This window comes from Dendrobates tinctorius, unplaced genomic scaffold, assembly GCF_039654945.1.
Source record: "Dendrobates tinctorius isolate UK_male_01 unplaced genomic scaffold, ASM3965494v1 ptg000011l, whole genome shotgun sequence".
Taxonomy (NCBI): Eukaryota; Metazoa; Chordata; class Amphibia; order Anura; family Dendrobatidae; genus Dendrobates; species Dendrobates tinctorius.
In genome coordinates, this window is record NW_027361679.1 from 73,916,783 (window position 1) to 73,988,871 (window position 72,089).

At 41.8% G+C, this 72,089-nt stretch overlaps 1 protein-coding gene across 1 annotated transcript; it reads left to right on the plus strand.

Moving 5' to 3' along the window:
• Positions 1-27,889: 27,889 nt before the first annotated feature.
• Positions 27,890-60,147, plus strand: LPL (lipoprotein lipase). Its single transcript, XM_073543359.1, has 10 exons — positions 27,890-28,157; positions 38,127-38,305; positions 48,721-48,900; positions 49,856-49,967; positions 51,299-51,541; positions 52,458-52,700; positions 52,921-53,041; positions 53,347-53,532; positions 54,240-54,347; positions 55,841-60,147. Coding segments are annotated over exons 1-10 (1,470 nt in total). The 5' UTR covers positions 27,890-28,060; the 3' UTR covers positions 55,842-60,147.
• Positions 60,148-72,089: the final 11,942 nt, after the last annotated feature.

The following is a 72,089-nucleotide window of genomic DNA, read 5'->3' on the forward strand; positions in this document are numbered from 1 at the left end:
AGGCCGCTTCCCTCCATGGTGGGCTCTAGGCGTTACCAGCTCCCCCTGTTTTTCTAGCAGGTATGGAGCCATCACAGGTAAGTGCACGGTGGAATGCTGTGTCGATGGCCTAGGCCTCTGGGCTGATGCTAGTCTCATGCCTTTGTGCCGAAGCTGCTCATGTGGTGAGGTTTCACATATATGCAGCTAAGCTTTGGACCTCTAGGCTATAATAAGGCCATATGTCCAGGATACATCTCAAGGTTCGACTTACAGTTAGGTCCATATATATTTGGACAGGGACAACATTTTTCTAATTTTGGTTCTAGACATTACCACAATGAATTTTAAACAAAACAATTCAGATGCAGTTGAAGTTAAGACTTTCAGCTTTCATTTAAGGGTATCCACATTAAAATTGGATGAAGGGTTTAGGAGTTTCAGTTCCTTAAGATGTGCCACCCTGTTTTTAAAGGGACCAAAAGTAATTGGACAATTGACTCCAAGGCTATTTCATCTACAGGTGTGGGCAATCCCTTCATTATGTCATTCTCAATTAAGCAGATAAAAGGCGTGGAGTTGATTTGAGGTGTGATGCTTCCCTTTGGAAGGTTTTGCTGTGAAGGAAACATGCCGTCAAATGAGCTCTCCATGCAGGTGAAACAAGCCATCCTTAAGCTGCAAAAACAGAAAAAACCCATCCGAGAAATTGCTACAACATTAGGAGTGGCAAAATCTACAGTTTGGTACATCCTGAGAAAGAAAGTTTGGCACAGGGTGCCTCAGTGCTGCATAGTACTTTGGGCGTAATGGCTTTGTGCCTCTGGCTGTGGGTCTCTGGCTTAGACCATCTGACTTGTGCCTTGTTGCATGGCCGCACCCTGTATTGTTGGCCTACCACTTCACATTTTGTCACGGGCCCAGAGTCCTTCAGTTTGGACCCAGATCCAAACTCTGTTGCTTCATACTTGGCATTCGGGCTTAGCCAAAAAAAAAAAAACACCTATGCTTGAATTGGCCTAGCATTTCTTCCGTCTGGAACAGAACTCTCAAGGAGCTACTGCTATGAGTGCTAAAGGCAAGTCTCTTCCATAATTAGCTTTAAAGGGAGACATACATCTTTGGGTTCATCCTACAAAGGACATACTACTGTCCTGGGAGCAGTAAATCCCATGAGGTGGAAGGAAAGAATCTTTCCCAGCTCCACATACGGCAATCAGACTAGTTGCCTTGATCAACATCCAGACAGATTCTTGTCACATAAGTCTGTTGTATTATGGTATTATGTTTACCAGGGACTGCATCATTGCCTTTGTACCTTGTGGCGAAACAGCAGCACTGCTGCTGCATACCTTGTTTACCACATTCATACTGAAATTGTCCATTATAGACATAGATCAGACACTCACTACGGTATTTATCTTTGCGGATTTCTTTAGACATGTATATTTCTTTTGATCTTGCAGATCATTTCTATATCTAGCTTGCTTCTTTCCTGGGACTTTGGTCCTTGGGCTTCTGTACCCACCCTGGGATCTTTCCTTTGGTATTCTCCCTGGTGCTGTCTGGAGGGACGTAATGGAAAAAAGGAATTAGACCTACCGGTAATTCTGTTTCCAGTAGTCCCTCAGGACAGCACCCTTAATTCCCTCCCTTATGTTTGTCTTTAGGCTTGCACGGGATCAATCTTCCGGCAGATCGTTCATCCGTCAGGTCGCCATGGCTCAAGACTAAGATGAAGCTGTTAACTGGTCTCTTATATATGCATTTGTAAGGGCGCGTTTAGACCATTTCCATCCATCCTCGGTGGTACTTTGAAAAAACACTGGAGGGTGGAGGTGGGAGGGACCTTTTAACCTCTCTGTGATCCGTTCCTGCTATAAGTCAAGAGAGGACTACCTCCATGGTGCTGTCCTGAGGGACTACTGGAAACAGAATTACCGGTAGGTCTAATTCCCTTTTTTATTATATAGTGATGGGTGACAACATTGGGCTCATCAGACATTCAATGATATTGCAATTTTGAAGGAGACATACCTTTTTTTATCGGGTAGCACTCGCTTCAATGTTATTCAGTTGGGCAGTGCTTATGACCAATTTTTTAACTGGCAGAATCTGAAATCGGAAGCCACTCATCCATTCAAATGGAAACTATCGAACTTCACTCTATTGAGATCTGAGTGCAGTCGTATATTCACAGACTCACAGAATAGAGAAGATGGAGAAATATTGTTCTTCTCTTCATGGTGTGCTCCAATTCTCTCATCCGATAGAATTTGATCACACTATTCTGACACTCAGATTAAACACTAATCAAATAAACCTATTGATTTTGGGGGGAATTTTTTGAGGTTAGAAAGAAGAACCAATAAGTATTTGTGCCCAAAGAGGTAAAGTAGCAACATCAATCTTAATAATGCTGTCACACTGCAGCACTGCAGGTAAATGCAGAGTAACGCAAACAAAATCCTGTTCAGAGCAGATCAGCAGAACTGCAGCGAGGCTACCACCAAGTGGCAGCAGAATAGTCAGACAAGCCGAGTCGATACCAAGAGAGTAGCATAGTACCAAGGGGAATCCCACACACAGAGTCAGAGCAGCGCCAAAAAAGGTCAGTACCGGTCCGAAACAGATGTACCAGAAAGAAGAGACAGAATCAGGTCAGAGCCAAAGCAGAGTCAAGTACCAGGGAATCCAAACACACAGGGACACACAGAGTCGGGACAGGTAGGAGAGGAGTGAACAGACACAGGCAAAGTCAGATAAACACAGCAGGACAAATCAGGGTTTAACCAGAACCAGCTACACATGCCGTAGGCAGGAAATATAACTGGCACTGCCTGCAGGATGCAGCGCAGAGAAATAGCAGACCTAATCCCAGAACAAGGCAGAGAAAGTTAGCCCCTGACATGACCAGACCGGATTCCTGAGTTGCATTTGTATACAGTTTGGGTATTTTTTTATTCTTGCTAGAGAAAAAAAAATGCCTCCTCCAAAATGGGACTGCAGGGGCCTGTACAGTAGCATCTATCGGATTGCTGATATATGCTACTGCGCAGGTGCGGAGGGCGCCATCTTAGTGGAGACAATTTTTTTCTGTAGCAATATGGTGCCTTCTGCGCAGTAGCATCAATTGGCGATCGCTGATAGCTGCTACTGTGCAGGCACCAGTGGTGCCATCTTGGAGGAGACAATTTTTTTTCTATAGCAAAATGGCACAGGGGGCAGGTCACTGAGGGGTCAGTGACCTGTCAGCAGTCTTCATTATGAATAGCTAATCAGAGCACCACATGAAGACCCCCCCACAGGCTGCCCCAGAGCACAAGCATATCATTAACCCCTTTCCTTCATTGGACATAATATTCCATCCATGTGCCCTGGGCCCTAATTACCATGGACGGAATATTACGTCATAGCGATAAGCGGCGCCCACGTGGTGAGCGCCGCTTATCGCGGCCGGGTGTCAGCTAATTATAATAGCTGACACCCGGCACAATGTGTCAGGGGCGGTCATGGACCGCCCCGACACGTTAACCCCTTGTACACCGCGATCAAACACGATCGCGGTGTACCGGGGGTTAAAGGGAAGCATCGGCAGGTAGGGGGCTCCCTCCATGCTTCCCTGAGCCCCCCACGGCAGCGCAATGTGCAGCGCTGCTGCGGGGGTCTCCTTTCCTGCAGGTCCCCGGATCCAATATGGCGGAGAGGACCTCCGGGGGCCTGCAGGCCAGGTAAGGAGGAAACCTGCACACTGCCTGTGACAGATTGCTGATCTGTCACAGCGATCTGTGATGTGACAGATCAGCGATCTGTCACAGGACAGTTATGTCCCCTCTGGGACATTGTAATAAAGTAAGAAAAAAAAAGTGTAGAAATAATTTTAAAAAAATCGCTAAATAAATTCAAGAAAAAAAAAAATATTCCCCAATAAATTCATTTTTTGGAAATAAAAAAAACCCAAAACAATAAAAGTACACATATTTGGTATCGCCGCGTCCGGAACGACCCGCCCTATAAAACTGTCCCATTAGTTAACCCCTTAAGCGAACCCCTTAAAAAATAAAAACGAAGCAAAAAATAATGATTTATTATCATACCGCCGAACAAAAAGTGCAGTAACGCGCGATCAAAAAGACGCATATAAATATCCATGGTACCACTGAAAACATCATCTTGTCCCGATGATGTCACGAGCCACCACACAGCATCCTCAGCGAAAAAATTAAAAAGTTATAGCTCGCAGAATAAAGCGATGCAAAAATAATTATTTTTTTATATAAAATTTTCATTGCATAAAAGCGCCAAAACATAAAAAAACGACATAAATGGGGTATTGCTGTAACCATACTGACCTGAAGAAGAAAACCGCTTTATCAATTTTATCGCACGCGGAACGGCGTAAACGCACCACCCAAGAGAAATTCATGAAATGTTGGTTTTTGTAAATTCTGCGTCCCAAAAAACAAAATAAAAAGCGATCAAAAAATGTCACGTGCCCGAAAATGGTACCAATAAAAACGCCAATTCGTCCCGCAAAAAATAAGATCTCGCATGACTCGGTGGGTCAAAATGTGGACAAATTATAGCTCTCAATATGTGGTGATGCAAAAACTATTTTTACAATAAAAAGCGTCTTTTAGCGTGCGACAACTGCGAAATATAAATACCGCCATAAATAGTAAATCAAACCCCCCTTTATCACCCCCTTAGTTAGGGAAAAATAATAAAATTAAAAAAATGTATTTATTTCCATTTTCCCATTAGGGTTAGGGCTAGGGTTAGGGTTAGGGGCGTGTTGGGGTTAGGGTTGGAGTTAGAATTGGGGGGTTTCCACTGTTTGGGCACATCAGGTGCTCTCCAAATGCAACATGGCGTCTGATCTCAATTCCAGCCAATTCTGCGTTGAAAAAGTCAAATGGTGCTCCTTCCCTTCCAAGCTCTACCATGCGCCCAAACAGTGTTTTACCCCCACATATGGGGTATCAGCGTACTCAGGACAAATTGCACAATAACTTTTAGGGTCCTGTTACCCTTGGGAAAATAAAAATTGGGGGTGAAAAGATCATTTTGTGGAAAAAATATGATTTTTTAATTGTACCGCTGTACGTTATAAACTTCTGTGAAGCCCTTGTGGGTTCAAAGTTCTCACCACATATCTAGATAAGTTCCTTGGGAGGTCTAGTTTCCAAAATGGGGTCATTTGTGGGGAGTTTCCACTGTTTAGGTACATCAGGGGCTCTCCAAACGTGACATGGCGTCCGATCTGAATTCCAGCCAATTTTGCATTGTAAAAGTCAAACGGCGCTCCTTCCCTTCTGAGCTCTACCATGCGCCGAAACAGTGGTCCCCCCCCACATATCAGGTATCAGCATACTCAGGACAAATTGCACAATAATTTTTTCAGTCCAATTTCTCCTGTTACCCTTGGTAAAATAAAAAAATTGAACCTGAAGTATTTTTTTTGTGAAAAAAAGTTAAATGTTGATTTTTTTTTAAATATTCAAAAAATTCCTGTGAAGCACTTGAAGGGTTAATAAACTTCTTGAATGTGGTTTTGAGCACCTTAAGGGGTGCAGTTTTTAGAATGGTGTCACTTTTGGGTATTTTCTATTATATAGACCCCTCAAAGTGGCTTCAAATGTGATGTGGTCCGTAAAAATAAAATGAGAAATCGCTGATCAACTTTTAACCCTTATAACTTCCTAACAAAAAAAAATTTTGGCTCCAAAATTGTGCTGATGTAAAGTAAATATGTGGGAAATGTTACTTATTAAGTTTTTTGTGTGCCGTATCTCTGTGATTTAAGGGCATAAAAATTCAAAGGTGGAAAATTGCGAAATTTTCAAAATTTTCACCAAATTTCCATTTTTTTCACAAATAAACGCAAGTTATATGAATGAAATTTTACCACTAACATGAAGTACAATATGTCACGAGAAAACATTTTCAGAATCACCGGGATCCATGGAAGTGTTCCAGAGTTATGGCCTCATAAAAGGACAGTGGTCAGAATTGTAAAAATTGGCCTGGGAGTTAACGTGCAAACCACCCTTGGTAGTGAAGGGGTTAACTAAAAACTGAAAATATAGATTAAACAGCAAGCACAAGACGGATTTCATCAACACAGGTGTCATTGCAAGGCCGGAGTCACACTTGCGAGAAACTCGCACGAGTTTCACATCTCAATATCCGTCACTGACGCCGCCATTCGGGACCAGAGCACTCAGCAGCATAGAAATACATGCAGCCACACACTCCGGTCCCGAGTGCTGGCAGCAGTGCCGGGTATTGAAATGTGAGACTCGTGCGAGTTTCTTCAAGTGTGACCCCGGCCTAATCAGTATAATGTCGCTGTCCTGATACTGTCTGTAGGTTACTGTACACAATCCTGCTGACAGGTTCCCTTTAAGCAGAAAAGGAACAGATGAAATCTAAATGTCAAAATGATTCAGAATATATGTTGCAATAGTTACAGAAATATAGATAAATTTAGGATGACTACATTCTATATATATAGTGACTTGCAAATACTCATAACTATGAATAGAGATCATCGAGAAAAAAATTATTACAAGTTACAACCAATGTCTGAAGAAATGAGTACATAAAGCTATAGTCATTGTGAACATCGCATCAAGAAGTCATTTAAAAACAAGTTAATGGAATTAGTTAATCATAATAACAGAGTGCCAGCATAAGAAGTATGTAATTAGAGAACCAGGTTGTTAAATTGTAATAACTGTGGACTCAATTCATCAAAGCTTTTACATTGGTGTTCTGTCTTCATACACATTGATACAGTGTGCAATCTGGCATACAGCATAAACCACTCTGTCTTCCAAAATAAGCAGACCGTTCTCTGTCCTCTAACTTGTTTATTGGTGAACAGGTATTGAACTTGCGGTAAAACTGTAAGAATACAAACAACATAGGTAAGTACTGGGCAAATAATCACACAGATGACACTTTACAATTAACAGGAAACTATACAGTGTGATGCAAACTTGAACATGGAAACGCACCGAACTCTAATAATCACACCTCCTTTGTACTGGCTGCTATATATACAGTTAATCACATTTCTGTACAATACTGTATTGCAAGAGCAGAGATATTAATCTTACCAGATATGCTTAACCAGGATAGCAACTCAAGTTGGAGCAGTTACAGGAGGGCAAATAAACACGTGTGTCCCAGGAAGAACTCTGAAGAAAATGGAGCATCTTCCCAGTAAACCATGCTTTAATCCCACCATGCAACACTCTATTTGCTGCTAAATACACAGATTATAAATTCAGCCACCACTACATGGTACTATAAAGCAACAAACCAGCACATAAATAGGAACATATTGGCCTATATTCACATGGGCAGAACAGTCGGTATTCTGGCATAAAAAACTTTGAAAAGTTGCATGATTTGGGCACTATTCAAGGCTGTGTTTAAATTTTGCAACTTTTGTCATTCTCACTCTATTTTCGCCCAACTCTCACAAAGTGGACGGGACTGGGGCGATGGGTGAGTGGCAACGGTCGCTTCTTAACTTCATGAAAAGTGGCAGTGTTTGCTACACCACAAATCTTAATCCAGGAGGGTCTGGAGTAGGACTTGTGGTGAGGTGCTCACAGAGGTATATGCAAATCGTATGATGTTCCTGATTCATGAAGAGTCAAATACGTCTTCATGATTCATCAGCATTTGACTCCAACACATCTCATCAAGAACAATGCTGTTCTTATTGAATTGGGCCCTGTACAAATGCAGAAGGTTTGTTTAAAGAAAGTCTGCAGTAAATGTAACTATTTGTGGCCATACGACAACCAAACGATGGTCTATATACTGGAGAATAGAATAACACCATTATAGTCTATGCTGTCCTTTAAGGTGTTGTTTGCATCTGTTACTCAATAGATTTGTCACCTGTATGTGGAGATTATAGCAACATAAGAAACTGTATGATGGCAAACATCAAATAAACAGCAATGGAACACATTATAGTCTCAATACTCAGACACACAGGTGTCTCTTGGGAGATGATGTCACTGAGAAATGCCGGGCCACTTGTAAGAACTTACGTGGAGCACAACAAAGGGCTGCAGCTAAAGGGGTAGGAAGCGGATCCCAGCCTTGAATGTGAGACAGGTATGTAACACACTTGTTTACACACTACAGTAAATGTGTGCAATATGTGTTCTGCCAGGAGCCCCTTTAGTCATGCCCTCATGCTGACCAATCAAGATGATATTCTCATCTACAGGGGAGAAGGAACAGATTGATCGCTTTGTTCGACTAGTTACAGGTAATCGTAGGGGGGGTGATTGTATTGGCAGGCCGTCCCTGAAAAAGTACTGTGACTGTCATGCTAAGGGTGCACTGTGGTTGTCATACGGTGGAGACATTCGCTGACATTCTGAGCGGACACTCTGCCTGGCAAAAGTTAAGGGGTAATGTAACTAACAAAATAAGGGGCACTGTGGCTGGCAAAGTAAAAAACTGTCATTTGCAAACTGAGGGGACATAATGGGTAGCATACTGAGGGGCTTGGTGGATAGCATAGTAAGGGTCACCATAGATGTGATACTGGAGACACTGTGACTAGCATATTGATGAGGTATTCTCCCTTTCATACATTCTGTATCTCCACTATATGTACTGCATATTACGCATAAGCACAGGAAAATGTTTTTTGATTATATTGTGTCTCCAATAATAAGTGCATCGTCATCTTAATGTCAGGTGCGTCTTCTAGTCTAAAAAATCTGTTTATTATCAGTCAGTACAATCTTAGGTAACTCCATAAATAAACAGGACCCGTTGAAACGCAGCAGCGCAACACTTCCGTAGTCTGTACTCTACACATATCTCCTGTGCCGATGCCTTTCTATTCCTGAATAAAGCCTTATATATTTGAACAGTGAGTGCCATCCCTCATTTCTTTTCATGTGGATTTGTCTGTATTGTGGTTACATGGATTGAGCACCGGTTCCAAGTGGGGTTGCTTGGCGACAACAGTTTGTGTGGCATTAGACCTCTTGGATTGAAGTTTGAGGTCGGAGCGGTGCAGCGGAGCTAAGGTTTCTTTGTGCTTGGAACTCCATAAATAAAGAAAAATAATTACAATAAATCACATCTGTGTACATTTCTTTCATACTTATTCAATGAATTGACTAACTTTATGTACTAATGACTGTGTAAATGTTGCCTGAAAGTGTAACTTGTGACTTTTTTTTACTTACTGATCTCCATTTTTGGTTTTGGGTATATGTCTTTGTCTATATATACTTGTACACATACACAACTCATCTAAAGGACTGAGAAGTAGGAGCCTTATATTCTATTTATACTTACTGTATGTAGTCTTTTCAAAGTTCATGATGAATCATGTATTACATTTTGAGTTAGTCTGATAAAGGTTCAGAGGTCTACAAAACTTTTTTCTGTGAAATCTAGGTTGTGAAATCGGACTTAATGGAAAGAATCAGCATTGTATTTTTGTGTGCAGAGTTCTATAATTAGTTGCAGTATGTCCAGCATGGGAAGCTACTCCTTCACTTACCCTTGATATAAAGATAATGATGAAGCAAGCGCTGAAAGTGATACATACAAGCAGACCTGGTCATTATAAGTGTACTCCATGTGCAGATGAAGTTTCTTTGGAAGTTTCGAAAGCAATGAACTTTCTAGAGGAAACAACTTCAGGAAACACTCCTTTTTGGGGGGATGGTATTGTTTCCAAAAACATTTCCTGAAGAGATTCTGGGAAATTTTGAGATGTTTTCAATTTTTTTTTCCAGAATTTTTTTTTTCATTTTTTTGATTGGACAGTCCCTATTTTGGAATCAAGGGACGTGCACTTTCTTTTTTGCTATCTCAATTTATTCAGTCAGGCTACAGTACTTTAGGCCACCCCACCTCATTGATAACATGCCAAGATGTGTGTGTACTTCTGCTAGTGACATGCACATTCGATACTGAATAAATTGGATGTTTTCATCATTGCTTATCATTAACATGTCTATTCATAAATCGGTGATTTTTTTTCCCTCTTGGTGTTGCATTTACAGTGTTGAGGAGTGTAAATATGTGAACCTATGTTTTATTTTTATGTGCATTTGATATTATGTAGAATTTTTCATTTGGAATAAGCAAAATGATGGCATGCTCTTATGTCTTAGAATAGCGCTATAGCTCTGTACATAGGAACGCGATGGAGCATGGTACAGCAACACATGGATACTTCACAGATTCCTACTAAAGAGCCGCATGACATTGTGTGTGCTGCCTGTGGCTTTTAACAGATCTTGCCGATATGAAATTGCTTAGAGATATACAGTATATCACAAAAGTAAGTACATCCCTCACATTTTTGTAAATATTATATCTTTCCATGGGAAAACACTGACGATATGATACTTAGGCTAGGTTCATACTGCGTAAAAGCAGCCTGTTCAATGCATAGCGTTGACGGGCTGCGTTAATGCTATAGCATAATGCGATCGCGTTATGCTATACCACTAGCCCAGATGTGCAATGCGCGATGCCGTCGGGTCCGTCACTGAATGACAGCACACTACTAGCACATGCCAATTATGTCATGTGTTGGCGATGCGCCCGATAATGGGGGATAATGGCAGCATTAACGGATTGCGTTACACCGCGTTATGCCGTAGTGTAACGCAATCTGTTAAACGGACTGCCTTAACACAGTGTGACCCCAGCTTTAGATACAATGTAAAGTAGTCAGTGTACAGCTTGTATAACAGTATAAATTTGGTGTGCCCCTTAATTACTCAACTCACAGCCATTAATGTCTAAATCACAGCAAAAAAGTGAGTACACTCCTAAGTGAAAATGGCCAAATTATGCCCAATTAGCCATTTTCCCTCCCCCTTGTGACTAATTAGTGTTACAAGGTCTCAGGTGTGAATAGGAAGCAGGTGTGTTAAATGTGGTGCTCTCTCATACCCTTCACTAGAAGTTCATCATGGCACCTCATGGCAAATAACTGCTGCTCTACATAAAGATGGCCTAGGTCATAAGAAGATTGCCTACACCCTGAAACTGAGCTACAGCAAAGTGGCCGAGACCATTCAGGGGTTTAGCAAGACATGTTGCACTCAAAACCGGCATCTCCATGGTCGATGTACGGCATAGATGACAATTAAAAAATAAATTTTAATTTAGCATTAAAAAGTAACAGAAGAAATGTGTCACCCTAAGTGAAACACAGCAAGGGATTATGGTTCAGTCAGTAAAGTCAATGTCATAATAGACAAGAAACAATAACCCCCGTAGGATAAAACTGATTTCTCTTGCAGTAGCTATAGTAAAATCCGTATAACACAGGATATAATGTCAGGGATATAGCTATAAATGCAACCATTAATTAGTACCACACTGTTACCCAGGCTGCATATATAAATGATATAAATGTCCCTCATGGGACAACTTATGAGAGTGCAGGGCATATTTAGCACAGGGGTAGCTGTGGATTGCCCTTGTCGGGTGAGAGTTTTGGGGATAGATTACTGCTAGCCCCATAGGGATGGACAGGGTATTGTCTTTCCCATGAGTTAAGACAAAAGTAAGAAAAAAAGCAATTTGCACCACCAAGGCCGAGAGAGGAAAAAAACTAGCTCCCAAAGTAAATACATTAATACAAAAAACAATAGTGAGTGATGGAATACTCCTAGGAAAATGAAAACCAAGAAAAATGGAGTACAGAAAAACCACCACAATCACTGATTTGATATTTATTTCTCCTATTATGCGTGCCCTTTTAGCTTACTTGTGGTTACCTTTGTGCCCAGTTTTCTCTCCCCGCTGTATCAGCATGTTTCCATACCTGTTCCCCTCATATTACTATTTTGTATGACTTATATTTGATTTTCATCTATGTATTCTTGTTGAATAAAATTTCTTGTATTTTTATTCCTTTGTGGTTGTTTTTCTGTACTCCATTTTTCTTGGTTTTCTTTCCCATGAGTTGCCTGATGAATTCTCTGGGATCCAGGACCATATTCTCCTCCTGGGCCCAGTCATTTGATTTGGTGAGATTGTTACTTTATTCTACAGTTCAGTCTCACAAACTGCATATTTCACTAACCAATATTGTTGGTGATATTAATTGTGCTAGATATATGCAGCTAGGGTAACAGTGTTATACTATTTAATGGTTGGTTTCCATTTATAGTTACAGTTGTGGCCAAAAGTATTGACACCCCTGCAATTCTGTCAGATAACACTCAGTTTCTTCCTGAAAATGATTGCAAACACAAATTCTTTGGTATTATTATCTTCATTTAATTTGTCTTAAATGAAAAAACACAAAAGAGAATGAAGCAAAAAGCAAAACATTGATCATTTCACACAAAACTCCAAAAATGGGCCAGACAAAAGTATTGGCACCCTCAGCCTAATACGTGGTTGCACAACCTTTAGCCAAAATAACTGTGGCCAACCGCTTCCGGTAACCATTAATGAGTTTCTTAAAATGCTCTGCTGGAATTTTAGACCATTCTTCTTTGGCAACCTGCTCCAGGTCTCTGATATTTGAAGGGTGCCTTCTCCAAACTGTCATTTTTAGATCTCTCCACAGGTGTTCTATGGGATTCAGGTCTGGACTCATTGCTGGCCACCTTAGAAGTCTCCAGTGCTTTCTCTCAAACCATTTTCTAGTGCTTTTTGAAGTGTGTTTTGGGTCATTGTCCTGCTGGAAGACCCATGACCTCTGAGGGAGACCCAGCTTTCTCACACTGGGTCCTACATTATGCTGCAAAATTTGTTGGTAGTCTTCAGACTTCATAATGCCATGCACATGGTCAAGCAGTCCAGTGCCAGAGGCAGGAAAGCAACCCCAAAACATCAGGGAACCTCCGCCATGTTTGACTGTAGGGACCGTGTTCTTTTCTTTGAATGCCTCTTTTTTTCTCCTGTACACTCTATGTTGATGCCTTTGCCCAAAAAGCTCTACTTTTGTCTCATCTGACCACAGAACATTCTTCCAAAACGTTTTAGGCTTTTTCAGGTAAGTTTTAGCAAACTCCAGCCTGGCTTTTTCATGTCTCGGGGTAAGAAGTGGGGTCTTCCTGGGTCTCCTACCATACAGTCCCTTTTCAATCAGACGCCGACGGATAGTACGGGTTGACATTGTTGTACCCTCGGACTGCAGGGCAGCTTGAACTTGTCTGGATGTTAGTCGAGGTTCTTTATACAACATCCGCACAATCTTGCGTTGAAATCTCTTGTCAATTTTTCTTTTCCATCCACATCTAGGGAGGTTAGCCACAGTGCCATGGGCTTTAAACTTCTTGATGACACTGCGCACGGTAGACACAGGAACATTCAGGTCTTTGGAGATGGACTTGTAGCCTTGAGATTGCTCATGTTTCCTCACAATTTGGTTTCTCAAGTCCTCAGACAGTTCTTTGGTCTTCTTTCTTTTCTCCATGCTCAATGTGGTACGCACAAGGACACAGGACACAGGTTGAGTCAACTTTAATCCATGTCAACTGGCTGCAAGTGTGATTTAGTTATTGCCAACACCTGTTAGGTGCCACAGGTAAGTTACAGGTGCTGTTAATTACACAAATTAGAGAAGCATCACATGATTTTTCGACCAGTGCCAATACTTTTGTCCACCGTCTTTTTTATGTTTGGTGTGGAATTATATCCAATTTGGCTTTAGGACAATTCTTTTTGTGTTTTCTCATTTAAGACAAATTAAATGAAGATAATACCAAAGAATTTGTGTTTGCAATCATTTTCAGGAAGAAACTGAGTATTATCTGACAGAATTGCAGGGGTGTCAATACTTTTGGCCACAACTGTATATCCCAGACATTATATCCTGGGTTATATGAATTTTACTATAGCTACTACAAAAGAAATCAGTTTTTAGGGGGTTATTGTTTCTTGTCTGTTATGACATTGACTTTACTGACTGAAACAATCCCTTGCTATTTGTTCCACTTTGGGTGACACATTTCTTCTGTTACTTTTAGGCTAAGTGCCCACGTTGCAGAAATGCTGCGGAAATGTACACAGCATTTCCACAACTCACCGCCGTGGGTAAAACGCATGCAGAATTTGCATTTTTAGCTTGCAGAACGCTAGCGCTTTCCAAGCGATTTGAAGCATCGCTTAGAAAAGTGATTGACAGGTTGGTTACACTTGTCAAGCATAGTGCTTGACAAGTGTGACCAACTTTTTACTATTGATGCTGCCTATGCAGCATCAATAGTGAAAGACAGAATGTTAAAAATAATAAAAAAAATAAAAAAATCTGGATATACTTACCTTCTGTCGGACCCCGGAGCCCTCATTGGCACTGGCGGCAAGTTCCGTTCCCAGGGATGCATTGCGTGAATGACCTCAGAGGTCATTGTTGCAAGGCATCCCTGTGAACGGAACTTGCCACCAGCGACAATGATGAGCGGGAGGGAGTCCGGGGGCCGACAGAAGGTGAGTATATCCCTATTTTTTATTTTAATTCTCTTTTTTACAGGGATATAGTACCCAGGGCATGGAGGAGAGTCTCCTCTCCTCCAGACCCTGGGTACCATCCGCACATGAAGTGCTCACTTTACGCATGGTGGGCATAGCCACATGCATAAAGTGAGCGTTTCAATGCAATCCTATGGCGGCGGAATCGCTGCGATTCCGCAGAAATAATGGACATGCTGCGGATTTTACTGCTATGCGGTTCCGCAGCGGTAAAATCCACAGCATTGACACAGCAACTGCGGAATCCCATAGGATTGCATGGGGATGCATTTTTTAAGCGTTTCCGCGGCCGCAAAAACGCAGCGGAAAGGCTAAAAAACGCAACGTGGCACACAGCCTTTATGTTAAATTAAAAGTTATATTTTAATTCTCATCTATGCTGTACATCATATTACTTTTTGGTGAGATCTAGGTTTAAAATCGACTATTGGTATTACCACATTTAAGCTTTTTTCATCTCCATGGTCAACCAAAGAAGTTGAGTGCACGTGCTCAGCATTATATCCAGAGATTATCTTTTCAAAATAAATGTATGAGCGCTGCCAGCATTGCTGCAGAGGTTAAAGGGATAGAGGGTCAGCCTGTCAGTGCTCAGGCCATACGCGGCACACTGCATCAAATTGGTCTGCATGGCTGTTGTCTCAGAAAGAAGCCTCTTCTAAAGATGATGCTCAAGAAATCCTGCAAACACTTTGCTGAAGACAAGCAAACTAAGAACGTGGATTACTGTAACCATGTCCTATGGTCTGATGTGACCAAGATAAACTTATTTGGATTTGGCTCAGATAGTGTCAAGCATATGTGGCGGCAATCAGGTGAGGAGTACAAAGGCAAGTATGTCTTGCTTACAGTCAAACATGGTGGTGGGAGTGTCATGGTTTAGGGCTACATGAATGCTGCTGGCTGTTGGGAGCTACCATTCATTGAGCACCATGACCATGAATTCCAACATGTACTGTGACATACTGAAGCAGAGCATGATCCTTCCCATCGAAACTAGGCCACAGGGCAGTATTCCACATGATAATGACCCCAAACACACCTCCAAGAAGACCACTGCCTTGCTAAAAAACTGAGGGTAAAGAAGCTGGACTGGCCAAGCATGTCTCCAGACCAAAACCCTACTGAGCATCTGTAGGGCATCCTCAAATGGAAGGTGGAATAGTGCAAGGTCTCCAACATCCACCATGATGTCATCATGGAGGAGTGGAAGAAGATTCCAGTGGCAACCTGTGAAGCTATAGTGAACTCCATGCCCAACAGAGTTAAGGCAGTGCTTAAAGTTAGTGGAGGCCAACCAAAATATTTTAGGTACAATTTGGCCATTTTCACTTATAGGTGTACTCACGTTTGTTGCCAGTGGTTTAGACATTAATGGATGTGTGTTGAGTTATCTAGAGGCAACACTGACTACTTTACATTGTATCAAAATGACATTGTCAGTGTAGTAACATGAAAAGATATAATAAAATATTTGCAAAAAGTGATATTAGGGTATATTCATGTCTCAGAGGCTATGTCTCTAATCAGTTCTGCCAGTGGCAATCAGATGTGTTGACATGAGAAAATGGAAAATATTTGTCATAAGAAAATAAGGAAATCGGGGACAGAAGAACATGTTCTTTTCATGAATATTACTCTGTGTGCTGCCTTTTGTAGAGTCCAAGTACACAGTTGCTGTGTTACTTCTAGAGCCTGGCGATCTCTATCCTTGATTCCATCTGACCTACATTTATGCCAAGCAACAAATATAGACAGGAAATGGAAAAAATATGACCGCAAGCATATTGTGTAAGCCCATATCAAAAAATGAAATCAACATTTTGTACTTGTCCCCTAACTTCCTGTTATGTAACGTCAGTTAATAATGGGAAAAACTGAAAAGAATTGTTATCGTTGCTGGGATCTTCCTCCTCAAACATGGCAGCCATGATGCCATACACTTTAGAAGCACATTTGATATGGATTTATGCACTGTGCTGGGAGATAATGATTATTATTACTGGTTCTGAATAAATTATACTGACAGTACACTTATTCCTTCGTGGAAAATACAGAGATATCAGAAGAACCCAGTTTCGCTTAAAAATTCATATCGCATGTGTCATCGCATAGACTGGCTCTTGACAATACAAACTGAAAGTCTCCAGAGAAAATAGAGAAAATGATGAACTTTAAAGTTTATATTTGTCCTTATCTTTTGTATTGGTGAACACTGAATATTTCATTTTTCAGAGTTTTTTAAAGAGTATTTTTGATCTTTATAAATGGATAGTGCATGGAATAATAGCTTGCTAAATTTCATGCACGACTTCAACCATCCTGACCAATGGCTTATTCATGTGTGCAACCAGGGTCGGTCTTAGACAAATTGGGGCACTGGGCAAAACTCAAGTGGGCCTCCAATCCTGAAATATTTCAACTGCAACACTAATAGTCAAATTGCAAAAAATATTAGCAGAATTGTCTTTTTGTACATACAACCTAACAGACAGCAGAATAAAACTTTATTAAAAAAAATATCCCATATGTTCCTCAAGCAACCCTGCTATATCCCCTCTGGCCTCCATTGCAACTCTCCATTGGTCAGTCCAAGTCTTTATTCACTTTGCATCTACTGTATAAGATCACTGCAGCCAAGTGCCAAGACTGCCATAGGCTGTGGGGGATTTATTATTTCTATGCTACTTTGTTTTGCATATTCAGAAACCCCCTGTAGTTTAGGTTCACACGTCCCATTTTTGCTGTGGATTGTTATGCATCAAAAAACAGAGTATTGTTAAGAAAAACTTTTGCACACAGTAAGCATGTTTTATATGTGTCCTACAAGTCTTTTTGCAGCATTTTCGCTAGCTTCTCATACATTTGAAAAGTCCTGAAAGAATTGACATGCAACGGACTGAAAAATAAAACAAAGTGTCTTCTGGTCTGTGTCTATGTCTGGCTGGTGTACTGGGACAGACTGTAATAGTATAGGAGACTGCACTATTCCAAACAATAGTATATACTGTAATACCCTTTTCATGCAGTATTTCTGCAGTGCATTTGGGGGTTCAACCTGAATCCCCCTAAAAAACGGGATTCAGACAAATCCCCGATAGAGCCATTGACTACAATAACACAAAGAAAGTTCAAATTAATTCCATTTGTGAGATTTGTTTTCTGAAATTGACATTTTTTTTACTTAAAAGAAACCTGTTATGCAAAAAATGCTGTTAACCTGCAGATATGGAGTTAATCTGCAGATTAATAGCTTTCTGACATCATGCTGCTGCCACATGAACAGATGAATTTTATTCTCCCCTGCAGGCTCTGTTCTTCAGTTCTGGGCCGGACTGGCCATCTGGCAATTCTGGCAAATGCCAGAAGGGCCTGCCTGGTCATGGACTGCCTTGTCTGCTACGTTGTTAACAGAATCGGTGTTCTCAGGACAGCCATACTGTTAAGAGTTGTGATGGAGCACAAAGTCGCTGACTGTCACTTAGCCCAGCAGGCCACGGGTATCATTAGAAATATTAGTCTTGTAGTAAATCTTCCTTTCCTCCATCCAGGGTATTAGGAATATATCCTCATCTGGTGCTTGGAGACAGGGCATCTGTGATTTCAAATGCCAGGCCTGAATTTCAGACCCAGTCTGTACCTGCTTCAGTCATAGGGGTGGCACCGGCGACGTTTCAATAATCTTAACACAAAAATATAACATTGTTATAATTGATACGAATGTCCAATATTTTAATAAAGTTATAAAAAGCCAGACAAATCCAACTTGAATAGTAAATTTCAAATGAATGTGAAAATCTATAGTAGAGAATAAAGCGAAGATGAATATATCTAAAGTAAATATAAGGAAGAGAACCTTGAATAGAGCATGTAATATAAAGAGGACCAGAGAAAATTTAAGGAAGGAACTAAAGCTCTGAGTTCATAGAAGGACCCCACGGAATCTTCAGGAATGAAAGAATGTTTGTGTGGAAGAATGGGCTAAAATCTGAGCAATGCATGTGACTAGTTTCTTCATACAGGAGGTGTCTTGAGACTGTCATCAACAGCAAAGCCTTTTATAAGAAATATTACATACATTTCAGTAAGCGTGTTCAATACTTTTTCACTGTCAGTTCTCATTATTACACATAATTTAATTTATGGACATCTATGGTTTGATTTCTTTGCCTTTGTGGATTGGATGGTTTGTTACCAACATCTGGTGATAATTAAACATTAAAAGCACCTTTAGAAGTGTATTTACTGTATTTTTCGGACAATAAGATGCACTGGACCCTAAGACGCACCTAGGTTTTAGAGGAGGAAATCAGGAAAAAAAATTGAAGCAAAAAATGTGGTCAATTCTGTACTTAATATCCCCTATCCTGGTAAATATATTCCCCTCATCCCCATCCTGATACACATGGCCCCCTCATCAGTACCCTAGTATGTATGGTCCCCCACATCCTTACCCTGGTATGCATGGCTCCCTCAACTCTTTCCTGGTGTGCATGGTTCCCTTATAACTATCCTGGTATTCATAGCCCTCATCCCTAGCCTGGTAGGCATAGCCCCTTTATCTCCAGGATGGTAGGCATTGCCCCCTCATCCCTATCCTGGTAGGAATGGTCCCCCTCATCCTTATCCTGGCAGAAATGATTGCCCTCATCCCTATCCTGGTATGCAGGGTCCCCATCTCATCTTTGCATGCATGGCTCCTTATCCCTATCCTGGTTTGCAAGGCCCCATCATTATTCTTGTATGAGTGCCCCCACCTCCATCTTGGTATGCATGGCCCCATCAGAAAAGATTAAAAAAAAATACATTACACTTACCTTCCCAGCACTCCCTCACAGCATCTTGTTCCGATGCCAGCAGCTGCTTAATGCTTGTAAGCAGCGCATGGCAGGGTCGTCATGTGTTGCTTGCAAGCCGAAGGGCAGTTGATGGAATATTCACTACTCTGCACGCTGGGACTGTTTGCGCGCAGAGCAGTGAGTATTCGTTGCTCTTCAGTAGTGCGCACAGTGTCAGCAGGAGCCTTCCTGCAGCTGCCGGCAGTCATATGTGCCACTACTTAAAAGAAATTAATATTCACCGCATTCCATGCCCATGGGCGGTCGGGGCCAATCATACCAGAATAAGGATGGGGCCATGCATACCAGGATGCTAAAGAGAAATGAATATTCATTGCCCATGGAATGCAGTGAATATTTATTTCTCTTTAGCCGCAGCAGCCGGCTCCTGCCTCTGTGACCCGCTGCTCTGCCGATGCCGCTCCCCCACCTCCCCACCACAGCCAGAGCCGATACATTAGGACTATAAGATACACACCCCATTTTCCTCCACATTTTGGAGGAAAATGGTGCGTTTTATAGTCCGAAAAATACGTTACTTAAAAAAAAGGTGACATGTTTGATACTTATTTCAAAGTATATATACACACAAACGCAGTATATTTACACACAATATACTGCATGCATACACACATAGCGTTGCACCTACTGAGTGTGGGGGACACTCGCTTGGCACTGGATTAACGTAGACAGGCACGGTTTTGCACATAAGACAGTCTGTTTATTTTACCCAGCATAAAGCACACAGTAGGTCCTGTTGAACATCACAACTACAAGTCCCAGCACAACAACATCATTTTTGGGTTTACAGCACAGAGGACCTTTGCGACACATACCGGCAACTTACAATCATGCCGGTCACTGTTTCACCACCAGAGTCAAGGAAACGCCCACATGCTTATCCTGAGGATCACATAGAGCACCCCTAGCTGTAACAGGGGTCACTGCATCACATAGTCCCCCCCTCTGTTCAAACTTGTGGAGTTGAACATTTGTCACACACCAGGTCTCGCGACCGGGTACCCATGTCACCTTGCTCTACAAGTCGAGAGAACTGCCTCAGTCTATTTTGGGCATCATTCAGCATCATACTTTTGTTAGGCCTCCCCACCCAAAGCGGTTACTATCTCGGCCTTGGGCTTCAGCTCTTGAGTCACCATCTGTCTGTGTCACCAGACCCTTTGTAGTCACCACACTTCCCAAGAGTGACCCTTCACGTGACCTTTCTCTCCATGGCCAACTCCCACAGTTGTTGCGGTCATGAGCCCCACATCCAGTCGACCCTACTGGTTGATATGAGTCTGCCCCTTTGTCACTATGGCCACTACCGGGTCTCCCGCCTAAATCACTCAGCCCTGAGCTAATTGAGTCGACACTACTTCTACCTCTTTCATCAGGTCTCTTTCTGTAACCTCTCTGCTGGCCATTTCTCCTATGGTCTTTATTGCCCAGAGAGCAGTTCTTCCATATGTCTCTATGTCCTCTGTTAGCTTCAGCTTGAGGACCTTCAGTCTTTAGCGAACCTCTTCCCTCTCTATCCTGTGAGATGAAGGTGGCAGCCATCTGTTTCCCATTTCCTGCAGCTCTTTATTGATCTGCTCTCTTTCAAGCCTTAGCTGCTTGATTTCTTTTAGGTACTCCACTCGATACTCCAGGAGCATCCGGATATTCCCAAAACTCTTCATGGATCTGACAACAAGGAATGTAACCATCCCATCTTCACCCACGACCTGGGCCTCGTCATCAGCCGGAATCTTCAATCTCTTTACACCAGATCTGTTCACAATCTCCTGCATCACTTTCCCAAGTCTTCCGATGACTTTCCCCACCAAATTTCTGGGAACCAGAACGATGTCTTCCACAAAGCTGAGCCGATTTTGAGCTTCTCACGCAAGTTCCAGTCATCGAGCGGCTTCCTTATTCCTCAACAGGATCATCTGTTTCGTGCGGAGGCACTGTAGGTGCATATCCCTCAGGACAGCCACCTGCTTTTCTGTGACTTCCCTAGTCGACAGCATCGCCACCTGGTTCATCTCTGGTGCCCAGTTCACACTACATGCTTCTACTGTCTTTTTAAAGGCCTCATTCACACCCTGACTGGCACAAGCTTCTCGTACGTCTTTGGGTCTATTACGCACCTGTTGAGTGAGGCCTCACTCTCTTCATGGATGAACGGTTCTCGTTTTGCCGCGGTCCTTTCCATCAAGACATTTGTCACAACCGGGTGATTGCCTTGTTCCGCTCTTAGTGCACACTCTTTCTCAGTTTTACACTCTTCAAGACCCCTTGCCAAGATGGGCATTTGCAGCTCCGCCTCGTTACCACTCGGGCACTACCGCTGTCAGCCTTCGACTACCAAGTTATCCTCCTGCCGAAGACCTCTTACTGCTTCTCTGAGCACTTCCACATCTTCTCTTAAGGCCTTATTCACGCTTTGCCACATTGACAGGTGACCGCTGAGCTCAGAGACTTCCTTTTCCAGATCATCCACTCTGTGTTCCTTCTCTCCAAGCCGGGCCTTGACTGCTGAGAGCTAGGACTCCAGGTGATGCACTCGAGCCAGCAGCGCAGAGTTGGTGACTTCCAGATCTGACCCCTTCAACCTTCCTTGAGGCTCTGCCCGGTCACCCTCAGGTACCTCTCGACTCTATAACTTCAGAGAGCTCCCCACTCTCCAGCTCTTCAGCAACAGGTTCTCTGGAGCCTTCACTTTGAGGAGCACTGTCGTTTACCTGTGTCAGTGATTCTGACAGCACAACATCGTACTCAACTCTAGCGGTTGCTACTGGCAATGACACGTCACCTTCGTTCCTGAACTCTTCAGTATCTGGAAGAGTACTCACATCTTCACTAACAGCACACATCACTGTTTTTCCTTTATTCATGTCTTCACAGGGTGCACTTTGGTCAGCCTCTTTGCACCCCTTATGTCTCCGGCGTCGAGAGGACTTGCCCTCATTACAGGGTCCTTCCTTACTGTCCTCCCTTTCTTCCTTATAGTCACAGTCATCCCCGGAGTCTGTGTCACACCTCACAGTATGGTGAACCCTCAAGATACTCTCTATCTGGGTTTCAGCTCCACTCTGTTTAACTACTACATCAGTATCAGCCATGCTGTCGTATACTTCAGGGGACCTCAGGTCAGTAAGTTGGGCAGCCGCATCCCTTCCTCTGGTCACCCCTACGTCTGACCCATCCATTTTGGGAGGTGTTACTGCCTTAATATACACCACCCCATTAGTAGAGAGGCCTCCATCCTCCTGATGTAGAGGAGCTCCACCCTCCCGTAAGTCTGAGAACAGCCTAGAGTCCCGGCCTACTATCACTGGACGGGCTAAGTTTGGGACTATAGCGACCTCATGGCCTTTAATGTCCCTGACCATCTCGAGGATCACCAAGGCTACTGAATAGTCTAGTGCAACCATGGATGCAGGTGACCTGGATCTTCCTTCTGGACAGTATAAATTTATTGGGCACAGCCCTCACTAGGGTCAATGAGCTACCAGAATTGACCAGTCCAAATACTGTACATCCTCTGCGCTCATTTGCAGGGCACCCCCACGTAGCCTCTTGCTGGGTGGGTAGTTCATATAGCAGACTAGACACACATAGTACACCTGCCCCTGGCAACAGTCTGTCTGCACCACCCTTTTAACTTTGGGATGTTCTGCCCCCTTTTGGGTAACTACCATTCCCGGGACTCCACCCCTTTTGGGCAACCATGCCGGTTTGGGTTACCGCCCTCTTTTTGGATACTTCCCTACTCTGGGTTACACCCCGTGGACTCCCCACGGTACTCTCAGGTCTGAGTTCACACAGTACACATATGTCTCTTGGACTTTTACTGGCCCTTTAAGAGGTTGTACGTTCTGGACCTCTGATGTCCTCTTATGACACCTCACCAGCTTCTGCTGGCAGCGCCTCAGCTCTTGCTGTAGCCACAAAACTGGCAGAATCTCTGGCTGCTGATCACAAGCTGCTGCTGTCACTGCAGCTCCTGCTGCTGCAGAATCTCTTGCTGCAACTGTAACTGCAGCTCCTGCTACAACAAAGCCCTGCACGCTTCTGCTGCACCGACTTCATAGACCCACCTATCAACAGCAAACTTTGTAACCCCACCGAGTTACAGCCAGATGCTTGCAATCTTCATGAACCCGCCGATCCACAGCAAGCTGTCTTGGAAAAAAACTTCATGACCCTGCCGAGCCACAGCAATCACCTCCACACGTGCTTTCTGTACTGTTGTCCGCAGTCTCACACCAAATGCATCATTGTGCCTACCGAGTGTGTTGGGGGACACTCGCTTGGCACGGGATTAATGTAGACAGGCACGGTTTTGCACAAAAAACAGTCTATATCGGTTTATTTTTCCCAGCATAAATCACACGGTAGGCCCTGTTGCACATCACAGGCCTACCACCGTCCATAATATTTCAATGTATGGCTTTAACTTGCAGTCCCTAGAGTCGCTGGACCTCTCTGTCCAGTGACCATGGGCGACCGTATGCCAAACACTTTATTAACGTTCATAGAAGTTTACAAGCACCAACAGTCTGTGGAGGTACCTTACAGGAGTTCCTGCTCCAAATGCAGACTCCTTGTCAGTTCTCTCTCCCAGCGCAGGGCCGTCACAGACTCTGCACACACATGGCCTCACCAGGTGCTATTCAGGGCTCCGATCCTAGGCCAGGACTTCCCAACACACCGGCCTCCAGGTCCAAGGCTTCACCATGTGCTCTTCATGAAGTTATCAGCTTCCAACACACAGGCCTTTCAGGACCTTGCACTCTAAAAAATAAATAAACTCATGGACTACAAGTCCCAGCACAACAACATCATTTTTGGGCTTACAGCGCAGAGGACCTCTGTGACACATACTGGCCACTTACAATCATGCCGGTCACTGTTTCACCACCACAATCAAGAAAAAAGCCCACAAGCATATTTTGAGAAGCACATACAGGGGTCACTGCATACTAAAAAAATATATATAGAGCAATATACAGAAATTACAGCCAGAGGTTCAAATAGAAGAAGGGTATAGGTTGGGGATAGCAGTTAGCTTTATGTGTTTTGTTACCGTTCTTATGACTTGTGGATGAAGGAAAGCTCTCATATCCACAGGCACCTTCTTAGTTTCTGGTCCACCTCTACACGTGACGTGGCTTCCATGGCAGAACGAATACAAGGCTAAATGTGTGTAGCTAGCTTTTATCCCCTTGCTCGCCCCCTTCCATTTTTTCCCCTGCTCATCTGGGTTGAACTGAACTCACCTCCCTTGACCTCCTAGCTGAAATAATTCTCAATATCTAGGATGGGTCATAACTTCCTAGCGGGAGGTCTAAACGAGACGACTGACATCTCAATGGGTTTGTTGGAGCTGGACCTATCTGGAGAGTCCAAACTTGGGTCAGCTAAGTGGTTCTCGAGAGCCAGTCTCAGTAACTCGGTATCCAGTACAGCTAGAGAAATATGAGACACAGGGGTGCATGCGAAGGGCTCCCAGGGTTCTGATGGTATATTGGACTTTCTCCTGAGATGCACGGTTCACTTGTATTTCATCTCTGGGTGTCGGTGCCCAAGTGTCTGATGCTGGCTGCCTTGCACAAAACACAGCGGGGGGTCCTAGCTCTCCCCCTTCTTGCCTTCATTAACACGTGGACTCTAAAGGGCCTGTCACACTAAGCGATATCGCTAGCAATATCGCTATAACGTCACTTGTTTTTGTGACGTTATAGCGATATCGCTAGCGATATCGCTATGTCTGATACTTACCTCCGACCGGCTCCCCAGCTGGTTATCTCTGATCGCGCGAGAACGTCCTGGACCGTTTCTCGTCGTCAGCTTCCTGCTGGGCTTCCTGCTGTGACGACGAGCGATGTGTGGCCGCGGGTGGGAGGACGTCAGGATCGCCTCGTCTGCCAGGTAAGTAGCGACCCCCGACCCCTGCGATGTCGCTGGTGAGATCTGCCTGTGTGGCAGCTCACTAGCGACCACTTAGCGATGTACCAGCGATCCTGAGCGCGTCATATCGCTGGTCGGGATCGCTGGTGCATCGCTAAGTGTGACAGTACCTTAATTCCCTGGCCATTTGGGAAAAGTTCTGTTCTTTTGGGGAATTGTGTACTTCTCCCAAAAGGGTGGTGGCCACTTCAGGAGTGGAGGAAGATCTCTGGACAATATGTTGGGTCTGCATTAATAAATCCAAAATGGAGTCTCCCTCGTCCCTCACACTGTGTTTTTACAAGAAAAAAGGTGAAGATGCCAGAAGATGCCAGAAGATGAGAATAAGACTGGGGTCAGGGCCTTGCATTAACAGCACCACTCCAGTGCTTAAAAAAACAATGCTGGAGTGGTGCTTTAAAAATACAATGTGCAGAAAAGGTTGCTAGCCCCTGCTGGAAAGTCAGATCTTTGAGCATGTAGCCTGTGTGATGGTACACATAGTACTGACTTGTCGGCATGCTGTACCTCAATATAATTTCTATAGATTGTGTTAAATTACCGAAATATTTTTATTTACTAACATGACATATTCTTTGCTGGATTCCATATATAATTAAAGGCATATATAGTTACGGTTACAGACTACTCATAGTTGTATGAAGTCTCTCTGTGCCAATTCCTAAGTTTGCCCCTAAAATAATCCATCACTTTTGAAGCCAGAAATGTTTTCAGAACCTTTGGGACTACATGTCCCCCGCTGCTTTTGCTTCTGACTGTATCTAGATAAATCACAGCTTTTTCTTACGCCCCCATGAAGTAAAATGTACCTGACTATTAAATATGATGCAGGCAATATGTGCAAGTAGAAGTTGAGCACAAAACAATACATACAATGGTGATAGTAAGATAGTAAGTCACCACTACAGGGTCCTCCCATTCTACGAGTCTGTCATTCACTTTGCCATTTTTATTTGTATTTGCTTTTTTATATATTGAAATTAAGGAGGACGCTTTAAAATAAATGATATTAATAATAATGTAAGAAATTATCATCATTTTGGGAATTTAAGATAAATCCCGACTCATTCTTTTTACCAGTTCTTATATTAAGTAACCTAAATTATTATACGCTACAATAACAAATCCTTCCATCAGGCTGATCCTGGGACTGCGAAATAAATTGGACGACTTCCATAATTTCTCAATAAAGCAACGTTAACTATAACCAACAGATCAGAGATTGGTAGCATGAGCCACTGTTATACTGTTGTAATATGTCCCACAACAGCAAAGAATATGGAACTGAAGAAATGAATGTGTTATACAGTAGCTTTTCCACAAGGGCTGAAATTAAAGTTGTTTTATTCTGCATTTACCGTAGATCTTTCTAAAACAATGATCGAACAACGAACCTATTTCATGGACTTCTTGATATCTCACAGAGTTTTCCTACTAAAATAAGTAGCTCTGGTTTTGTTGTTTAAAGAGTTTGGTCTTTAAGTCGCAGCGTATGACCTTGTCTGAAACATTCCACTGAGGTTTTTTATACGATTTCAGGTTACTCTCAGTCATTTTCATGCAGGTTGAGTTATCTGAAGTCAATATCTATTACAGGAGACAAACGATGGTGAGCAAATGCTAAAATAGTGTTGCCACATATAGAGATTGGTCAAAAATTGTGAGAAACTTATATACAAATGGTAAAAAGACAACTGTAGAAGAGAATAATTTGAAATCTTTCTTTTTTGTTATGTTTCCTTCTTTATTTTTTTTTATCCTTCTTTCTATTTTTTATTTTTCGTTCTATTTATCTTTCTTTCCCTCTATATCTTTCTTTTCTCTTTATTTCTTTTTCTCTTTCTTTTCTTATTCTTGTGATTATTGTTAGTGGTGGTATTAATAACGGTGATAGCACGATACATTTACAGCGCTAGTAATAAGCAAACAGAAAACATAAAAAATGAAAATATTAATAAATACATTTATTCATATTACTATCCATCAAGAGTAACTCTATCCATTATTAATGCCTATGTGTATAAATGTATATATATTGTCTATGTGTATATACTGATATATGCATGTATATATGCATATATATACATATACAGACTCACATGCCTTTCCCCCTCTCTGTATAGATGTAAGTATGTTTGTATACATATATATATGTACATATATATTGCCTATGTGTGTGTATATATATATATATATATATATACACACGTATATATAAATACATGTAAACACATATAAACATACATCTCTCTGTATAGATGTAAATATATATATACATACATATATATATTGCTCAAAAAAATAAAGGGAGCACTAATATACCACATCCTCTGTTATAGTGCTCCCTTTATTTTTTTGAGCAGTATACATATTTATTAGCATGCAGTTATTTCAGATAAGGAGTGTACTCAGATGTTTCTGCACACAAGTACATAGTATACTCTTTTCTACTCCTTGGCTCTGGTGTTCTGCTGGTGCACCCTCCTGCAATAGTACATGTCACTATTATTTAGACATACTTGGAAGTCACCCTGAGACCCTCCTTCTGATGGGTTTGGTTATGATTTGCATATCTCTCATAACATAAGGAGACTGCCGGCTGCCAATAGCAGTTCCTGACTCCTCCTGCCAGTGAAAAGCCTTTTTCCAGGCAATGCACTGTAGTTATTGAAACATTATTCAAAGTTGAATAAAAGGCTGCACCGAATTAGTCACCAAGAAAGAATACCGCTGTTATATATTTATTTTTTTTTAAGGCAAAGGTTTAAAAAACAATGAGAAGTGGAGAAGCCCTTGCACTGCTTGTATGGATGCACTGCCTGTTGACTTGCTGCAAAGTCTTCGCCACCACTGAGTCGCCTCCTACTACAAGTAAGTCGGAATTACTTATGCTAGTCACTTTTTTTTTTGCTACATGCATAGAACCCAAATTGAAGGTTTGGATCTTTTTCAATGTATCCAGATACAATTTAAAGTCTCGGAATGTAAAGCTAAAGCTATGTGTGTTGCCAATATATAGATTTTTCCTTAACATTCATTCTGTCAGTTTGGGAATATATGAAGTTTGTTGATGAGTGCTGCGGTTCGGCTGGATGCACTTAATTCCCCTCTGGACTGGCAGTACAGAGGACTGCATCGCTTTCCTAATTGTATTTTCAGAAAGCGAGGAATGTGCCAGAATTCTTGGCTCACGGATGCCAACATATGGCGCTCGCAGGGAGAAGGCGCTGCTGAGTGCATCTTAAGTCACTGTGAAAGTGCTGCAGTCTTCATGCATGCTCCTTCAGGAAAGTTTAGTGTGATGTGTATTGCCACACGGAGCCATCCTGCTCAGCAGAAATTCATTCACCCCGCTTACATGTATGAAATGGACTTTTTTCAGCCAAACTAATCAGTCACTCGAAATCTGTTTTTTATTACTTGTATTAACAAAGTTGTGGTATTCGCCGCTAATTTGGAAGATTTCACCATTTTAACTTTTTTGGTAAACTGTACCTGGAGCTGCATTAGTCCAGTCTTTTTAACTGTCAGTGATGTGCGTAACATACCGGCAAACCAAGGGTTATTATTATTAGACAGGGGGTATATCAACATGTAATAACTTTTTCATAGTGGTGGAGGGGGGGGATTACAAAATCAAATGTCATTATTATTAGTGATACTATAATTATTAACAATTATTATTATTATTATTATTAATATACAATTAATTTTTAGTGCTAGTATGAGCAATACAAATATAAATGAAAACCTATTGTTAAATAAATTAAATAATAGAATAGAGAAGGAAGGAAGGAAGAGATGACCTTTTAATCAATTTATTATACTCACTTATATAGCGCCATTAATGCCACAGATTTTTACAGACATCATCATCACTGTCTGATCTAAATTCCTGATCAGTCTAGTTTTATATTCCATAGAAATCAGAGAACAAATTTAAATGGAAAGTCTCTACTTTATAGTTATCATTTTTGTGAGGTCAGTGTTTTCGCGATGCATAATTTTGCTTCGTTACCCAATCACACTAATTCCCATGATAATCCTCCTTATGGTTTGAATTTAGGAAACACAACAGGAGTTTAGGAGGGCTGACAGAATGAATGACAAGTGGAAAAAAAAAAAAAAAGAGAGAGAGAAAGAATGTGACCGATGGTTACCTTCTCCATGCTCAATCTTCTCATGCTTTTAACCCAATACAAGGTCACTGAGACTCCACCCTCTTACACACCCCCTCTATTGAGCTGCTGATTGGTGCATAGAGGCCGGCATGAGTGGGCTAGCCCACCAGCACCTATCCTGGCAGCTATTGTCATGTGAGCGACTGTTACAAAGCTGTTCTGCAGCTCTGTGTGCTCTTCATGCTTCTAGCAAACCTTATCTGTTTCTAGGCGTGATTCATTCCTCACTTGTTGCCTGTTGTAATATAGAGGACCAGTGGCCAGAATGCAGATAATGTATCTTATACATAGTAGCTATAGTAACATTAAGATTACAGCCACGTCATTAGACCCTGTTCACACCTGCTGCAGATTGGCATGCAGCACTATTCTTCCCATCAAAACTACGAACGCTGTGATGGAACTAAAAGGACCCTTATATAGAAGTTAATGCGGCACCGATGGCATCCATCATAAACAAAAGTCATGTTTCTAAAGCGCTGCCGAATTAATGGCGCTATGTAAGCAAGTAAAATAAAAAATGTGAAAAAAGTCATTCAGTAAAGAAAACAGATAAAATAAACTATTTGTCTACTGCAAACAAAATGCAGTAAAATGTTGCAAAAAGTTTGCATGTAAATGTAATTAAACTACCGGGGATATAGAAACCTGAGCATGAAATGTAGTCATAATATAAGTGACGAATTGAATTTACAATCAATCAAGGCAGTTATTATTTTTTAAGTATTTCAAAAAGGCAAATATTTATACAGACTGAAGAGGACTCGATGATGATTTACCTGCTCTGGGGAGCCATTAGAATAAACTGATACAGATTAGGGATGCGGCGGAAACTCAGTTTCATGAGGATCCATGATTGAACCTGTGATTACAAGTGGAAATATGACTGAATTTAGAACAGGACTACACTGATTAAAAGGCTGATGTATAGAGCGAAGCAGCGCGCATTACACAACACGTGGTCTGGCATACAGGACTGTAAAACCACTCTGCTTCCCGGGGGGAAAACACCTGTGTAATAGACTACACAGGTCTCTTCTGAGAGATTCCATATTAATATTCAGGAATCAGAGACTTACATTTGTAAGAAGATCTTGTGCTTCAATGTCTAGAAACTAGGAACATGAAGTGTTAAAGGGATCCTGTCAGTAGGATCAACCCTTCTAAGTCATCTAGACAGGCATGTAGGTCATAGGAAGCTGAAGAAAATGATATCTTGATATCTGCGATCCAATGTCTTATTCCAGAGAAATCCATCTTTTTTATATGTAAATGATCTGTTAAGATCTATGGGCTGGACACTAATCCCACCTAGAATGTGCCTCCACTGATTATTTTAAAAGAAAGGAGGCATTACCAGTGTGAGACATGTAGATCAGGAGAGCAGACTGTCAGTCATTACATGTCTCACACTGGTAACGCCCCCTTACATTTAAAATAAGCTTTGGGGGCAGATTCTTGGGGATATTTGTGCCCTGAACAGCTCTTCTACATATTAAGAAAACCATGCATTTCTCTGAAATAAAGCATTAGTTCCAAAAAATAAAGATATCAGGTAATTAGCTTCCTATGACCACCATGCCCATGTAGAATGGCTTAGGAGGGTTGATCCTACATAACCACCCAATTGTCATGTCTCCTGACATAATCTGTCATGGTACAGTTAGAAGGTGGGCGCCCATACAGACTAGATGGTCTTCTGATCCTGCCAAAATCTCCAGATTTGGACCACTTTTTTACATGTATGGGATCCTTTATAAAAGTAAGCTGTTATAGAGTTAAAGGTGCCATTTACTTGAGAAATAATTGGTCTTACAACCATAATACCTTTAACTCTTTAACAGCATAGGGCACATTTATAAAGGACTCCATACACTTTAGATAATCTGGAGATTTGGGCTTGATCGGCAGCCCATCTAATGTGTATGGCCACCTCCTAACTGTCCTATGAACGATTAGGTCGGGAGGCGTAATAACAACCGGGCGGTTGGAATTCAGTCACCCTGATACTTTTGTATGTTGGGGAGAAAAGCCGATGCCTGAGTTTTTTCGGAGAGAACATGAGCGCTTGGCTGAATATGGAGGAGCTGGGAGGGTTACCTGTCTGCAGAATAATGGTAATGTGTAATTTCAACTTACAACTGTCACAGACAGCAGATATTGATTTAATAGGGTGCATCATTTACATAAGGGAGATCTAGGAATTGGGAAGGTTGGATCACTATCTTACTTCATTTTTCAGAGGTTATTTGATGTCTTTCACAGCAGGAATTAGGTTTTGTCAACTACAAATTTATCAAGTCAAATATTAACATTTACATCACATACTCAAGTGAATAAAATCTGAGTGCGAAGTTAAAAAATTAAGTTAAAAATTAATTACGGTACAGTAATTTATTTTTTTATTGTTTTGAGTACATTAGAAGTCTATGGTAAAATTTAAAAAAAATCACTATATACAAATTGTTCTGATTTGTGAGTCTTTTTCTTTAAAGGAAATCTGTCACCAGATTTTAGCCACTTAATCTGAGAGCCACATGGCAGAGATTATTGATATATCACTGGGCTGTTTGCTGTAGTTTTGATGCGATCACTGTTTTATCTGCAGGAAATTATCACTAGATGACTACTAAATCTGATGCCCGGTAGTCCATCCACACCCCCACCCCTGGTTGGCAGTTTTCTGCCTCTGCACATTGTAGAAAGAAAGCTGCCAATCAGTGGAGTGAGGGCGGAGTTATACAGAGCTCAGCATTCAGAGAACTGGTAGATCTGCAGCAGATAAAACTGCGATTTTATCAAAACTTCAGCAAGAAGCCCAGTAAGTGATACATCCTGCCGCTCTCAGATAAGGAATAAAAATCCTAGTGACAGATTCCTTTAAAATGCAGCATATATGCCATTTTTTTTTCACATATACTTCTCTAAAGAATTTCAAGAACAATTGGAAAAGCTTGTGTAAAAAGAAAAATCATCCCCAAAGAATAGAGACAAATAATTGCTTTGCTCTTCCCTAGTAAATTATAAAGTTTGGGTATGAAGTATACTTTCACCCTACTGTCCTATCAATACCATAATAATAATCTTTAATTTTATATAGCGATAACATATTCCACAGCGCTTTACATTCTCATCACTGTCCCCGATGGGACTCACAATCTAAATTCCCTATCAGTATGTCTTTGTAATGTGGGAGGAAACCGGAGTACCCAGAGGAAACCCATGCAAACACGGGGAGAACATACAAACTCCTTGCAGATGTTGTCCTTGGTGGGGTTCGAATCGCTATATAAAAATAAAGATTATTATTATGGTATTGACAGGACAGTAGGGTGAAATTATACTTCATACCCAAACATTATAACCACTGAGCCACCATGCCACCCCATGTGTGAATGTTAGACCTGACAACACTGCTAACATTACTCTTCATTCATTTCTCCATATTTCCTGTAAAGCTTCATGATACCATGATAGAGAAACATGTCCACACCCTATAAATGTTATAGTGTGTGGCTTTCTGGTTATTAAAGAATGCTTTCTTTTAGTAGAAGTGGAGTGTGAGGGGTTAAACAGCGTACTAATGATCCTTGCATTTAGAGGCCATATATCCTCATGTGAGAAGTAGACGACAGTTTGATGCCTCTTTCAGAGTCCATGGTGGAAGTCAGCTGCTACTGTATATCATAGGCTGCCTCCTTGGTATGGTGCCACAGGGAGCAGAAGCTCTTTCCCTGATCTCGGGGTATTGACATGCTGTTACTTGGCAGTTATTAGTGTCAGCGATGTTTGATTATCAGGATCATACCAGTGTAATGCAGAACGCACAGCAATTCTTGGAAAGTAAGCCTCAGGAGGAATAGCTCTGCCAAGTTTAGTGCTAAGAGCAGGTTTATCTCCAAAAGCCACTCATGCTCTGCAACTATGCACAAAACAGTGGAAAGGGAAACTGAGGCCCAGAACTGGGGGTAGCAAAGAAACCATCAAAAGAGGGTTTACAGTACATTTTCTGGTGTCTCCTGCGAGTTTAGGGCTAAGGGAACACAGCAGATTGTGGCCTACTTTTAGTGACTGCAGTCAAGCACTCTGTTGCAGCACCGTGTAGGTCTGTGTTGTAGCAACAGTTTGGGCATTTGTCCTTTCTTTCTTATCCCAAAGGAGAGAGAAATACACATAGCAGATAATAAGTCACATGTGACGTATCACATCATGTTCCATTGCAGTCACTACAGGCTGCAATGTCTGACAGATCCAATGCTCTATTCCTGGAATAGTAATGTTATATATCATTAAGACTGCGTACCTCGCCACCACCGAAACTGACTTCCAGTGACTAGTTATGTGACGCCGTCTGCGCCTTCTAAAACCAGGCCATTGCCTATAAATCTATAATAGTGAGCTGGATAAGTTACACATATTATATAGGCTAACCGGAGGCTGCTATAACTAAGAAAAGACTAGGTGTGCTGCTCTATCTATCTCATATCTATCTATCTATCTATCTATCTCATATCTATCTATCTATCTATCTCATATCTATCTATCTATCTATCTATCTGTCTATCTATCCCATAGCTATCTATCTATCTATCTATCTATCTGTCTGTCTGTCTGTCTATCTATCTCATATCTATCTATCATATCTATCTATTATCTGTCTGTCTGTCTGTCTATCATATCTATCTATCTGTCAGTCAGTCAGTCAGTCTATCTATCTATCTATCTATCTATCTATCTGTCTGTCTGTCTGTCTGTCTGTCTGTCTATCTATCTATCCATCTGTCTGTCTGCCTGTCTATCTATCATATCTATCTATCTAGCTATCTCATATCTATCTATCTATCTATCTGTCTATCTATCTATCTATCTATCCCATATCTATCTATCTATCTATCTATCTATCTATCTGTCTGTCTGTCTGTCTATCATATCTATCTAGCTATCTCATATCTGTCTGTCTGTCTGTCTATCTACCTATCTAGCTGTCTATCTATCTATCCTTATACACTGCTGCAAAAAATATAGGGGGCAGTAAAATAGCACATCCTAGATCTGACTGAATGAAATATTCCAGTTGCAAATCTTTATCCATTATATAGTAGAATGCATTAAGAACAATAAGACATAAAAATGATTAATGTAAATCAAAATTAATATCACATGGAGGTCTGGATTTGGAATGATACTGAAAATCAAAGTGGAAAATCAAATGACAGACTGATCCAGTAACAGTGGAAATATATATATACAGTATATATTGTATATATATGGAGATATTGTATCACTATAGAACTGGATTTAACATTGTATCCTTTAAAGACCAGGTGTGATCTCCTTCTCTAATTACAAGTCCGCCTTCTGTGGTTTTTATCAGACAGTGTTCTTGTGGTAGGGATATGCATGACTGCTCCAGCCAGATCAGCCTGATCGAGGTTATTATACCTGAAGGTGCTGTTGTCATTACACTCACTGGCTGTGTGCTGTTGAGTCAGCTCCTGGAAGGTCACAAGGGTCACTAGATAAGAATAGCAACTTCCACAAACTGAAGAAACGTCACTGATGATTTACAGATACTTGTGAACCTGAAATCACATCTATAGGAAATGTAGAAATATCTCCGGTAATAATGTGTGGTTTATTGCACCGTAATATCCAGTGTAATTCCATAGGTGCTAGGAGGTGTAGAGGTAAAAGTAGCCCACGTGGGTGGTAAAGCTATCCGTCCACATAAAATGTCTCCAGTATTCTGGTGTAGGTGGGGGGCCTCTTCTAACCCAACAGCTACATGTTGTGCTCATCCGGGGTGCATGGCAACATCCTTGGGAAACAAAGAAGCTCTGGCTCTGAGGTTTTGACTTTAACCATATACTGTCAGTGTAGGAAGGTCTAGAACACATACATGTCCAGAAAGGAGATACAATATGGCCAATGTTTTACATTGTCCTCAAAAGGCACATGGAGAAGAATGACTGCCGGCTTTTCACTTTTACAACTATATTACTACATAGGAGACTGAGTGCACATATTGCTTCACTTAGTAAAAAATTAACAGATTTTCTAGAATATTACCGCAATTTGTGCTTATGAAACACTTTATCGCAAGGTGATCTGCAGCCTTTCATTCTGAAACGTGCTACTATGTAAGGATAGATTATACACATAGTATAATGCAGCTTAGCTTTGCTTTCTGATAAATCTGCACATGTTAAATGTGTTGTGCTGAGTGGCCAAGTTCACGCAGGGCAAAATTGTTCCCGATATTAGTGCAGAATGCAACACATATATTAAATCAGCAGCAAAATCCATGTTTTAACACAGCAAGATTTTTTTCTGTTGTAATCTTTATGAATTATAATGGATCTGTCGCAATACAAACAGTATACCTTATCAAATAAATCTCTCAGACCTGATGAGTAGGGTAAACTTACTTTGAAGATTGAAAATCCATGTCCAAATAGCTGTATTCCTCAAATTAAAATTGGTCCAGTCTACTTATCTCATTATTAGCTAGGGAAACTTTCACAAAGGGTTCCACAACCTTTATGTAGAGAAAGAGATCCTGATTCCAGTGATGTATCACTTACTTTACAGGGTGCAACAGTTGTGATACAATCAGAGTTTTTAAATGTATCATGTAGCAGAGCTCATATGAATGACCTCGCCCATTCCACTGATTAGCAGCTTTCTGTTGTTTATTGTATATTGACAATAAGCCACCAATCAATGCTGGGGGTGTGGTAGGACCAGGATGCTTGCGGAAGCTAGTCACAGCCTAATAAGTGACACATTGCTGAAATTAGTGTCTCAGCCCCAACCTCACGCTGCCCTCAAATTATATAGCAAAAACTTGCTGATGGATTCCCCTAAAGTAAAATGATATTTCCTTATACCTGGCACTATTTTTACTGCACTCCAATCTGCTAAGTGTCACACTGCAGCTAGATGGCAATAGAATGGAGGGAGGACAGCAAGTCTGCAAGAGCAGACCTGCAGCACTGCAGTGAGGCTACCACCAGGTGGCAGCAGAATAGTCAAACAAGCTGGGTCAAAACCTATAGGCTGTGTGCCCACGTTGCGTTTTTTTAGCATTTCCGCCGCCTTTTTGTGGCCTCGGAAAAACTTAAAAAAATGCATCCCCATGCAATCCTATGGGATTCCGCAGTTGCTGTGTCAATGCTGCGGATTTTATCGCTGCGGAATTGCATAGCGGTAAAATCCGCAGCATGTCCATTATTTCTGCGGAATCGCAGCAATAGGATTGCAATGAAATGCTCACTTTATGCATGCGGCTATGCCCACCATGCATAAAGTGAGCGCTTCATGTGTGGATGGTACCCAGGGTCTGGAGGAGAGGTGACTCTCCTCCATGCCCTGGGTACCAAATCCCTGTAAAAAATAGAATTAAAATAAAAAATAGGGATATACTCACCTTCTGTCGGCCCCCAGAGTGGTCCCAGCCCTCAGCCGCGCTGCCATCAACTTCCGTTCCTAGGGATGCGAGACTTGCGCGAGTCTGCAATGTCATCAGAGGTCATTGTCGCAAGGCATCCCTGGGACCGGAACTTGCCGCAGCGACAACGACAACCGGGAGGGCTCCGGGGGCCGACAGAAGGTGAGTATATCCCTATTTTTTTACTTTTTAAATTATTTTTAACATTCTGTCTTTTACTATTGATGCTGCATAGGCAGAATCAATAGTAAAAAGTTGGTGACACTTGTCAAGCACTATGCTTGACAAGTGTGACCAACCTGTCAATTACTATTCCAAGCGATGCTTCAAATTGCTTGGAAAAGCGCTAGCATTCTGGAAGCTAAAAATGCTTGCAAAATGCTTGTGTTTTGCAGGAAAATGCATGTTAATTCCACATGCTTTTTCCCGCAGCAAGGAGTTGCGGAAATGCTGCAGACATTTCAACAGCATTTCCGCACAAGGGCACATAGCAATACAGTCACGCAGTACAAAGGGAAATATCAAGCTCAGAGTCAGCGGCGCGCCAGAGGGTCAAAACCAGACAAAACCAGAAGTCAGTCAAGTCGGATGCCAGGAAGTCCAAACACGGAGAAAACAAGGAGAGGAGAATGAACAGACATGGGCAAAGTCAGCAAAACACAGCAGGACAAATCAAGGTTTCACCAGAGTCAACTATTCATGCCGTAGGCAGGAAGTATAACTGACACCGCCTGCAGGGTGCAGCTGGGAGAAATAGACGACCTGAAACCAGAACGAGGCAAAACAAAGTTAACCCCTGACATGACCAGACCGGAAAAGGAATAGGCAGGACTCAAAACTCGGTCTAGATCATGACACTAAGTATTTTGTGTAAATTGGAGAAATAGTCAAACATCACTCACATACATAGAAAATTGAACAAATGGCAAAATACCAAACATGTAGCTATTGATGCTGATTTCTGGACTTTCCTTTGTACACAAAAGTTGCTGTCTGTAATACAGGTGTAACACTTGCCATAGCAGAGCATTCGGTCATTACTTTCATAGATAAGCCTATAATAAGTACCATATCTAGAGCTATGAATAGCTGCGTGTATACAGTAGGTACCTTTAAACATGTATGTATGGGTTATCTATCTAAATAAGAATTATACAGATGGACTGAATGGTGATATATCACACAATCACACATCTGCTTGTTTCACAGCAGTCAATTCTGTCTGGAAGAAAACTGATTTCAAAGACATTGAGAGCAAATTTTCCCTTCGAACCCCAGAGGAACCAGATGAGGACACTTGTCATGTCGTACCTGGTGAAGCGCAAACTGTTGGAAACTGCCACTTCAACCATACAAGCAAAACCTTTGTAGTAATCCATGGCTGGACGGTAAGTGGATGGAGAATGGTTACAGAATTGTAATGGTTAATTTCAATATCAATTCCTGCAGATTGATAACACTTATTTAGAAAATGACTGAGTAGCTGTCAAGCTCTATATTGATTCTTAGGCTGAAATCTATTGTTGTCTGAAATACAATGACATACATCCCCAAACAAGTAAATTTAGTATAGAAACCCAAGACGTATCTTTTCCAGCCTGAGCCTTCTTTGTTTGCAGCTTTAGATTGTTTAGCTACATGACCTTAGATTTTCGGCTGATTTAATTACTATGGTTGTAATACAAAAACAATGATCACAATGTAACTTCACCAAAATCCCCATTATTCTCACAAAATATCATGGAGACTTGCTGATATAGATAACTGACATTTCCTTAACTAGGGACGCCGTGGCCATGTGGCAAGCTTAGCACCTCCTTTCCCAAGCTCACAGGTTCTCAGCAATGATGCCATGAACAATCAATAATGAAGTTTCTTGCTGCAGCATCTCTTTTGGGACCCCTGTGACTGGGACTGATGTAGACTAAGACTAGATATTAAATTTGTTATAGCTTATAGCATATCTTCTCCATCCATTATAAGGGTACTCCCATCTCCAAGATCCTATCCCAATATGCAGTAGGTGTAAAAATAATAATGGTAGCAAATATCTCCAATTAGAAATGTAGTATAGTTCTTCTGATTCGCTATGTCTCTTTCCTCATGGGCAGGCATTGCAGGACCTTAGGTATCCATGGTTAGGTCCAGTGATATAGTGACAGCTAGTTTGCTAGTTGCTAGTGGTCGTAACCATGGATACCTAAGTGCCTGCCCATGAGGAAAGTGCCAGCGAATAAAAAAAAACTCTACTACATTTCTAATTGGAGATATTTGCTAATATTATTATTATTATTACACTTAGTACATATTGGGATAGGATCTTGGAGATTGGAATACCCCTTTAAGCTTCATCTTTGGACCGCTCCTCTGTCTCCTTGTTTCTTGATAGCTGAGGGAAGTGAAGTGAACTCCTGAAAAACGACAGTTTATTGACTTTGTACAGGGCTTGCAAGATCTATTAAAAAGAGGTTGTAAGTGCTGCGCATTCTACGCTACACTGTTGGACTGCAGCAATGGCCGGTAACTTAGAAAACCCACATTAAACAATATCATTAAAAATCCCAAAGTTTTATATTTCCAGGAGCACTTTGCAATTTTAAAGGGGTTGTTCACTACAGGAATCCATGTAAATTAAAACCAATAAACACTTAACACCTGGAGAGGCGTGATTCTAGGGATGTAGGCGTCAATGTTCATCGCGGGTCACATTGTTGCGTCATGTGAGCATGACTGCTGCAGCCATTCAGCTGTATGTAATCAGTTTTCCATCATAGCGGATGCCCGCTCTGACAGTATAGTAAAGACTGCAGCCAATCCGCGACGGCTGATTAAATGCAGCGGTCATATGACACTTACCAAGAACAGAGGCCCCAACATTGCTCAGTTGTCACCACTGAAGGAAGAAAGAAACTACTGTTTTTTTACTTGGGTTCCTGAAGGGAAGAAGTAGAGGTTATTCAGTAGACGAAAACAAAAATAACCATTATTGATGTTGAGAAAACCAGTTTAATGCCCAGTAACAAAATACCTAAGGAATTACACAGAATAGAGCAAAGTAACATATGGTAAAAAGGATAATACTACCTCTGCCTGGCCAAAATCTGTGTGAAGCTGAACGGAAATTAGTGAATACAGATTGTCATTCGCTGCATAACAATGCATTAAACTAAAGGGAATCTGTCAGCACAAATTGACTGTTCAAACAAAGCAAAGGAGGAGCTCAGTTTACCTTAGGCATAGCTGGGCAGTTTGGCGCACCTTCCCATCTACTTATTTTCCATCTATATCCATTCTTCTCTGACTTCTGTAAAGTCACAGCCATCAGTCAAGGAAGAGGGGGCAGAGGTGGGTTGAAAGCAAGTAAGTGGGAAGGTGCACTGAACTGTTTGGCCACATGAAAGGTGCCCCGTGCGCCTATGTTTGGTTTGAACAGTCATTTTGTGCTTATAGACTCCCTTTAAAACACCAAATCATTGATCAATTTCGGACATAATGTATGATCTTGTGTGGGCTGCTATTGTACAAATGCAGGCCTGTCTTCGCATGAATGGATCTTTAACTATAGCACCCAACACAATTCCAATAAAGGAAATCAACTATTTGACAAGTATCTGCCAATGGTCTCCGTTTGAGAGATATACGTTGATGGTTGTCAGAAAATTGTCTAAATCAGCCTTTTCTGCAGTGCTAAATCACAAGTTTATGGCCCAGCCTTTATTCTGAGCCGTCTCCATTGGTTCCTTCCACTCTCATGACAGCTTAAAGGTTAACTACTATGAATCTTTTTTAACATCAAGGTCTCTGACATATATGTCGAGTTATTGAGATGACTTTATGGCTGCAGCAGTTAATTATATTACTTTAATTAGATAATATAGATAATAAAATGCAAGGAAACTAGTCTATTTAACTTGCTTCAGAGTAACTTTACATAATACTTCTGAAGAACATAGATAGATAGATAGATGGATAGATAGATAGATAGATAGATAGATAGACATGAGATAGATACAGCGTCGGACTGCAGCACTTTGGGCACACCAGAGAAAATCATTCTTGGGGCCGACTATGTACAGTTGCTACATAGAAATAAATACAAGGCCTCAACTGTGTGGTAAAACACGCTAATATCAGGGTATAATATTAGGTAGTACACATCTTAATTATGTAGCAGAGGTTGGGGTAGCCCCCTCATAGAATATAAAGTAGCCCCACCCATTGAATATAATGTAGCCCCCCTCATAGAATATAAAGTAGCCCCTCTCATTGAATATAATGTAGCACCCTCAGAGCATAATGCAACACCCTCATAAGGTATAATGCAGCCCCCCATAGAATATACTGTAGCCCCCTCATATAATATAAAGTAGCCCCCCTCATAGAATATAATGTAGCACCCTCATAAGGTATAATGCAGCCAACCTCATATAGTTTGATGTAGCCCCCCCAGAATATAATGTAGCCCCCGAGAGACTAATGCAGTCCCCCACAGAATATAACGTAGCCCCCTTTTAGGGTATAATGCAGCCCCCTCATAGGGTATAATGCAGTCCCCCTCTACCTCCATCATTGTTCTCCCCCTCCACCCCATCATTGTCCACATCACCACCTCCATTATTGCCTTCTCACCCACCACCCCTATTCATTTCCCTTTCCACCACCCCAATTATTGCCCATTCCATAACCTCCATCATTGCCTACTCCCCCACCACCACCATTGTCCTTTCTACCACTACCATCACTGTCCTTGCCACCACAACCATCATTGCTTCTCCCCCACCACCCCATCATTGCCCATTGCACCACCTCCATCACTGCCTCCTCCCCCACCACCCCATCATCCTTTCCACCACCACCAACATTGCCTTCTCCCCCACCAACCCTATCACTGCTCTCTCCATCACCCACATCATTGCCAATCTCCATTACACTCACACAGCACCACTCTCACACACACAGCACCACACACACAGCACCGCACCACTCTTTCTCACACACAACACTGCACCACTCTCTCTCACACACACAAAGCACCACACCGCACCACATACACACAAGCACGCATGCAGGCAGATACACACGGCCCCACTCACCTCTCCGAACGTTCCCGGCAGCCGCACACATCCCAACAGCATCTTCGCTGTTGGCAGCTTTCTCTCTGAAACAGAAGCGCTGAATGATGACATCATCAAGCTGCCCTGTGTCAGACAGGAAGAGCCATGCAGGAAGCTGCAGGGATTTCTCCCTGCCCACCGATTACCCTCAGGGTTAGCCGCCCTGCAGGGGCCCACCTACGGTGCCCCAATGTAGCCACACTGGCTTTTCATGAGAGCAGTGATAGCCTCAGCCTGCGGCTAAAACTGCCTGCTATTAAAGTGAAACGGTAGTCACTTCTCTCCATGCCCATGGGGCCACGGGAAAGCATGAATATTCATTTCTCTTTAGCAGCATGAACAAGCTCCTGTCTCCAGCTGCTGCTCAGCAGGCACCAGGGCGCCCCCCCGACTCAGGGGTCCCATAGCAGCTGGGTGTGCCGCTATTAGTGACACATCACTGGCTGGGGCCCCTGGAGCAGTGGGGGCCCTAGACAGCTGCTGGCCAGCATACCAGCAGGTGTCAAAGCCTGGCCCACCGGTTCTCCGGTGTGCCAGTCCGACCCTGGATAGATAATAAATAGATATATGATAGCTTATATATGTACTCTACATATATATATATATATATATATACACACTGTAAGGTAGCACTTGTCTTTAAGGTAGGGGATACTCACTAGGCATCCAAATAATCAGATCTGGCACGGGTTTTCCATAAAACAATCACAGTCCATGCGGTTTATTCAGGCATCATAAGCCCTCAAAGCAATAGACATTTCATATCCATAGCATAACGTTTATGACAGAGCTTCACTCTGTTATCCCTGTGGTCACACAGGCTACGCAATGTCCAGTACTCTGGCTCTTCAGCCCTCCTAGGTATCTCACCTGTCAGGGTTACCTCATGGCTGCTTCAGCTCACTGAAGACGTTCATTCCCTCTCCCTGGGAACTCTCAGAGACTTTCAGCCATTAAACACAGCATTCACGTGCTGTCAGGAAAGAAGTCCCATCTCTCAGACGATACCTTCCACAATGGACCAACTGGGTCCAAGCATTCACTCATGTGACCTACCCTGGCCACCTTATATGGTCCGTAGCCATGCCCACTGGGTCACATGGCTATGACCTCATCACAGGTCCTACAAGCATTCTCACATATACACTTTACTATAGGCATTTTTAGACACACCCATGGGTGGATTTGTAGGTAGCTGGTTCCGCCCACTCACCAGCTACCTGGAGACTTCCCAAATACATTGAAACAGCACCTCAGCAGTATAACTGCTGATCAACACACACACACAAGTCTCCATCCCAAAGACACCCACCTTGAGATACACTGCGATCATTCAGCATCCTGCCACTCATCCTCTATCCGGGGACACCCACACAGCGCCCCTTAGCGGACTCAGTGGTCACTACACCACAATACACGGTATATATAATAGCTAAATAGATGATAGATAATATTTTGTATATAATTGATAGATATGGAATAGATAGATGATAGATAGATAGATAGATAAAAATAAATAAATAGATGATAGAACAATCTTTATAATCCATTGCAGATTCTGATACATACGGTATTAATGTGCAAACTTATGTAACACCACATCTCTATACCATATGTGAGCATGCAGGTTTCCTTCTTATCTCACCCTGACAGATTCATAAGACTTTGATGTATGAATGTATTTTATTCTAGCCCATACCAGGGTTGGTTGCAAAATGATGAGTAGTTTGGAGCCGATTTATCAAGACTGGTGCCATTTACACCGGTCTTGATGAGGGGGCGTATTGAAGTGAGACATGCCTGATTCAGTAATAAGCGCTTGCCTCTTAATGAATCAAGTTCGTCTTAAAAGTGGCATGGGCCTCTGTTTGCCTTGCCATAAATCTTACTACAGTAGGGGACTGGAGTAAGATTTGTGGCATAAGTTAAGCCCCATCTTGTCTTGAATTAGGCAAGAGGGCATCGCCAAGCCATGTCCCCTCCAGCTCCACCAATCTTTGCCTAAAATTGGCATGAAAATGCCAACAGTTGCAAAATCTTTGAGTAACTCCATGTTCAGTAAAAAAGTCATAACTTTTCAGCGCATTTCATGTATAATGGATTTTATACTTTTGAATCCAATGTTGACTTTGGCCTAAGCCAAAGATTGCATGTTATTACTGTGAGGCAGTGACCGGCGTCACATGCGAGGGTCGCTATGTGTCCCCCAGGATATGCAAAGAAGCATATGGAGGCTGTGGGAGTGCATTGAAGTCACAGGCATATGGTAGCTACTTGGGCAGCTATTTGTCCAATTCAGAATTAAGAAAACCTGTTATGGGCTTTTATTTTTTAAATGGATTACAGGATGGTAGTGGGGCAGTCCATTTCCTCCCCCGAAACCAGGTTTTCCATGTGTCCTACAGCCACAGATTCTTTTGTAAAAACCCCTGCACCAGGGGGTTGTGTGTGTCAATGTTGATTTTGCAAGCAGGCAGAGCAGAAGACTTTCCAGAGGTCAAAATGTGTGAGGCAACACAGGACCAAGCATAGTCAAGAGGCCTGACACCCTCAGCATACACGGCAGTGCAGTCGTCCACGGCAACTGGTCACGGCCTGTCTTTGTTTTTCCAACTGTGATCCGGGGGATCCGTTTTATGTTCTGTTTGTGAGTATGCCGTTTATTAAAAGAGACTTTACTTTGAACTTTTCCTGGGTCACTGCCTGTCTATTACACTGCATCGACCCCACTGCACTACATTACCCATATAAAAAACAGAATACTACAGTAGATGCCCATGTTTCCAATAACAACTAACTACAGGTACAAAGCAGCTTTCATATTTCCAAAGATATTAATGATATAAACTGTGAACCCTGGTTGCTTTGGGCAACTAATTCTGTATTTAGTTGTCAGATTATAGATTATTTTGATTCCTTTATCAGGGAGGTTTATAGCCAGAAATATTACAGTAGCACAAGCAGTTATTATTACTACTGATAAGGTAATATTGTTTACGGCATGTCACTAGAATTTCCATTCACTTTTTCTTGTGTAGTAGTTTTCTTTGAAAGTATTTTTTATCCTTAAGCTCTAAATCTCTAAGCTCTAAATAAACATCAAAAGTTAAGATTAAGAAATACCTATGACTTGTTTCAAGTTTATAAAGGTCTCCTAAGAGATTTCTCCACAATGTCAAAGCCAGAGGTGCCAGTAATTGAACTGTTCTGTGAAATAAATGTCTGGGAATAACAACCGTCTGGAAATCTTTGTAGAGAATTTGGCTGCTAGCCTTACGATTCTCCAGAACATTTCTAGTTATATAACACATCTGCTTTGTAGGAGCGTCTGCAGTATTCTTCAGTGTTAGTGTTGCACATTAGATCTGCTCTGTAGAAGTGTGTGCAGTATTCTTCACTGATACTGTTACACATCAGAAGTGTGGTGTCACTTTATGAGAATGATGTGATTAACTAGAGCCAACAAGGGTTTGTAACTGATAAATTAAGTCAGATCAACTTAATTTCCTTCTATGACAGAATCACTGACTGGGTGGATCAGGGAACCGCAGTAGATATAGTATATCTTGACTTCAGCAAAGCATTTGATAAAGTATCTCATACAATCCTTATTGAAAAAATTACCAAATATGGAAAGGACAAAGCAACTGTTAGGTGGATTCATAACTGGCTTAGTGATCGGGCCCAAAGAGTGGTCATAAATGGCTGCACATCCAGTTGGAGGAATGTCTGAAGTGGGGTACCACAGGGCTCTGTCCTGGGCCCTGTATTGTTCAACATCTTTATCGATAATTTAGATAAAGGAATTACGGATAAACTGATTAGTTTGCTGATGACACAAAGCTAGGAGGGATAGCTAATACTAGAGAAGAGAGAGAGGATTCAAAAAGATCTAAACAAACTGGAGCAGTGGGCAGCAACTAACAGAATGGTTTTTAACAGGGAGAAATGCAAAGTCCTACATTTGGACAAGAAAAATGAAAAAAAAAAAAACCTACAGAATGGACGGACGGAATAGGGCTAAGCAACAGCACATGTGAAAAAGACTTGGGTATACTAATAGATCACACACTGCACATGAGTCAATAGTGTGAAGCAGCAGCAAAAAAGGCAAATACAATTCTGGGATGTATTAACAGAAACATACAGTCTAGATCATGTGAAGTCATTATTTCCCTCTACTCCTCTTTGGTCAGACCTCATCTGGAATACTGTCTCCACTTCTGGGCACATTTTAAAAAAGACATCAACAAACTGGGGCAAGTTCAGAGAACAGTGATCAGAATGGTTATCAGTCTGCAATGTCCCATGAGGAACAGTTAAAGGATTTGTCAATGTTTAGCTTGCAAAGCAGAAGATTGAGATGAGACTTAGTAGCTGTCTATAAATATCTCAAGGGCTGTCACATTGTAGAGGGATCATCTTTATTCTCATTTGCACAAAGAAAGACTAGAAGCAATGGGATGAAACTGAATGGGAGGAAACACAGATTAGATATTATAAAAAACTTTTTGACAGTGAGGGTGAACAATGAGTGGAACAGGCTGCCACGAGAGTTGGTGAGTTCTCCTTCAATGGAAGTCTTCAAACAAAGGCTGGACAGACATCTGTCTGAGATGGGTTAGTGAATCCCCTGCATTGAGCAGGGGGTTGGACCAGATGACCCAGGAGGTCCCTTCCAACTCCACTATTCTATGACTCTATGCTCTGTAAGAGCGTGTGTGGTATTCTTCATTGATACTGTTACACATATATCACACCTAGTACAAAAAGACATGACTATTTCAGCAATATAGACGCATCTTCAACCGGAATATGAAGAACAAAGGATATGTGCAATTAAGTATTTCCAGCAGAGATTTCTTCATTATTTCTGCATCTCTTAAATGCTTCTGAAAATTTGTACATTTTTGACGCATTCTTGTTCCTCATTCATGTGCACACGTTCAGCATTTTCACCACAAAAATCTGCTGCAGAGAAAAATACAGCATAAAACATGTACATTTTTATGTGGTTTATGTGGTTTTAACCTGCATTTTAATGCGTTTGATGCGTTTTTCCCATTCGATAGAATAGGTAAAAAATGCTAAAAGAATTGGCATGCTGTAGATATGAAACTGCTTCTAATCTACAAAGAAAAAATAAGCAACGTGTGCATGAGACTTAAGGAATCTCTTTCACTTTGCTGGTACTATGCAAATCCTTTAATTTTGGTGACAAAACTGCATGGATAAAATAGTCCTCATTAGGCTTTGCTTTCTTATTAGAGGCTACCAACTTAATGAACGCACTAAAGTATAATAAAACACTAAAATAATATGCATGGATATCAGCTTAAGGGTCCCGTTACACTTAAAGATGTACCAGCAATCCCGACAATGATACGATCTTGTCAGGATCGCTGGTGCATCGCTCCATGATCGCTGGTGAGCTGCCAAACAGGCAGCTTCACCAGCGATCAGTACCAGCGAGGACGCTGGTATCTAAGGTAAATATCGGGTTACTAAGCGGCACGCGTCACTTAGTTACCCCATGTGTACCTTAGATACCAGCTTAAGGTACACATCGGGTAACTAAGTGACGCGCACCGCTTAGTAACCCGATATTTACCTTAGATACCAGCTCCCAGCGCTTGCTTAGAATGCTGGGAGCCTCGATGATCGTTGGCTCCCGCTGCAACACGCAGCGATGCGCACTGGCCAGCGGGAGAGCAACGATCAAAAAATGGCCCAGGATGATAGTGCACGATCAGCGATACCCGGCGAGGGGGGCCAATCGCTGATCCCCGTCACACACAGCGATCTCGCTGGTGAGATCGCTGTGGCGTCACAAAATCAGCGATCTCACTAGCAAGATCGCTGTGTGTGACGGGGCCATAAGAGTCATAAATAATTGAAGACACTTAGAACTTATAATGTAGATATAAATGCAGAAAATGCCATTCTGTATGACTCATTGACAAATACCATGTTCCAGATATTGTAAAAATTGCATTGTGTTACTTATAAAGAAAACTTCCTTGTAAATCATAGCCAGAGCTGTGATTAGTTCATTTCTCAACCTCCCTTCCCCAATCTATTAGCATTACATGGTAACCATTCAAGTACATGAACATCCATGTAATGCATAGGCGAGACAGGTCCACCAGAGCAGAATTCAGTTTCGGTTCCTTAAAGCGGTTATCTGGTAAAATCTGATAAGTCTGCAGTCACTCTGTGTGACTGCAGACTTATGAATGCCCCTCAGCTCATGCCCTGTGCGCAGCGGGGATTTGCCGGTTTCAGATCCAAGAACAGAGGGTATGTATGTGTTATACATACCCCCGACCATTGGGCGTGTCCTCGCTCTACATACACTTGTATTGAGCAGATGCCGCATCCCGACTAGTGACAAGTGTATGAAAGAAGCCACGCCCACTGGTCAGGGGTATGTATAACTCATACATACCCTCCGTTCCCAGCCCAGTAAGTGACACATTGCTGGAATCAGGGTCTCTGCCCCTACATCATGCTGCTTTTAAATGAGGTAGCGAAAACAGAGTGACAGATTCCTTTTTATGAGAAGTCTCAAGCACTTCACGATGTTCTTATAACTCTGATTGTATGCTGCCTGTATTGTATATATTCTCTTTCAAATACCATGTGCATTATATATATGTCTATAATGTTTGATGTTCTGTCTTGTGTAGGTAACTGGCATGTATGAAAGTTGGGTTCCTAAGCTGGTAGATGCATTATATAGGAGAGAGCCACACTCAAATGTGATTGTTGTAGACTGGCTGCAACGCGCACAACAGCACTATCCAGTGTCGGCTGGTTATACGCAACTGGTGGGCCAGGATGTAGCAAGTTTCATAGACTGGTTGGAGGTAAGTTAAGATAAATGTATACAATTTAACTTTATTTATGTTTTTAAGAGTGGGGAAAAAAGAAGCTTAGAGTAAAGAATAATATAGCTGTTGTGTAGTGTGGGTCATCCCCTAACCCAGTACTAATGTCCCCTGTCAGCCACCTTAAAGAAAATAATGACCTTAGTGTCATGTCTTTTGACATTATTAATGACCCCTCCAATGGTGAGAATGCCACCTTTGTGCCAACTCCAGCAAAAATAGGTCTTTGCTCACATATGAGAGACTCTCTTCTTCCCTATACACAGGGCAGGTTGGCACTAGCAGCGTCATCATTGTGCCTGTGGAACGGAAACACTGACATTGTACAGGCTGTAGGCCTATAGCAGCCTCCAACCTATAGGACATAGAGTGGTGCGGCATGCAATCTATGGATCCCTGCTCTAGCCATACTTGTCGGCAACTTTCTGTTTTCTCATCCCAGCCGTGCAAGAGTTATAATGTTTTAATTTACCCTTCAAAGTGTCTATGTTAACTCTATATGTCTGCAGATTTGTGCACCACCCACTGACAGGATTCTCCGGTGTGATCGGTGAGCATAGGCAGTCATATGACAGCAAATATAGCATACTTCTGGCCACATTTCGACTAGCCATCGCTCATTTCTTTTGTTTAGAGTGAGGCCGCTCACGTCTAGTCGTTATGTAGCCGGAAGTATGTGCATTGCATACTTGTGGTCATGTCGTGCTTCGCTCTCACCACTGACACTAGAGAATCCTGACAGCAACACACTTTCCGGATTCAGAGATCTGCAGTCACATAATGGTGTGAATATATGGTGGATTTCATGAAGACGTTAAATATTTTTATCTGTACATTATTATGTATTAATTGAACTTTACAAAAAAAATCATAATGGCATTAAAATTCTTTAGCATTTTTAAATCATTTATATATATATATTTTTTTCCAATAGGAAACATTTAATTATCCTTTGGATAACGTTCATATTTTGGGATACAGTCTTGGTGCTCACGCAGCAGGTGTTGCCGGTAGTCTGACAACTAACAAAGTTAACAGGATAACAGGTGAGTGTGGTTAGGAGGACATTTTGACCATTTGTAGATTTTTTTATTTGTAGTTCTAGTGAGTGCTATATTGTAAATTACAAGAGAAGCAGCCAGTTTAGACAGCAGATGTATTATGGAGGTAATTGTGTATATGGTTAGGGAAAGGTTATAACTAGGACATCTTCCATTGCATAAGCAAAAGTACTAGTCAATTGATATGTCTAGAATTGTAAGATGTGAGGCTTCAGTTGGCTCTTCATGTGGAGCATTGTAGGAACCACACATCTCCTTTTCATTAATAAACGGTAGGCCAGCTTTCCTCAGAGAGGTGTGGTGTCCACCTTGACTACTCTGTGCTAAATGGTCCAGTGACTGTCTCCACACCGTGCTTCACACCACCATTCTACCCATGATCGTGCCCCACCACCTTAGGCCTCTTTCACACTTCAGTTTTTTGTCTCAGTTAAAATCCGCCAAAAAGGCAGAAAAGCGGACCCGTTCCTAACTGATGTGAACGGTTGCCACAAGATCCGTTTTTTGACGGATCCGCAGAATGAAGAATTTTAAAGGAACCGCTGGCCGGAGAGAGAGAGAGAGAGAGAAAAATTTTTTCCTCCGCCAGAAAGGATTTCAGGGTTAATTTTCTCCCTGACTTCCTTTCTCCGGGCATGCGCACTGGAAAATGCGGATCCAACAACAAAAAAAATGTTGCAAGGTCGGTCCAGGCATGCCGGCAGATTAAATAAATTTGGCGGATCCTCACAAAAACGGATCCAACGGATGGCCATCCGTCAAGATCTGCCAATAATGCAACTCAATGGGCAAAAAAATGGATCCGCAAAAAAAAATGGAGGATCCGTTTTTTTCAAAACCTGGTGGATTTTGTCTGATGGTCAAAAACGGAAGTGTGAAAGAGCCTTTAGATTGACATCTCCCACGGATGGCATTGGGAAATTAATAATAAATAATTATTTTATTTATATAGCGCCAACATATTCCACAGCACTTTACAATTAAGGGGGAACATGTACTAATAACGACATTACAGAGTAACGCATCTTACCAGTAACATAAGGAGGAAGGGTCTGATCACAAGCTTACAATCTATAGGGAAATAGCACTGCTTGGAGACACACATGGGACCACTCAGTACAGATTTGCATGCGGAGCAGGACTCTTATAAAACTATTTTTTAAAAGTCTGCGACGCTATTAAGGTGATACAAATAGGTTGTAGTGACGTGGAATACAATGCATGTAAACTGTTGGCATCAGGAATTCCAAATAAGTTAAAAAACCTTTTGACCGGTTCCCTTTTAGTTCCCCAGTTGATCATTTTTTTCCATGCAGGTTTGGATCCAGCTGGTCCCAGCTTTGAATATGCAGGGACATCGGTTACGCTGTCTCCCGATGATGCAGAGTTTGTGGATGTTGTACATACCTACAGTGTAGGGACTCCTGACCGCAGCATTGGTATTCAAAGGCCAGTTGGACATATTGACATTTATCCTAATGGTGGAAGCTTTCAGCCAGGATGCAGCATTGGAGACACCATACGGCTTATTGCAGAAAATGGAATACGTGGAATTATAGGTAATAAATTACAAGGCAATATATTAGTAATTATTCTTTTTACTTCAATAGCTTTCCTACATTTTTCAAAAATGATCTTAGATCATAGTTGTGATGAACTAACAATAATTGGTCCATGCTAATTTGATAGCATTTAATGTTCTAAAAGTATATATCTTTGAAGGTGCTGGTTCAGCACATGAGCTTGCTTCTTATTCTACCTAATAAATGTAAAGTTATACCCCTTGGCTAGCCACAGATTCATAGTTAAAGGATTTTTAAAGTCGCTATTCTTCTTTTTTGTCTTCTGGTAATTCGCTCGCGGTTTTTACGGCAAATTAACATAAAAAGGCAAAAGTGTTTCATGAATTTTACGAAAAAAATTAAACAGTGTATTTTTTTAAACTATGTTTGCAACTCTTTAGCCCAAAAAGTCGCACATTTCGTACCTAGAATCACTCCATAGGGTACTTAGGTACGTTTGGGACAAATTTCGCAAGTGATGAATCAGTCAAAAACATCTAGAAACCCCACCCACAGCATCAAGCTAATAAAAAAGCAACAGTCAATCACCTATAAAATAGACTTAAAAATACACCAATAGAAGAATTTGCCTCCAAAACAAAGGCACAAAACTTGATGTAAAACAGGTGAAAATGCAATAATGAATTGGACCGATATTCACATTTATGATCATTTTTTTCTTTCTCATATTACTGCAAAAATGAAGAATATTTGCTAAAATTTAAAATACCACCATAGTGTGTACAGCAACCTATATAGCTCTATGGTAACAGACTTTATGCATATCCAAGCAGTCTGGATACCTTAGTAGCATTGCTAATATTGGTTGCAGACATACCCATTAGCTTTTATAAGAGGTTTTAAATACTTTTGGTATGTAATGGTAGAATAAACATCTATCTCATTTTTCTAGACATGGACCAGATTGTGAAATGCTCCCATGAACGCTCCATTCACCTCTTCATTGACTCTCTGCTTAATGAAGAGAAGCCAAGCATGGCCTATCGCTGCAATTCTAAGGAGGCCTTTGATCGAGGGCTATGTCTAAGCTGCAGGAAGAACCGATGCAATACGTTGGGCTACAAAGTTAACAAGGTCCGAGGAAAAAGAAGTGTTAAGATGTACTTGAAAACAAATGCTCAGATGCCATTTAAAGGTAACAATATGAAGATTACACAAAATTAACTCTAAAGAACCTATACACGGAATATTTCTGTGCAGTCTACCAATTATCACACTCATTCTAAGAAAAGCTTATCCAGAACAATGGTTTCTATGTGTACAGTATGTAAATAATTTCATAATTATGTAACCCAAGGCAACATTAACGAGGACTATAATCTTCGTTCTATTCCATCTTTTCTGTTATTTTGCAGTATTCCACTACCAAGTAAAAGTGCATTTCTTTGCAAAGAGAAACTTCACTGTAATCAACCAACCTTTCTTGGTTTCACTGTATGGAACAAAGGGAGAAAGTCAAAATCGACCTCTCATTCTGTAAGTATTGGCCTTGTTTTCTCTAATTCATTCCTTTCTCCTTCTTTTTTAGTTAGTTTTTACCAGTCTTTACATTTTAACAACTATAATGGGACTAATGGGCTATAATCTGTGAACTAAGTTGAGTTGTTCTCATTCAGTTCACTATTGCTACAGCTTTAAACCGGCATTTCTTGTAGAATTTAGAACACTCCTTCAGAAAAAAACTAATTATACTTGAATATAAATAGGCAGTGTGGAAAAAAAATTATAAGCATGATTGTATGCATAATGGAACTCTTAACCAAAGTATTTATCTTTCGTAGAGCGGAAATGTCCACCAACAAGACCTATTCCTACTTGATCTACACTGAACTTGATGTAGGCGAGCTGCTAATGCTGAAGATTAAATGGGAGAACGAGTCATACTTAGGCTGGGCGGCAAACTGGTTCACAACCTATGCATTTGATGTCCAGAAAATCAGGATAAAATCAGGAGAGCTGCAGAAGAAGTAAGCACACAATATCTCTACTAAAAGACTTAACTAAAATCAATTAACATATTACAATTGATACTAATATTTATTTGCTGGGGCATATCATATCATCAGACATGAAATTAAGTTATATAATAGTTATACATTGTTATATTTTTTTAAGTGTTTTTTTTCTTAACATTTTTAGTTATGTAACTATGGTATATTATTACCCAAGCCCTAAACCTAAGCCGATTGCGAATTCCAACCGTATTTGTCCTTTTGTCTCCCATTCCCACAAAATTTAGGCATCAATTACAGTATAACAATTTATTTATAACAGTGAACTTAAAGCAATGAATAAAACAGTATCAAAGCAGAATTAGATTTTTTTTCGGTCAGATTAGCATAACAGTGTAAGCAACCTACAACAGGTATATATATTACACCAAGCCCATAATAACAGTATATTGAGTATATTGATGACAACTATACACTGATAAATCACATGGGCAGTGGTAAACTCACTCTTCAGGTAATAGGTCAAAATATGTGGGGTCCAAATGTGATAATTGCTCTTAAATGCTCTTAAAATGAAAATTCTTGATTAAAGTATATCAAGACTGTGGTAGTTGAAATATCTACCAACCATTGCGTTTAATGCAGAAGACAGAAATATCATACGTAATAAAAACATTCTTATTCAACAGAAATTATCATGTGATATGTCTTATACTTTTCAGGCTTATATTTTGCCCTCAAAATGGAGAACGTGCAACTATCACTCGAGGAAAAGGAACTGTGGTGTTCGTGAGATGTAATGAGCACTCCAACATGAAGAAAGGAGACTGGTATGAGCAGATTTACTTTACATAAGTATAAATCTTTTTTTTCTTGTTCAAGTTTCAATAACACTAGAAAGTCTTATATCTACCTATTACAGTTGGTAGCAAAAAACAATGGCCTCATCTACAAAAACTGCCTAACGAAAATACAGACTTTGTTGTCCAAAATAACCAGTGTTGCTTTAATATTTCAAAGAAATTTAAAACATGAAATTGTCCTGTGAGTAAGTCTTTTGTAAGACAATTTTGGTAAATGAGGCCTAAGATTTTTCATAAAGTTACTCCATGGTCACTCACGCCTTTCAATGTCTACTAGGTTGATGGAGATAACCAGACATTTTTCTAAGTGCCTCATTTGAAATCTTCCGAAAATGTGCTCAGAACCCTTGTACTATTTATCTGTGGATAATTTACTGTGGATAGGTGATAAATGTTTTTAGTGGGATAACACCCTTAAAAGAAACCTGTTATGACAAAAACTCTATAAACCTGCAGTTAATGGCATGCTAAAGCTGTGTGGCCGCCACACTAAAATGCTAGCTAAGAAATGAACTTTAATCTTCCTGGCAGCCTTCAGCTTTCAGTCATAGAGGCACGGTTTCGGTCACAGCTCAGTATACAGTGATCACTATCACTACGCTCCGGCATTGACTGACAGCTGGATTTATACGTATGCACTGCTGATTGAGCTGTCAATCAGTGCCGTGGTGTGGTTACAGTGACTAATCACTGAGTACTGATGCCGTTCTGGTCGTGTCTCTTTGACTGAAAGGCGGATAAAGTTCATTTTCTCCCAGCATCATGGCTTTCAGTGCAGGCACACGGTTTTAGAATGCTATTAACCTTCGAGTAACCCCATATCTGAAGGTTAATAGCATTTTTTTACGTGACAGGTGACAGATTTTCCTCCTTTAGGACAATCCTTGTCATTATTCCTTATGGGGGTCTGTGGCTATCCTAGATGAAGTTCAATATAGCCCTATGAAACAGAGCAAAGGCACTGACAAACAGAATCTGTATTCAACGGAAAGCCATTCATTAAGATGCATAGTTAGCTGAATCTTCCTCTGGCGTGATTGCTACTAAGGCTTTTGGAGTAAAAATGTTATCCGTGATGAGACCCCTTAAGGTGTCCATACACATTAGACAGAAATTGGATGGCATGCAGAGAATTAGTCCTATATTTAATTTCTCCAACATGCCCCAACATGGCCCCCCCAATACACTTCAGACAGTTGTTGGCAGAACAATTGTTTGGCTGGCAGTGATCTCGCCCCACTGTCCCATACACAGCAGCTCTGCCAAGCACTCCTGTGTTCTCTGCGAGAGAGCCACGGCCAGACAACTGTGATGGTATATATCTAAGAGGAAAAAAGGATCATTACTCATAAGTTATTAATATGAATCAGTATCAATAGGAATTGCATTTTAGTATTCATACAATGTATTAACTTAAAGTCAAATCATCCATTCATCTTAAAATGTTTTTTGTATTTTAGATTTGAAGCGGAATTTGCACTTTAACCCACGCATCCAACGCTATTGATGCTGTGAAATGGCATTTGATACTACTCAAACCCTTTCTGTCCATGTACAATGAAGCTCAAATAAAGGACATTTCATATCAGGCAATGCTACATAGACACGAGATATCTGTTTCTTCGTAGAGCAATAACTGGATTGAGGATTGAACAAGTCAATTCATGGTCATTACCACCCATTCCATGTCCTCTGTGTATTGTGAATATTTAGTTCTTTACAGACTAAAGTATTATTGTTAAGTTTATGCTTCATTCATATGTTTAGTGCACTAGAGTACAGGCTACGCACTTGAAATGACTTGAAAGCCATATCTGTATTAATGGGGATCTGTAATGTGTTGCCCACTCGAGCACTGTACCAAGGATTCTAGGCTAAACAATTAGCATCTCTTACCTCTACATCGGGATCACCAGAGAAAAAGGCTTAGGTGCCATACAGAGATATGTTTGTTTATGTATCAAGTTTATTTTTTTAAATACCCATGCTGTAAAAAAAAAAATTATTTCCAAAACACAATTGGTTCCTTAAAATACTGCTATATGCTTAAATAGTGACGGTCATTTTTTTTTCTCATAAATCAATAGTACACATAAAAATAATAACATCTTATTAGGAAAATCTGCTTTTTTTCTCTTATAGGACTTATCTTTTAGGCTAAGTGCACACGTAGCAGAAAATTTCTGCTGAAAAACCTAACTCCCTACCCAGAAACCGCGCGTTTTTCTCTGCGTTTTCTGCGCAAAAAATGCGCGTTTTTTATGCGTTTTTTCCGCACGTTTTCAAGACGCATAGAAATAGCCAGAAATAGCCAAAAATCCGCGAAATTAATGAACATGCTGCGTTTTTTTTTTACCGCAAAGCGATTTTTTTCGCGGTAAAAAATGCATCAGTATGCACAAAAAGTGCAAAATGCATAGAAATGAAAAGGGAAAAACCGCTAAAAAAGCGCTGTGTATGAACACAGCAAAAATTCTTAATTCATGGGAAAAAAAATCTGTAAAATCAATATTTCTTGAAGACATATTTTCTCAGAACTGAGATGACAGTTAGTGCTTTTAAAATTTTATGGAGGAGGAAGTAGAAAGAGGGAGAATCAAAAAACAAATGATACGGTTCTCCATAGAATTTTATGAGTACCAACTGTCATTTCCTATCTCAGTCATTGGAAAGTCTTAATTCCCTGAAGTCAGATTTTATCCGTGAATTGAGACTATTGAGAATGAAAGTTAAGTCTCAGAAGATAAAGAAGCAGATTTCTCTGATAAGATATATTACAAAGTTTAATACTTTCATGTTCACTATTGATTTATTGGGATAAAAAATATTAAACGGCGGTTATTCTTTAACATAGACTGTGGTGTTGTATAGACATCAGATTGGTTATTCCAGTTTTTTCTACTAAATTGTCATTAACTTAGTCACTATATTCATCATCAATGTATAGAAAAAGGAGCTTAGAATATTTTATCATAACATGGTCAAAGTTGTTACATATTTGTTGCAGATCATATTAGGAAAACTGAGGAAAAAATTAGACTATGGATGATAATCACAATATATATGAAAACATTCCTAAATGAAATTAATGAATTGATATAGCACTTATACAAGTCTTTAACATCTGTCGTATTAACAAACATCCTCAATACACTGTACTAAATATATATAAAATAAATCCAGACTGCAAGAGATTACAATTATTTTTATTATGCTTTCTTGTGAGATACCTTCCTGCATCCTCGACTTTCCAGCAGTGGTATTGATGAAAGCTCATATAGTTAGGTTTGCTTGTAACACCTCCTTGCTGCATTTCACAAATATCTCAGGTTTTTTTGGAAACCCAAACAATAAATGTGGAATATAACAGGATGCCCAGGACCTTATATTCTGTAATCATGATTTCTAGTGTAATTATTGAAATGTAAATTATTTTTCCTTTTATGATAATTCATTCTAAGTATATTCCTCTGATTCTATGTTACATTATATTTTTCTAAATTCTTGTCTAAGGGTATGTGTCCACGGGGCGTATCGGCAACACTTTGAATGCAGCGTATACCCAGCTCCGCCCAAAGCGCTGCCCCCTCTTGTACGCGCAGTTATTCCGCATGTGTTCATTGAACACATGCGGAATCACCGCATCCTATACATAGACTGTGTTATTTATCTTGCGGAGACAAAATAAATAGACAAGCTGCGGTCTAGAAAGGCGCGCCGCATGTCTGGTTATGCAGGGCCGCCAAATGCGGCTGTGCACTCATAGTGAAGATGGGATTTCATAAAATCCTCTCCACTATACTGTAACATCTGGACGCTGCGGATTGGATGCTGTGGCTGTACGCAGCATCCAATCCACAACAAATACTGAAGTAATACGCCCTGTGGAAACATACCCTAAAGTTAAATTCTGCTGATTACATGTTAAAAGAAAGCAGTGAATTGTTATGGCTCTGGATTCTTATGTCTTGAGGTCTACAGTACGTTATTAGAGAAGATGTCTAACAGCAACATGGAAACCCAGGAGTATAGCTTTAGGAGTGAAAAAGTTTCAATCACACTTTGATCCTTTTTCCATGTCGGGACCTATTGACTGCTCTGCCACACATAAGGCTAGGGTCACACCACTGTATTTTCTCTCATCTGAGACACTTGAACTGATTGTGCTAGGTACACTCTGATCAGATTGTGAGCACAGTGTGATCACATTTTCTCGGATGCGGAGAAGATGAAAAAAATGTCTCCATCTTCTCCATTCCGTCAATCCGTGATAATCAGACCACACTTGGATGTTCAATTTTTTTTGACGGAACCAGTGACTTGCATGGTCGAGTGCAATATGATATACCAATGCAAATTGCGTGTGCTGCGATTTTTATTTGGACAGACTCGGTCCTAGAAAAAAAACCGACATATGCACAGACCCATAGAATAACATTGGTGTCACAATCTATTTTTGGATCTGTGGCAGATCTGGCTTCTCAGATTAAAACTTTTTTCCCCGCTGGCAAGCTGGTGTTACTGCAGTACTGCTGGGTCAGCTGATGTGGCTGGTGACCACTCCCACATCCTTTAAAAGGTCACCTGATGCATCAGCTGACTGTTGGTGATACAATTCCTCTTTGGAGACCAACCTTGGCAGAAGTCTCTCTCTGTTGTTTGGAGTCCTGTTGTCTGTCTTTCCTTTCTTTCTTGTAGTATTAGATACAATTCCTCTTTGGAGACCAACCTTGGCAGAAGCAGCTCTCTGTTGTTTGGAGTCCTGTTGTCTGTCTTTCCTTTCCTTCTTGTAGCATTAGTACTGTGGTGGTACTAGTGCTCTCACCTGCTAGCTCCCTACTTAGGGATAAGAGCAGGGCAAGTGAGGGATTAGGTATCCTGCTTGGCAACGGATGATGATAATGTCACGATGTGACAGAAGCGTAAGCTGACCGACCATCCATTGGATTGGGTCACACCGCTTCTGGCACATTGTGACAGTTGGTCTGAGTATGATCCGATGTTTTGTCGGATTGCACTCAGGCCGAAAATATGGTCGTCTGTGTGAGTTTTTAGATTGGTACTAACCATTTTAAAAGACACAGGCTCCATTATAGAAGCTTCACATTTTCAATACTTCTGGGCAAATTGTTTTCTTTCCATTGACAACCAGCTTAATTTAGCACGTATCTATTTAAATGAATGGAGGAATTAATTTAAAGTTGTCAGTATGAAATTTTGAAAAAAAAATATTAATGTTTTCTTGTTACCAATTAGAAAAGTAAATGCAGAATTATCTGAAACTCCACTTTGTGATTATCTTCCTGCAGTTTATGTACAAAGAATGTTGAGTAGATGACAAAGAATAAAAAAATGCATATAGTTTCCTAATAACCCAATAACTAAGTTGTTGCCATATGATAACAAGACATGGATTATTAAAATATATCGAGTATATAAAAACTAAAATGGAGAGAGATTCTTTATAAAACTATAATATATCTAACCTTTTTCTAAAAAGAGCAAAAAAAATAAAAATAAAGCCATGGTCTACGGCATACACGGCACTACTTGAGAATTTAAAGACTGTTACGTAACGAACATATTACAGACTATTTATTCACTGTGTATGTATGAATGTAAATTATATTTTGTATATAGGACATTTTTTTATTCTCAGTGTAAATATACTGTAGTTTTCTTTTGAATATTTGGATCATTTACTTTTTCAACATGTAACTATCATTGAATGTTTCTAAAAATAAAGATTATATTAGTGCTAAAAATATATCTGTCTTTTGGTATATTTAAGATCAATGTTCTAATTGCTGAAGTAGAAGTTATTTGAAAAGTTTTTCTTTTATTACAATGGGTTACATTGAGGTATTCCAGTTTGGTAGCTTCCACCTTGTAGTTTAAGCAGACGTCTACTGAATGCATGGTACACAAGTTCTTCTGTACATTCTGAAGCAATATGATAGTGGTGCACAATCTAAGGCCTGTGGGTCATATGTGGCCTGTGATGCTATTCTGTGCTTCTCCCAACCACATGATCACAGACATACAGTACTTATCTAGTGTTTGTCTACTTACAGTTATTTTCCATATTAGTTTTATAGTAGTGTCAAGGAGCACTAATGGTACAATGTGTGTACTTGTTTGGGATCCCCGTATTTTGGCATAATGGAGATCTCCTGCTGGGGGCACACCAGAAAACATCTGATAAGGTGAAGAGTTGGCTGTGCATGAGTGCGGCTATTGAAATGGAGAAACTCTCAATTTTTTTCTTCATCTTCCATAAAGAGAGACACATGCATGCGTCATTGTAAATTGGGGAGAAAAAAAACCCATTGTCTTAATAGGTAAAGCTCCTGAAAATAGTATAGCACATATCGGACAGTTATGAAGAATACTTTTCAAAATGCAATGCCTCAATATCCATTTCGATATGCCATAATTCAATACCCAGTTCAGATTTATTGCAGATCCTTGAATTGATTCAATCTTACAATGTGTATCTCTGATTAGAAAAGGTTGTGCATCCCTGAAATACAATGACATAATCACTATACACATATTCCGTAACTATAGGGAGAGCAGCAGGGCCGGCTCCAGGTTTTCATGTGCCCAGGGCGAAAGAGTCTCAGTGGGCCCCTTTAACACACACCACAATTTGTGATGCACAGATACGGCAGAGAAATATAGGTATAGTACAATGCAAAAGATTTCACTTACTTATATTACATAAGTGATATCTATAGCTCAGAAACCGGACAGTATAGTTCTCCACACAGTATTATGGGCACCACATAGTGCTCCATACATAATAATGATCCCCATATTTTGTTCAATACAGAATAAAGGACCGCGTATAATGCTCCATACAGAATAATGAGCCCCATGTAATGCTCTATACTGTATAATGAGCCCCATATAATGCTCCATATAGTATATGATGAGCCCCATATAATGGTCCATACAGAATAGACCCCACATAATGCTCCAGTGCATGATGGGCCCCATACTGTATATAGCTCCGAAGAAAATGGGCCCTATATAATGCTCCACATATAATTGGCCCCATATATCATGAGCCCCATATACTGCTCCATATATAATTGGCCCAATAAGATGCTCCATATATAATTGGCCCCATATACTGATTCATTTGTAACTGGCCCCATAAGATGCTCCATATATAATTGGCCCCATATACTGTTCCATAAGTAATTTACCCCATAAGATGCTCCATATATAATTGACCCCAAAAGATGCTCCATACAGTAGGTTTGGAAATTATTCAGACCCCTTTAAATTTTTCACTCTGTTTCATTGCAACCATTTGGTAAATTCAAAAAAGTTCATTTTTTTCTCATTAATGTACACTCTGCACCCCATCTTCACTGAAAAAAACAGAAATGTAGACATTTTTGCAAATTTATTAAAAAAGAAAAATTGAAATATCACATGGTCATAAGTATTCAGACCCTTTGGTCAGTATTGAGTAGAAGCACCCTTTTGAGCTAGTACAGCCATGAGTCTTTTTGGGAATGATGCAACAAGTTTTTCACACCTGGATTTGGGGATCCTTGGCCATTATTCCTTGCAGATCCTCTCCAGTTCTGTTAGGTTGGATGGTTAACGTTGGTGGACAGACATTTTCAGGTCTCTTCAGAAATGCTCAATTGGGTTTAGGTCAGGGATCTGGCTGGGCCAGTCAAGAATGGTCACAGAGTTGTTCACACATCGCAGAAAAAAAACCTCTTACAATTCCAATAACTACTTGCTCTTTATCTTCCTCCTCCTACTGATTTCGAGGGACATCTCCCCCAACCTCGGTCCACCATCCCCCAACCTCAACCCCTACTCCACCTCATATCGGAACCATACTAATCTTATTAATATTACTTGCAATCCCTCATCTCCCTCTTTCAATTGTGCCCTCTGGAATCCAAGGTCTTTATGTAACAAGCTTCCTTTCCTGCACAATTACTTTCTGAACAACTCTCTGAATCTGTTGGCCCTCACTGAAACCTGGATCCAGGATCCTGGCACCGTCTCCCCTGCTGCCATTTTCCATGGTGGCTTACAATTCTCCCATTCCCCGAGACTCACAAAAAGACATAGTGGTGGAGTTGGTATACTCCTGTCCCCACAATGCACTTTCCAGGTCATCTCCCCAATTCCATCACTCTCATTCCCTTCTTTTGAGGTGCACACCATCAGGCTCTTACATCCCCTCTCCCTCAGAGTAGTGGTCATATACCGGCCCTTAGGCTCACCCATCCACTTCCTTGACCACTTCTCAGAATGGCTGCCACACTTCTTGTCCTCAGAACTCCCAAAACCTTATCCTGGGAGACTTCAACATCCCCATTAATAGACCCACTTCCACATCTGCATCCCAGCTTCTATCACTAACCACTTCTCTTGGCCTCTTGGCTCTCAACCTCCGAGACACACAAAGACAGTAACACCCTTGACCTGGTCTTTGTCCGGCTCTGTTCAATCCCCTACCTAAATAACTCACCGTGTCCCCTCTCTGACCACAACATTCTCTCCTTCACGCTCACAAATCGTCGCCCACCCCAGCACACTCCTACCTACCACACATTCAGAAATTTACAAGCCATTAACCCTCATACATTTGCAGACTCCATACACTCATCACTGTCCCCATTCTCCTCTTTTTCCTCTTCTGATCTGGCTGTACACCACTACAATGACACTCTCAGAAGCACCCTTGACCAAGTAGCACCCCTCACCCTCAGAACCTCCAAACACAGAGTAAAACAGCCCTGGTTCACATTGCAAACTTGACTTCTCCAGCGATGCTCTAGGAGTGCTGAACGCTTATGGAGGAAAACTCGCACACCAGAAGACTTCATCCACTTCAAATTTATGATAAGAACCTTTAACTCTGCCCTTCACCTCGCCAAACAGACCTACTTCCCCACCTTGACTGCCTCACTATCCAACAACCCCAAGGAACTTTTTGACACCTTTCACTCCCTCCTCAGGCCGAAAGCACAAGCCCCTATCACAGACATTTGTGCTGATGACCTGGCCTCCCACGTCATAGAGAAAATAGATAACATCTGTCAGGAAATCCGCTCCCAAGTTCTGTGGCTCCCATCCCTCTCTGCATTTCCCCTGGTTCACTCTCCACATTTGATCCCATCTCAGAAGAAGTCTCCAGACTCCTCTTTTCTTCTCGTCCGACTACATGCACTACCGATCCCATTCCCTCACATCTCCTCCAGTCTTTCTCTCTCCAGTCGTCACAACTCACCTAACTATAATATTTAATCTCTCCCTCTCCTTGGGCATTTTCCCATCCTCCTTCAAACACTCTATCATTACTCCATTATTAAAGAGACCTGCTCTTGACCCATCCTGCAAAAACAACTACAGACCAGTCTCCAATCTCCCCTTCATCTCTAAACTCTTGGAGCACCTAGTCTACTCCCATCTTACCCGTTACCTCTTCACTCATTCCCTCCTAGTCGCTACACAGTCCGGCTTCCGCCCCCTACATTTGACTGAAACTGCACTCATCAAAGTTACCAATGACGTTCTGACAGCAAAATGTAATGGTGAACACTCTCTGCTCATTCTTATCTACCTTTCTGCAGCTTTCGACACTGTTGACCACCGTTTCCTACTCTCTAGGCTCCAGTCATTAGGCATTAAGGACACTGCTCTTGGTTCTCTTCCTATCTTTCTGACCACTCCTTCAGTGTTTTGTTTGCTGGCTCCACTTCATCTCCTCTTCCTCTCACTGTTGGGGTACCTCATGGCTCAGTCTTTGGCCCCCTTTTCTTCTCTCTCTACACGGCCCTAATCGGACAGACCATCAGAAGATTTGGCTTTCAGTACCATCTTTATGCTGATGACACACATCTATACACATCATCCCCTGGCCTTACCCCCACTGTACTACAGAATGCCAGTGACTGTCTGTCTCCAACATCATGTCCGCCCTCTATCTGAAACTCAACCTCCCCAAAACTGAAATTCTTCTGCTCCCTCCATCTACTATCCTCCCTTAACCTAACATTTCCCTCTCCGTGGAAGGCACTATAATAACACCTCAGCAGCAGGCGCGCTGTCTGGGTATTATGTTTGACACCAATCTCTCCTTCACATCCCATATACAAGCTCTTACCCGCTCTTGTCGCTTACACCAAAAGAACATCTCTAGAATCCGCTCTTTTCTCACCATAGAAACAACAAAAACCCTTACTGTCACCTAGATCTACTCCCGCCTGGACTACTGCAATGCTCTATTATTTGGTCTCCCCATTACTCGACTTTCCGCTCTCCAGTCTATACTTAATGCAGCAGCCAGGGTAATCCATCTGGCTAATCGGTACTTGGACGCGTCCGCTCTTCGCCAATTGTTACATTGGCTGCCTATTCATTATAGGATCCAATTCAAAGTACTTGCTCTCACCCACAATTCTCTCCACAGTGCGGCACCCCCCTACATCTCCTCCCTCATTTCTGTCTATTGGCCTAACTGACCACTGCACTCTGCAAACGACTTTCGACTAACCTCCACACTAATCCGTACCTCCCACTCCTGACTCCAAGACTTCTCCCAAGCTGCGCCAATCCTCTGGAACGCTCTACCCAAGTTTTAGGACTATCCACAATTTGCATACTTTTAGGCGCTCCCTCAAAACACATTTGTTCAGAGCGGCCTATCACGTTCACTAATCAAAGTCATTTTATGTGAAAATGTGGATGTGTAGCCCATTCACTATCCAAATCTATCCCTCACTCCCTCAAGATGGCTGGACCATCATTGTAAATACACACCTGTACTTTGTATCTCCCCCACGTCATAGTAGATTGTAAGCTCTCATGAGCAGGGTTTTAAATTTTGCTTTAATTATTGCATTGTTAACGTTGCTACTTATGACTTGTGTTTTGAAACTGTTAAACTGTAAAGCGCTGTGGAATATGTTGGCGCTATATAAATAAAGATTATTATGTTTGTTCAGAAGCCACTCCTTTGTTATTTTAGCTGTGTACTTAGGGTCATAATCTTGTTGGAAGGTGAACCTTCGGCAAAGTCTGAGGTCCAGAGCACTCTGGAAGAGGTTTTCATCCAGGATATCTCTGTACTTGGCCACATTCATGTTTCCATCAATTTCAGCAAGTCGTCCTGTCCCTGCAGCTGGAAAACACCCCTATAGCATCATGTTACCACCACCATGTGTCACTGTTGGGATTGTATTGGGCAGGTGATGAGTAGTGCCTGGTTTTCTCCACACATACTGCTTAGAATTATCGTCAATAGGTTCAATTTTTGTCTCATCAGACCAGTGAATCTTATTTCTCATAGTCTGGGAGTCCTTCATGTGTTTCTTAGCAAACTCTATGTGGGCTTTCATATGTCTTGCACTGAGGAGATGCTGCGTTGGGCCACTTTGCCATAAAGGCCCTACTGATGGAAGGCTGCAGTGATAGTTGACTTTGTATAACTTTCTCCCATCTCCCTACTGCATCTGTGGAGCTCAGCCACAGTGATCTTGGGATTCTTCTTTGCCTCTTACCAAGGCTCTTCTAGCACGATTGCTCAGTTTAGCTGGACGGCCAAGTCTAGGAGGATATCTGGTGGTCCTAAACTTCTTCCCCTTAAGGATTATGGAGGCCACGGTGCTCTTAGGAACCTTAAGTACTGCAGAAATTCTTTTGTAACTTTGGTCGGATCTGTGCCTTGCCACAATTCTGTCTCTGAGCTCCTTGGCCAGTTGCTTTGATCTCATGATTCTCATTTGGTCTGACATGCACTGTGAGCTGTGAGGTCTTATGTAGACAGGTGTGCGCCTTTATAAATCAAGTCCTATCAGTTTAATTAAACATAGCTGAACTCCAATGAAGGAGTTGAACCATCTCAAGGAGGATCACAAGGAACTGGACAGCATGTGACTTAAATTATTATTATAATTTATATAGCCCCATTAATTCCATGGTGCTGTACATGAGAAGGGGAGTTACATACAAAGTTATAGATATCGTTAACAGTAAACAAATTTACAATGACAGACTGGTACAGAGGGGAGAGGACTCTGTCCTTGCGGACTTACATTCTATAGGATAGTGGGGAAGAAACAGAAGGTCGGGGGTGCAGCAGCTCCGGTGGTTTTGAGGCGGCAGCTCGGGCGGTGGTGAGGCGGCAGAATGGTTATTGCAGGCTGCAAGTTTTCCTGAAAAGATGGGTTTTCAGGTTCCGTTTGAAGGATCCGAGGGTGATGGATAATCGGACGTGTTGAGGCATGGAATTCCAGAGGATAAGGGATATTCGGGAGAAATATTAGGATTTGCAGAAGGTAAAGACAGGGGAGTAGCGAGGAGATAGGTGTATTAGTCGGGCAGCAGAGCTGAAGACAGACTGGAGTGGTGCAAGAGAGTTAGCAGGGAGGCCACAGAGGAGAGTGTTGCAGTAGTCAAGGTGGGAGATAATGAGGGCATGTACAAGAGTTTTAGTAGATTGAGGGCTGAGGAAGGAACGGATTCTGGAAATATTTTTGAGATGGAGGTGACAGGAGGTGGCAAGAGTTTGGATGTGTGGTTTGAAGGACAGGGCAGAGTCGAGAGTTAATCCGAGGCAGCGGATTTCAGGTGCGGGAGAGAGCGTGATGCCATTTACCATAATAGATAGATCGGGTAGGGAAGATACGTGAGATGGAGGAAAGATAATGAGTTCAGTTTTGTCTACATTGAGTTTTAGAACGCGAGAGGTGAAAAAGAAGGATATGGCTGATAGACACTCCGGGATTCTGTACAGCAGAGAGGTGACATCTGGGCCAGAGAGGTAGATCTGAGTGTCATCTGCATACAGGTGGTACTGGAAGCCATGGGACTTTATGAGTTGTCCTGGCCAAGAGTATAGATGGAAGAAAGTAGGGGCCCCAGGACAGAGCCTTGGGGGACTCCAACAGAGAGGGGGTGGGATGAGGAGGTAGTGTGGGAGTGAGAAAAGCTGAATGTGCGGTCAGAAAGGTATGAGGCAATCCAGGACAGGGCAAGGTCTTTGATGCCAAGGGAAGAGAAAATCTGTAGCAGTAATCAGTGGTCGACTGTTTCAAAGGCAGAGGACAGGTCGAGAAGGAGGAAGATGGAGAACTGTCTGTTAGCTTTGGCTGTAAGTCATTAGTAATTTTGGTCAAGGCAGTTTCAGTGGAGTGGGGGGGGCGGAAGCCAGATTGGAGGATGTCAAAGAGGGAGTTAGATGAGGGGTGGGAGGAAAGTTGAGCATGGACATGCTGTTCATGGAGTTTGGAAGCAAATGGGAGCAGTGATATGGGGCGATAGCTGGGCATAGCAGTTGGGTCAAGGTTTGATTTTTTAAGGATGGTTGTTATGGTGGCATGTTTGAAGGCAGAGGGGAAGGTACCAGAAGATAGGGATAGGTTGAAGAGATGGGTTAGAGCTGGAATGATCATGTTAGTGAGGTTGGGGAGCAGGTGGGAAGGGATGGGGTCAAGTGCACAGGTGGTGAGGTGTGATTTGGAAAGGAGATGAGTAAGGTCTCCTTCAGTGATGTTGGAGAGGGAGGTTATTAGGGAAGGGCAGAGGTCTGATATGTGAAGTGGTTGTGGTGGTGGAACAGTAAAGGTTTGCCTTGTTTGGTCGATCTTGTTTTTGAAGTAGGTGGCAAAGTCCTCAGCAGAGATGAGGGGAGTTGGAGGTGGCAGTGGTGGGTGGAGGAGAGAGTTAAATGTGCTGAACAGTTGTTTTGGGTTGTGGGATAAAGAAGATGCAAGGTTTGTGAAATAGGTCTGTTTAGCTGAGGTGAGGGCTTACTTGAAGGCAAGTGTAGCTTGTTTGAAAACAGTGAAGTCGTCTGGCAGGTGTGTTTTCTTCCAACGCCGCTCCGCGAACCTGGATGCTTGTCGAAGTTTTTTGGTAAGGTTGTTGTGCCAGGGTTGCATATTGATTTGTCGCATTTTGCCATGCATGAGAGGGGCGACTGAGTCTATGGCTGATGTGAGGGTGGCGTTGTAGAAAGCGGTGGCACTGTCCATGTTGTGGAGTGAAGATATGGAGGACAGAGGTAGAAGAGAGTCTGAGAATCTGTGAATGTCTAGGTGTGTGAGGTTTCTGCGAGGATATGCTAGTGGCTGGACATGGGGGCAGGTGAGAAGGATAAGGATGAGAAGATGAGAAGATGGTGGTCAGATAGGGGGAAGGGAGAGGTTGTGAGATTGGGTAGGGAACAGAGGCGGGTGAAGATGAGGTTTAATGTATGTCCATCTGTGTGGGTGGCTGTGGAGGACCACTGAGTAAGTCCAAAGGATGAGGTAAGTGACAGGAGTTTGGAGGCTGCTGGCTGGTGGGTGTCAATGGGGATGTTGAAGCCCCCAATGATGATGGTGGGGATGTCAGCAGAGAGAAAGTGGAGGAGCCAGGTGGAGAATTGGTCGATGAAGGCAGTGGCTGAGCCCGGTGGTCGGTATATAACATCCATTTGGAGATTAGAGGGAGAGTAGATACGGACAGAGTGAACCTCGAAAGAAGGGAGGGGTGGGTATTGGATAGGGTTGAAGGAGCAGTTTTTAGAAATGAGGAAACCCACTCCTCCACCATGTCTGTTGCCAGGGCGAGGAGTGTGGGTAAAGTGGAGGCCGCCATATCTCAGTGCGGCCGAGGAGGCCGTGTCAGGGGGTGTCAGCCAGGTCACAGTGAGGGCCAGGAAGGAAAGGTTACCGGAGGTAAAGAGGTCGTGGATCACGTGGAGCTTGTTGCAGATGGAGCGAGCATTCCAAAGTGCTCCAGAGAGAGAGGGTGTGGGAGGGTGGGGGTCAGTGGCACAGGTTTTAAGTGTGAGGGTTTAGGTATGAGTGTCTAAGCAAAGGGTCTGAATACTTATGACCATGTGATATTTCAGTTTTTCTTTTTTAATAAATTTGCTAAAATTTCTACATTTCTGTTTTTTTTCAGTCAGGATTAGTGTTGAGCGATACCACCCGATATTGAGAAATATCGGATTGGATCGGCCAATACCCAAAAAGTATCGGGTATCACCGATTCCGATACCGGAAGTCCCATTCAAGTCATTGGGACAGAAATATCGGAATGAAAAAAAAACCTTTCTTTCCTTGTAGGTTAATTCTACATGAAGAAAAACAACTAAGAATAATGTAGAATGTTTTGGGGGAGGTGGAGGAGACATTAAAGGCATAGAGGTTTAGCCCAATCAAATGGAATAGCAGGAATAATTTTTTTTTTAAAGACATTCGGAGTTACAAAGATATTGACAATGTTAACCTTTTTTATATTTTGTCAGATATGTATGTTTCACTACTTCCATGCTCTTCACCTTCTTTTTACTTCTCCCACACTTTCTCCTTCATGATCCTCAGCAGCAGCATCTTTTTCATCAACTTCTTCTTCACCTTATTCATCTTCTTCTTCTTCACCTTCTTCCTATTATTCTTTTTTTTTACATTCTTCATATTCTTCAACTATTATTCTTCTTCATATTCTACTTCTTCATCTTCTTCCTATTCTTCTTCTTCATCATATTCTTATTTGTGACAGGCATTCCTGTAATTGTTATCTAAAAAAGTTTGAAGATTACACCTTCCATTCTGCCTGTCACAAAAGATTTACAACAGGATTTGTCTATGTTCAGTTTGGCCTGCAGCAGCAGGCATTTTCCAAAGGCACCATGAGGAGGAACGGACTCACCCCCATACACTGCTTAGTCTTCTTCTGCTTATACTTTAGATAATATATTTTGCTCTGATTTTTAGTCTTATGCTTAATGTTGTTCTGCTTTTTGTTCTGCAGCTTCTTGGTCTTCTGCTTCTTGGTCTTCTGTCTCTTGTTGTTCTGTATCTTGGAGGTTGTCTTCATGTTCTTTGTCCTCTTGGTCATCTTCTTCAGGGTCATCTTTTTGGTCTTCTTCTGGGTGGTTTTCCAGGTCGTCGTCTTCAGGGTCATCATTTTCGTGGTCGTCGTCTTCTTCGGGGTGGTCTTCAGTGTTGTCGTCTTCAGGATTGTCATCAGGGAGATCCAGAGTGATAATAAAGAAAAACCATTTCCAAAAGCTTGAACTTGGAAATGTAGAAGAAGGTACAAGAAGGCTGAGGAATTGCCGAGAACCAGCTGACGGTGCTGGAACCCGGATGGGTAGCCGAAGCTGCAAGAGCCAATGGAACTAGCGAGGACCAGCTGACGGTGCTGGAACCCGGAGGGGCAGCAGAAGGAACAAGAGCCAATGGCACAACGGTGGACCAGCTGACGGTGCTGGAACATGGTTACTAAGCAGGAGGTACCTGTGCTAGAAATCACTACCAAGGACCAGCAGACGTTGCTGGAACTCGGATACCGAGAAGGAGGCACCTAGGCCAAAGGCTCTGCCTGGAACCAGCTGACGGTGCTGGAACCCGGATGGTTAGCAGAAGCTGCAAGAGCTAATGGAACTAGCGAGGACCAGCTGATGGTGCTGGAACCCGGAGGGGCAGCAGAAGGAACAAGAGTCAATGGCACAACCGTGGACCAGCTGACAGTGCTGGAACACGGTTACTAAGCAGGAGTTACCTGTTCTAGAAAGCACTACCAAGGACCAGCAGACGTTGCTGGAACTCGGATACTGAGAAGGAGGCACCTAGGCCAAAGGCTCTGCCTGGAATCAGCTTATGGTGCTGGAACCCAGATGGTTAGCAGAAGCTGCAAGAGCTAATGGAACTAGCGAGGACCAGCTGACGGTGCTGGAACCCGGAGGGGCAGCAGAAGGAACAAGAGCCAATGGCACACCCGCGGACCAGCTGACGGTGCTGGAACGCGGTTACTAAGCAGGAGGTACCTGTGCTAGAAAGCACTACCAAGGACCAGCAGACATTGCTGGAACTCGGATACCGAGAAGGAGGCACCTAGGCCAAAGGCTCAGCCTGGAACCAGCTGACGGTGCTGGAACCCGGATGGGTAGCAGAAGGTACCCATGAAAAACAAAGTTGCAAGGCCGCGAGTCGGCCGCAGTTACCGAAACCCACAGTCCTTACAGGGGGTGCTTGTCCTATTGGCACTACGGAACCAGCCTGTATTACCAGAACCCGCAGCCCACCTAGGTAGCCCATAAACTGCAGGCACCATAGACTCAGCTAACCCGACCGCAACACGACAGGACAACATATTGGTGGCAAAGTGACGGTGACACTTCCCGGAAACTAGTAGTGGGAATGTGGACAGAGCAGGAGACCTTGCCGGACACACATCAGCGGATCAACTGACGTGACTGAACCCCAGTAACACAGGAACAAGTGTTGATTGTGCAGATAGCACTTTTGAGCAGCAACTGGTGGTGTTGGAGGCCAGGGGAAATACAAGAGACAGTGGAGCCAGAGGCCTAATTGGAGCACGGTTAAAAATCATTAGTAGTCTGAATGTGGAGGCAGCAGTAGACATTGCCATCCACACAGAATTGGAGCAGCTGGCATTACTGCACCCCAATAACACTGGAGCATGTGTTTTTCTCTGTGCAGATGGCACTTCCAAGCAACAACTGGCGATGTTGGAGCCCAGGATCAATCATGGAGCAGGCTAAGGCCTACTTGGAGCAAGTTTAATATCTGATGCGGGGTGAATGTGTAGGCCGCAGGAGATATGGCCGTCCACACAGCAGGGGAGCATCTGGCGTTACTGCACCCCACTAACACTGGACCATGTGTTTTTCTCTGTGCAGACGGCACTTCTGAGCAACAACTGACAGTG

What these genes read in the sequence shown, in the direction of transcription:
- LPL (XM_073543359.1), top strand. Translation starts at nt 28,061, where the DNA reads ATGAGAAGTGGAGAAGCCCTTGCACTGCTTGTATGGATGCACTGCCTG. An exon ending in TAGTAATCCATGGCTGGACG is followed by an intron (nt 38,306 to 48,720) that starts GTAAGTGGATGG and finishes TGTCTTGTGTAG; the next exon opens with GTAACTGGCATGTATGAAAG. An exon ending in CAAAGTTAACAGGATAACAG is followed by an intron (nt 49,968 to 51,298) that starts GTGAGTGTGGTT and finishes TTTTCCATGCAG; the next exon opens with GTTTGGATCCAGCTGGTCCC.